Raw genomic sequence first — 65,057 nt, 5'->3', positions numbered from 1 at the left:
ATCGTATCAGAATCAGAATCAGAATCAGAATCAGAATCAGAAACAGGTTTATTGCCAAAGAATGAATGAGGAAATTTTTTTGGTGGAAGGTGCAACATTTGGACATGACAAACAACAATCAACGCAAGGAGAGAGGAGGAGAGAGGAGAGGAGGAGGAGAGGAGGAGGAAGGAGGAGAAGGGAGAGGAAGGTGGAAGAAGAGGTGGTAGTGGGTGACAGTCAGTCCGGGGTCCATTGATGAGCCCGACCCCGTCCCGGAAAAGAGTGTGGCGGGAGGTCGTGGTCATGATGGATCAGCCTCCTCCCGAGGAGGGACAGGGGAGTGTCAGGGGTGGAGGGTGACAATCTTTCTGGCCCGCTTCAGTGACCTGGAAGTGAACAGGACCTGGAGGAAGGCAGATTGCAGCCTCTCGGCCGCCGGCGGATGATGCTCTGCAGCCTGCGCTTGTCTTTGGCTGTGGCTGCAGGGTGCCAGGGTGATGGAGGAGCAGATGATGGACTCACGATGTGGTGTAGAACTGTACCATCATCTTCCCAGGCAGGTTGATTCCTCAGCTGCCTCAGGAAGAACATCCTCTGCTGGGCCTTCTTGGAGATGGAGTGAGGTCCTGGGAGATGATGGAGCCCAGGAAGCGGTAGGACTCCACAGCGTCGACGAGTCACACAGGATGAGAGGCGGGTGGGCTGCATTCCTCCTGAAATCCACAACCATCTCCACTGTCTTCAGAGCGTTGAGCTCCAGGTTGTTCTGGCTGCACCAGGTCACCAGGTGGTCAGTCTCCCACCTGTAGGCGTCGTGTGAACTCCTTTGTCGGGGGAGCAGATGTTCATCCAAGCTCGACTCCATCGATCGGAACACGCGGCCGCCGTCGGTGCCGAGAGGTCGGCGCCACTTTGGAACAGAGGCGCGTAAAAACAAGACGTGCCGGAGCGGTCGGTGTTTAGACTCTCGTGGAGATCTGAGCCGACGGACACGCCGCCGCTCTGCAGCTCCTGAGGTTCCTCCTGGCGTCTGAGGGAGAGGAGCCGCCCGTCCTTCAGCTGCCGTCGGCTGCACGACTCACGGCAGGTCGCTGGAGTGAACGACGGTATATTATTATTTATTATCTTCATGTGAATTCGATGTTTGTCACTTGTTTGATGCGAACAGTTCATAATCCAAGTTCTCGAGTCGGGGCAAAACAAACCTCAGTTTATGTTGGAGAGTGGCCGATATTCCCACTCCATTTGAACGCCTCACGCCATCTTTCCCTCTGTCTCCGTGCAGTATTTAACTTCTAAAATGCTCATTTGCTGATGGAGTCAACCACATGGTATCTCTGTGTATCGCTGGAGATCCTGGCAAACTCAGCACTGTACTTTATTTCCCCCTGTATATTTAGTATTTAGTATTAGTATTTAGTTTTTTAGTTTTGTGTTTTGTGTTTTATATTTATTTTCATTGATGCTCTGATGTGCACCGCTGCTGGGATTTTTGAAATGTCCCCACTGTGGGACAAATAAAGGAATATCATATCATATCATATCAACTTCCGCCCTTCTCTCTGTCCACGGGGACATGAAGGAATTCACTAACACGAGTAGAAATCATCCCAGAATAGCTTCTGGAACCGCTGCATGATCCCAACACAACAGAGTCGAGGTTTCAGATGAGCGTGTCCTCTCGCCGGTCACTGTGACAAGAGGAGGCGAGGGCGGCGCACTCCATTCCACTCAGACGGACCGGCACTGAGAGCCTGAAACACTCGGGCCTTTGTTTTGCTCTCCTCCTCCCGTGAGACAAAGAGTGCGAGGGAACCCAACAGGTGAACACAGCGGGCCGCATGTTCCCCGACGGGCCGCCGAGCACGACGCGGGCCGCTGAACCTGACGTCCTGACGCCTGCCTGTCTGTCGCATTCACCCGAGGTGGTCTATTCAGAGTGAGGGACCAGGGGGCACACAGCCCAGGGGGTGTGGACGTCTGTGTGTGTGTGTGTTGGGGGGGAGCGGCAGAGAATGCTTGGTGATGGGTTACCAAAAACAGAGCACCGGGGGACAATAGGACCTCAGGACATTCCTGACATAACCCCAACACACCGGGGAGGAAGTGGAAGGGGGATTTATTGGTGTCAACGGCCCCTCGCCCCGAGAGGAGGGACGGGTGCCTCTTTTGTCCCCTCTGGCGTTGGAGATGGACTGAATCGAGACGCCTCAAACACATACACACATAATCACTCCTTTGAAAGAAGAACCACCAATTAGGGAATGGACATATACGACCATAGAGGTTCAGACTCAGAGGGGGACGGTTTTTGTGTGAGTGTGTGTTGTTGCGTGCTTTCCTGCATGCACTTGTCAATGGGGCCTGAATGTAAAGGGAGAGCCCGATGGGATGCTTTTCAGCTCCGATTGCACAAGGGCTGACCCCATGGGAACACTGCGATGAACTTGTTTGAATCAGAGGGCATTTAGTCTCATTTAGGAATGGTTCATGTTACACTGAGAGACGCCACAATGAACCAGACAATGTCATACGCTGGTAGTTGGCCGGACAATTGTCAAGTGAATTTCCCATAGTGTTACCCAAAACTTTGTATGCGCCACTTAAGACCTCTCTCTCTCTCTCTCTCTCTCTCTCGTTGACTGAAGTACATTTTTATAAAGTCATAATCTTGCTTTAATCCCTCAAAACAAAACAGCATAAACATTGTCCGAACATTAAAAGTCAGATTGTGTTATCTTACGATTGGTGATTTTTTAACTCTTCCCAGAGAAGGCGTGGCTCGGACGAGACCAGTATGCCTATTTTATATTATTGAACTGGTGAGAGGAAACATCCTTTTTAGTAATGGGTGGGCTGGTTTTGAATTGCATTGTAATTATTAACCCAGCCTCCTAACAGCTTATGCACCATATTGAAGGTAAATGTCTCTTTTGTGGAGTGACTAGGGGAGCTGACCACCGGGCTGGACAAAGAGGACGTTTTATCCAAAGACACTTGAGACTTAAACCCTCCAGAAAACATCAACATTGTTCAAAGACTTTATGTAGAGTAGTTGATCAAAAAGTTTAATGAAGTGAACCTGCTGATGACGTTTTAACATACGACCGCTGCTTTTTAATGTTTTATTATACAGCTGTATTAAATCAGTGAAGCAGTCTGCACGGTGTGTTACTCCACTTGTGACACTTCTGACCATCTTCACTGGATCTGGTCTCTGGTCTTATAATTTAACCTGCCCAGCAAACCTCGAAACAGGTGGACGAACGTGTCAAACTAGACCTGTAGTGCCATCTAGAGGTGCCAGGTGGTAGCACCGCTCCCTGGATTTATGAGTATGTTTGCAAGCAGTGTGACTAAACGGTGGTTATCTGTGATCCCGAGCTAGTGGTAAGAAGCTAACCCTTTAATGACCTGTTAAACCAGTATGTTAACCTGCATCTCATTGGTCTGGCATGTAGCTTCATCATCAGATAAACTGACTGATCTCACTCATTTCCAAACAAGCTAAATAACGCATTTTTAATTTAATGCAGGTTGGAAAACTGTTAATTGTGAAGTGATTACGGCAGGTGTCACATTTATCTTGGCCACTATCTCAGTTTATCATCTCACTGATGATAAATGAAGATAGTGACCAAGATAAACGCAACATTAGCTAACTATAAAGACGGCTTTTCACCTGCTGGAGGCGCCGGATGTGGAGTTAATAAGGGGTCACCGAGGTGACGTGGATTCAGGCGTCTGTGCCAAATGTCATGGCGATCCAATAGGTCTCGAGACGTTTCACTGAAGTCGCCATCGTGGTTCCGCTAGAGGAAAAGTCAGCAAACCAAAGTCTGTGCCACATTGTGGACCAAGATATCCAAACAGAAGTTTATAGTTATTTCACATAGAACACGTTGAGCTGCTGGGAGAGCTGGAAGAAAAATCAAAGAATCACCCAAATTGTTGAGAATCATGAACATCCTAGAGATAATTAAGTCTGGACCGTCATGGCATTAACATCCCGAGAGCTTCCTAAGATTATGAACACAACTCTCTGAGGGGTTCATTGTCCCAGTGAAGGACAAACAAAAGCAGACACTTGATCTTCACCTCTCAGAATTGCTTTTGTATCTTTACTTTTTCCACTCGCCCCTCCACGGTCATCCAGTGAATCATAACGCAGCAATAATAATAATTACCACGTTTGATGTTGATGAACTACGGCAGAGGGGAACACTCTAACATGTAAAGCTTTTCCTCAAATAGATTGCACATTTACGTGGCTGTTATTAATCAGCCCGCTCGGATTGAGCCTCCATCGTCCTCCTCTTCCATCTGACTGACTTCCAACACATTCACAGAGAGGCTCTGTAGCCTTGGGTGGCATTGTTGTGGCCGCGCAATTTATTAGCTAATCGACAAGACGGTGCCAGATTATGCCGCTCATGAATATGGAGGCGGAATGAGAACCAGAACGTGAGCGTTCATTAGGGCGCTCCGGCTCTCCGGCTCTTTCTACATCTTCAGAACACACATCGAGTTCAAATGGGAACTCCCAAGCGCTCCCAGCTGGCAACGCTTTGGGATAATGACGCTGGATTCCACACAAATGAAGGGTCCAAATACCACCAGAGAGGTACCTGAACACCCCCCCCCCCCCTCAATGCACAGACATGCATACACGTATGTAAAAACACGCACATATATCCAAGTGACCCCCCGCCCCTCAGTGGGTTATTCCCTCATGCATTCTACACACTGAGTGCAGGGAATGGCCAATTTCCCACCGTCAACCGTGATTGCTGTCAAATGTGAGCAGCTAACCCAAAAATAATCCCACAGCAAGTCACCAGTACCACCCCACACACACACACACACACACACTCCCTAACACACACACACACACTGCCGCCACACATCCTCCGAGTCCTCAGGGCTGCAGATTGGGTTACTGCAGATTCCAGGCTGCGGCCTCAAGGTATCCTCATCTGAAAACTCTCCGCGGTCGAGTCGCCCGTGTGAGCCGGGAAGAGACCACCCCCAGTGGGGGGGGGGGGGGAGAGACCACCTCCAGTGGGGGGGGGGAAGAGACCACCTTCAGTGGGGGGGGGGGAGACCACCTCCAGTGGGGGAGACCACCTTCAGTGGGGGGGGGGAGACCACCTCCAGTGGGGGGATGTCAGGATGATGGATGGGACAATAATACCGGCAGAAGAGCTATTGATAGCTCTCTTTCCTTAATGTTGACATGTTGATACCGCACACCCCAAGCGATGGATGTGAGTGTGTGTGTGTGTGTGTGTCACAGAGCGAGAGACTCTTGCCCTTTACACACACTCACACACACACACACACACACACACACACACGCTGCACAAGGCCGCGCTGGTATCATCCCCATTAATATCTCTTCCGTTCCCACTCTGGGCCTTTGAAGAGGAGTGGCAGCTGAGCCCTGAGTGAGAGGATGTCTACAATAACGCCGACACGCCGCCCGACTTCAGATGAGTCGGCGGAGGGAAAGTAAACAGGCGGGGGTCCCCGAGCGGGGGGGGGGGGGGGGGGCTCAGAGGGGCTCGAGCTGTTTATTTTTACGTCGAACCTCAATGTCATTCCAAGTGCCCTCGGTGCTCTCTCTCTCTCTCTCTCTCTCTCTCTCTCTCTCTCTCTCTCTCTCTCTGTCTCTCTCTCTCTCTCTCTCTCTCTCTCTCTCTGTCTCTCTCTCTCTCTCTCTCTCTCTCTCTCTCTCTCTCTCTCTCTCTCTCTCTCTCTCTCTCTCTCTCTCTCTCTCTCTCTCTCTCTCTGTCTCTCTCTCTCTCTCTCTCTCTCTGTCTCTCTCTCTCTCTCTCTCTCTCTCTCTCTCTCTGTCTCTCTCTCTCTCTCTCTCTCTGTCTCTCTCTGTCTCTCTCTCTCTCTCTCTCTGTCTCTCTCTCTCTCTCTCTCTCTCTCTCTCTGTCTCTCTCTCTCTCTCTCTGTCTCTCTCTCTCTCTCTCTCTCTCTCTCTCTGTCTCTCTGTCTCTCTCTCTCTCTCTCTGTCTCTCTCTTCTCTCTCTCTCTCTCTCTCTCTCTCTCTGCGTCGTTTGACTTCCTTTTCCCATTTTACACCAACACCTTGCCGTAACCTTCCCGATGTCCCCCCCCCCCGCCCCCCCTCTGGGATTCTTGCCAGCAGCAACTAATTACCAGTCGGCCGGCTCCTCTGGGTTTGGCCCACTTCTCCACCGTTGCAGCGTCATGTTTCTGTGTTTCTGTTCCACAGAGCCGTGACCTGAAGGCCGTCAGCAGAGCGGCGTCGGCTCAGCGGGGGTCAGGCGTTTGGGTTTGTGCAAAGCACGGCCATGTTGGATACCGAAGAGCGGATCTCTAACCCTGGTTCATACCGTATGACCACGTACCGCACGAATAAGGTCACCTGTATGGAGGTGACAGGAATAGTAACCAATGGGAGTGGTACAAATGCTCTTAACAATGTGAACTTACCAGTTTAATGAATTTCAGCAATTCTCCAGCGAAGTGTTGCAACAAGGAGACGCAATCGGCGTCGCGCCTGGTAACGCTACAATAATCTCGTTTCAGGATTATGAAAGCCAATCTGGAAATCTAAATGAAAATACAGCAGATTGTAAAGCCCTCTGAGGAAAACGTGTCATTTGTGATATCGGGTTATACTAAATAAAATGAATGTATGTGCTCCCAACATATCACACATCTACAGGTCCACATGTGGATCTAAACTACAACAGGTCCTGGACGTTGACTCTAGAGTCGCTATCAGCAGGTGAGGCCGGAACAAGCCAACCGGAAGTGGCCGACAGGCCGGTGTGCTGCTGGAAAATAATATAATAAATACACATTACATCTCGTGATGCATGCACTTAAAAAGACAGCTTTTAATATGTTCAAACTTAAACAACGTTCTTCTCGTGTGAGCCATATACGTCACTTCCGGTTGTAAATTGCGCAGCGAAGGTTTTAAACGTTTAAACTTTGGTGCCGTTTCCGGTGCTCGCCGCCGGCCTCTGTTCCCGTCCCGCGCTGGTCCACGAAAACACACCCGGGTAAAAGGAACCGGGTTAAATCATTTAATATTATGAGAACGAACGTGAATTGAATGTTACAGAAAATATATATATATGCAAACTTTATGGTGGATCTTTACGCGTTTTCAGCCGCTAGATGGCGCCACCGTACCACTGAAGACCAGGTACGGGGTCTCCGCCCCCCCCCCCCAGCCCCCACGACCCATGCACAAGGTACGCGTCTGTCCTCGCGCCCAGCAGCAGGGGCGCTCCACAGCAGGGTGCCACACAGAGTGAAGCGAGGAGGGAGCCGACGGGCTGACATTTTCTCTCCAGGGTGTCCGCCGCAGGGAGCCCAACGCCGAGAGCCAGACCACTTGAGGCTTGTTTTGGAGACACACATCCCCAGATCCAAGAGCACCGAGGAGAGCTCCCCGCCTCGACCCCTCCTGACAGCGAGTGAGTGTCTGCTGTGAGCCTGGCTTTCTTTCATGATGTCTTTAATGGAGTCTAATCTCCCCCAGTTGTAATTGGAGAGATACTCTAACTAGATTAGTGGATGAAGAATCGTCGTGAACGTGGACTCTACTGTCACCTGAGGGAAGCTGGCACTGTTTCATTGTGTTGGTGTGTTACTGCACTCAAGATGTGCAATTCTAAGAAACTCAGTTGGTGAAATGTATTGAAAGCATGCACGGGTTGTGATTGAAAACACGTCACGCACATGATGGTAGTGTGTGTGTTGCATCACTGTGAGATCTCAGGAAGTTGATATTATGGGGAATATAAATAAACACCAGGGGAGGAATGCAAATAGAAGACAATAATGAAGATTAATTGTAAAACTAATGTAGACTCATGTGTCAGTGAATGAACATATTTGTATTTAATTGTCAAGGAGAGGAGCATTTAAATGAAGTGCGTTCAGACGAATAAGAGAATAAGAAGGACTAATCATGTTTTATTGTGACACCTTTTATATGCAAGGAATGCAGCATAAAGCGAATTACAGTGAGGAAGAATAGACATAAAGAACAAGGGGGGGAGAGGAAAAAGAGTCATACCACTAACAGTCTGCTGGCATGGTGGGGAGAACATGCGTCACGTGTTCACGATCAGACTATTGCTGTAATTATTTACATTAACTCGCACGTGTTATATATTTTGGCTCGAGTTTGATTACATTTAATTAATTGTGGCCTGTTTTTAATGAAGTTGGCACCACTTTCCCCTTTTGTGTTTAAGCCCGTTAACCGGCGGCGTCTCCTTCGTTCGGTTCCGTCACTGCCGCGTTAATGAGCTTCGGCTGCAGGTGTGCTCTCCTGGAGGGCGCCATTATGCTTTATTATCCTAAATTATCCGCGGGGTTTAAATACATATTTAAACGGCCTTTTGTTTTGAGATGAATTACTGGAGCGCAGCTCGGTCCCGGGGCCGAGCCGAGCCGGACCGGACCGGGCTGTTACCCTCCAGAGGACCGTACAGCAAACACAGGAGGAATGCTGATCAGCTTATGGAGCCGGGAGGTGATCGGCCGTGATGCTCGATTAATGATCCGTCGGTAGACCAGCTGCACCTGCAATAACACCGAGAGCGGCGCGTGCGCGCGCTGCGCGTGTCAATGAACGGAATGCATAAAGCGGATTGTGGCCTTGTGAGTGTTTTCTTTCTTTACAACATGTTATTATTCCACACGCGTTTACAATATTGTGCTCGTCGGCTCCCATTGGCTGAGACAATATCAATATTAATGTCTCCACTTATGCCCCCCCACTGCTTTATGTCGTGTCTATGTGGCTAATGGGGTTCATGAGGCTAACATTTAATTAAAAATAATGTCCCCGTGTAAACCACGTGACCTTTCCAGCGCGCTTTTACGCCCGCTCTCCTGATGGGCAATATGAAATTGCAAACATTCATCATAACGAACCAGATGCAAGTGTTGCTCTTTACCCTCCACACTGAGAGGGGGGCGTACAGCCATATTAATACCGTTAATGGGTTAATGTGCTGCTGTCATGGCCGAAGGCGCAGGGCCATATTTCCTGTGCCAAGACGAAGCTCTCTCTCTCGCGCGCGCACACACACACACACACGACCATGCTCATATGCAACCACAATATAATAATATATTTAAATTGATGCTTTACTTTTAGTATTGCTCATTAATAAAACCGTTACACTGATGCCGCCTTGACGCACAGGCGATACGCTAATACATCGGATGCAATGTGTTCTCCTATTATTTGGGTTAATAAATGCTAACATGTGCGCCTCGTGTCTGCGGGCCCCGGAGCCCCGCTAAGGCTCCTCTGTTGCTACAGGTTCACCGTCGTGTTCTCATTACGAACTCCATATGGCAGCCTGTGAAGGCGGCGAGCCGCGGGGCATTTAGAGCCGGCGGCCCGGGGAGAACCAGTCCGTAACGCGGCGGAGGTATCTGTTGTAAAAGTGAGAGCAGTTGAGTTATTTGAGAAAGAACAAATGTTGAAGCAAGCGGTCGTTTGGTCAAGTGTGCGTGTGCCCGCGCACGCGTGTGTGTGTCTGTTCGTTTGCTCGTTTTTTGGCGACACAAGTACATTATACGCATCACCAAGTTGCAGGTAAAATGAAACTTAAGTTAACAAAACCCAGAACACAGTGGGATATCTAGACACCTCTCTCTCTCTCTCTCTCTCTCTCTCTCTCTCTCTCTCTCTCTCTCTCTCTCTCTCGCGCGCGCATACACGGTCGGGGGAAATCTGGGATTGATTTGAACGGGGAGTAGCCTACCTCGGGCTCGCGTTACAACCTTTGGATGTAAACGGCGTTCAGTCGGTGTGAGCTCCGGGCGCGCGCGCAGTGGTCCACCTCCTCTCGGCCGAAGCGGTTCTCTTTCACGTGGTAACGACGCACGAGCCACTTCATCGTCTGGAGAGGACAATGTCTGCTGCGGGACAACCTTCAGGCTAATTGGTGTGTGCGTCTCGGGGGGACGTCATATTTTTATTTTTTATTCAAAGTCGGCGACCATCCCGACTTGACCCTGGGGTAAGTGTCTCATTCACTGTTCGTGTTACCGTGGAGCAGATTCCCATTTTACGCACCACGTCTTGTCTTAGAAACGAAGAGAGTGCCTCCCAGCGCGCGCTGTGACGGGCTGTCCATGAGGCTCTACCTGTCATTTGTTTAGCATAAAGGCAATGACTGTCATTACTCCATTATAGGCTGAGGTCGTGTGACTGTAAGTGTGTGTTTGGTCACTGAATCAGCGGGGCGCGCTGGCTCGCCGCCGCAGACAGGTGTCAGCCTCCTCAGTTTACAGCTTCAGCCCCGTGGGGCACGAGCAAGAAAAAAAAGAAGAGGGGAAAAAAGCAAGAAAAACAATCCGCGCCGAGGATTTAATACGATGTACAAGAGGTGGACTATCCGGAGCCAGCGAGCTTTGAGAGTGACGTGGAACCGGAGCCAAGCGCGGATGCCAAAGCAAGCAGCGCGCTCCTCGGTTCCCGACTTCCTCCACACGACCCTGGCCAAGTCTCCAAATGCGTTGCGTCGCTTCTGATATGTTTTCCCTTTTTCGTCTTAACGCCATCAACCTGCATACTGAAAACAATCATTGGTGTGAAAAAACAGAAGTATTGAAGATAAGCTGGACAGCAATTTTGAAAGAGAAAAGCAGAATGTCAAGTGATGGCTTCTCTGGTTGAAGTGACGATGAGCTCTGTTTGACTGGTCAAGGTGTGACAGGAAAACATCCCATTAAGGATGCACTCTCTCAGCTCATCTCATGCAGCATCAAGCCTGGAGGTGAGAGTCCCACACACACATTGCTTATCTCAGCTCCTTCATTCGACTTAGTCTGCCCCCATTGCACACTGAAACCGTGTCAGCCACTTGACGAACCGGCCGACATTTGAGTGGAACGCGTGCGGGGAAAGCGGGGCGCAGCTCATCTGGCGCTTGCTTCCCTGTTTTTGCAAATAAATCCTCGTTATTTAATTGCATCATACTCTGCTTCCATCAATAACACTGAGGGAGGTAGAGCCAGGAGCAGCTGAGGGCACATGATGTGGAAGCTAATCCAAGGCAACGTAGTGCAGATTTGATTCACTCCTAGTGTGTGTGTGTGTGTGTGTGGTATTCATGAACCCCATGAGAAAAGCGGATGAATTGAGATGGAGAAAGCTGCAGTAACATAAGCAGATCGTTTTCTCCTGCTTGGAAAAGCAGGACTCCTCTGAACTCTTGGCTCCGTCCAACTGAGCCAGTAAAGTCAACACATTTTTCTCTCGATGGCTTCGACACTCAAAGTAATCTCTATTTCCTCCACTCCTTCCCTTTCGGTTTTCGCTGGGTTTCCATAACCTTTTTTTTAGTCAATCGTTTGTCATTTTGAACACATGACCTCGAGCCAATTCTGAAAAACTAGCTCTGTTCGTGAACCCGCTGTGGATCGGTGAGATCAGAACGATCAGCTTTCATTATACAGATGTTTCTCTGGAGCGACATTAGCCTCTGGCTCCTCATTCCACTCTCAGTTTAATGTTGTGATATACGACTCAATTTCTAATGTAGAAATGTGATGTTCTTCCCCTTATGGGTGATTTCCAGCCCCGATATGATTTATGTATTTCTCCCTGGATATGGTGGTGGTGATAAAGTACCCCGCCTGCACTCAGTCACAAACTCACACATTTTTTGTCTCCTCTAAAGAGGTGAGAATGCGGTCTTAAGTGGCCGAGTGTTTTCTCTACAAGTGACAAATTGGGTGTGTGTGCGCTCGCGCTTCCTGTTAAAATACCTGTCGTTCGTCAGCGTGACGCCCGAGACGTCTCTCTGTGTGAAGAGGATCCAGGGGCGACGCTTCCCATGCTTCATCCTGCCACTCCCTGCGAGGCCTGGATGTGTCAGCCACACATTTCATCCAGATGCAGAGGGGTGTGTGTGTGGTCCACTTATCAGTATCCTTTAGCGACTCGGACACACACAGTAGACGTCTTCTGTGTTGATGGCGAACTCTGAGTTCTCAGACGTGATGAGCTGCCAGCTGATTCCTCCTGATTGATTTTAAGGATCAGGGGGAAAGTAAAAAGTATCGAGGGGACGTCGTTACCCACCGTATTTGTGCCTAATCACATCAAACATCACACTTATTTTTCAAAATATTTTGGAAGTCTCAGACTAATGATGTCAGCCTGCCAGTGAAGGCACTTATCGGTATGAATGGGTACTTTACCCTTTTTTCGCTGACCTTCGACCTTTCGGGAAAGGTCAGCCGGCCTGCGCTGACGTGACCATCGAGACAGAAGAATGAGCGGAGGAGAGGAAGAGGGGAAAGGGAGTTTTTCTGATGAGCCATGCGCTCTGGCGTCCCTCACACAAAGCGTCTGCTGTGTGGGAATGGGCCGGTGGAGCGCATGTGTTGGTCCGTCAACATCGTGTGTGTGTTTAAGTGTCATGTACGCAACCGTGCGAGTATTCTAAGCACTTAATAAAATGATTTGTGGGTTTTCCCCCTGCGAGTTCAAAGCGGGTCCTTGCTTTCGGCTGTGGGGTAGAGGTTGCTCTTGAGCAATGGAAAAAAAAAAAGAGAGCCTGTCTTCCTGTCAGGGGGGCTTTTGAGGAAAACCGCGACTCTGCCTACCGCAGCCAGCCTTCAAAGGGCTTCGGAGGAGCGCTCACCTCTCCTTAAATCCTTCCATCTCAACGAGCGACTTCCTCTCGTATCCACCTCACCTGTCCGACCGCAGCGCTGCATAGCTGCGGTCGGGGCTACGCTCGGGTCCATGGGAAATGTTCAATCGGGCCCTCGGTCCACCCACTCTCTCAGAACGGCACACGCCAACCGTTCAGCATTTCCTTTGCACGTCTTTATCGTCGCGGTAACCGCCGCACGGCCTCTAAACGCTGAGAATGAAGCCGTGTCTCTGCCTGCCATGTGTGTGTGTGTCATCCCTTTCTCTGCGCATCTTGACGGCACATGTAGAGGAAGTATGTCTGTTATGTGGAAGCGGATCACAGTGAAAACATCGGAGGCTATAAATCGTTGAACTCGTGTCCCTTTACTCCCGTCAGCTCGACATCGCAGCACGACTCGTTCCTCGCGTCGCTCACGGCGACGTTCTGCGATTTAATTCATTCGGAACTGACGTTTAGTGGGACGACCCCAAAAGTGGTTTTAATGGCAGTTTAATTTGAGGAAATCTGGCTCGTAACTCGGCATCCCACTGGTGCGTTGCCTCCGTTGTTTTTCTCACTTTTTCTGATTGAAAACTAAACTGAAGACATTTTTTTTGCTACAGAAAACACGACGACGTTCGGATGTGCTGGACATCAAATCAGTATGAAAATGAAACGCAGAGCCCTTTCTATTCTTTTCTTGCGTCTCACGAATGAACCCGGCTTAACCCAGAGTATGAGTCACTGCTGTGTAGGACCGTCGGCCCCTCATGTCCTTCCTCCTCCTCCCTGCGCCTCCTCCTTCTCACCAGCACTGACCTCACGGAACACCTCGTTAACAGACACATACACAACCTGTCCGATCAGCATGTTGGATTAAAGTGTACACTCGCGTGAATAAAGAGAGCGCTATAGCGGAGTACAGCGTCCTGCCTTTTTTAAATTAGTGAGAATCGGCCCGAGCTCGTATCCCACCTGTACTCTCTCCTCCTGCTCGGTTCTGGATCGGGTTCTGTTGATTCACAGAGCCGGGGCCAGCCGAATGGGCTTGGCCACAGGAGCTGCTGCATTCCTCCACTGGGCGTTCTGCTTTCCTCCCCACGGCGTCTCTTTCTGCCAGAGGTATAGAGATGGAAAGGCAGAGATTATTTCATATAAATGTTTTATGATGCTTTTTTGGATCCTTTGCTTTGGGATTAGTCCGACGAGCACTTGAGATCCGGAGATGCGTCATCGGGTTATTACCCCGCTGACAGAGAGCAACTAGTTCGGGAAGCGTTTCCAAAGGTTGGAATAAGAGCAACAACAAAAAAGCAGACTTTCAAACCGTGTCAGTGATCCCCGGATAATGACGCTCTCAGCTGTGAGCGTTGACCCCCTCCTGCCCTCGGCCCTCCCTGCTCCTCCTCCCCTCCTCCTCGAGCCCTAATGAATGCCAGCGAGGAACTCTCAGAACCACACACATACACGCACACACACACGCGCACACACACACGCACACACATACACGTGCACACACATACACGTGCACACACATACACGCGCACACGCACACACACACACACACACACATGCAAGCTTACACAAACAGCAGGATCGTCGTCGCCGCTGTGGAGACGGCCATCAAGTGGAATTCAGGCCACTAATTTCTGACCCCTGTTACCTGAGGCCTGTCAGTCATGTTGATTCATCTGGACACGGTTATTTAACTATAGTGTGTGTGTGTAAGAGGATACAGATGGTAATGATGTGATTGGTGCTAAAATAATTACTCAATTAATTGATTAGTCAATTGACACTAAATGAATCTGGTAATCTGTTGACAATTTATTTAATAAAAAGTTTCAATATATATTATTTATATATATGTATATATATTTTTTTTTAATCAACTGATTAATACAAATAATCCCGGATGTGATCTCTGAATTAGACACACGTGAGTTGAGGCGTTATTTAGGTGGATAGTGTCATCATGAACCTCAAACTGTGCAGTCAGTGTATATGGGGGGGGGGGGGGGGGACGGGACTTTGATGCTCTCACTGTTCCTTTATATATTCATACAATGCATCTTTCTATCATGAGATTGAGAGTGGAGGTGGTCCTGTTGTTAGCCCATGAGAACGTCCTCATGGTGGTGGGCAGCCACTAATAACCCCACCAGGGATTACTGTACCGCGGCTGCAGGGACAGCAGGGAGCCGGTTTGGCCTCGGCTTGCTGTCATCCAGGAGGGGCGCCCTCGGAGACCTCGGAGACCCCCATTCAGGCCCCGTCTTAGTGGGGCCGCCCCGCCAGCTCTCCAGAGCGGTGTGAAAAGCTCCCACTTGGGATCTACTAAGTGGCTCAGCTGTCCCTCTCCTCGCCTCCCATGGCGCCCCCCCCCCCCTCGACACCCAAGCCAAATAAAGCCTCTCAGCGACTTCTGTTTTCCTAATCTGTGAACTCTGACAGAGAAGCCCGCGCTTGAAAGGGACAACTCAACATGAGATGATCTCCCGGTGACAGGGAGAAGCTGAAAAAACGTTGCCGAAACCACGGGACCACCCTGTCTCTCTCTCTCTCTGTCTCTATGCCTCTCTCTGCCTCTTCTCCTCAACCCCCTCTAAAAGAACGGATCATCCCACGTTGGACGGAGCCCCACCTCATTTTTCTAATACCGATGAGTTGATCACCGGACTCTATGATGACGGTCCGGATCAGATTGTTGGAAAGCAGTTTAGTTTTGGAACTTCTCTGTTCTTAGTTAACACCGATTACCACCCTTCCATTCATGACTCTAGACCCATCCTCTGTCCAACTAAACTTAAATAAATCAAAAGAATAAAAAACAAATAACCTTTAACAAAAGTACAACATAATAGTGGTCTTATAACCATAAAGTCTATTAAAAGGTCTATTTAAAATGGGTGGTCAAATAAATCTAATCTGTGTTACTGAATGATTATGTTATGAATTTGAAATCAGATAACTGAATGATTTGCTCCCACCTAGAACCTGGCTGAAACATGATGACTGAGATAATGTTGAAGAATATCGAATCTCTCGAATCTCTGCTCCTCGAGGTCCTCTCCTCCGAGTGCAGCCATTGGAGGTGGAGTAGCAGTTATCTTTGAATCGTTTTCAAATGAAAATACACCCAACCTCTTCAACCAAACTTAATCTCTCATTCTTATTCTTTCACATCCAAAAACACAAACAGATACATCACATCAGATTCATTACCTATTATATTCATTTAGCCATTCTTTATATCTAGTTTTAATAATTTCAGTGTTTATATATATTCAGAATTTTAAAGTTTAAAGTTTATTTGGTTGGAGATATATCTTGTTGATAATGAATGATCCATTGATGATTCATCTCCTTGTGCCTGCTGATTCTGCCAGAGAGTTCAGAAACCAAGAACACCAGGCTTAGCCTTTTGGCTCACATTGATTTCTTTTGTTCTTACTTCTTGACATTGAGCATTTGCTCTTTTCTTTTCCCACAGATCTTCTGTCAGACCACAAACCTCATAATTTTTGAAACTTTACTTACTACCTAATTAGTTAAAACAATTAGTCAAAGTAACTAGATGTCTAATCTACAGTGCTGTAGCTAAATTTCTTCTTCTTATTCTTTTTTTTGATTCGATGATAATATTCTCATCAACAGAGGACTCCTGGGTCAACTTTAGTGGTCTAACTGAGATTGATCTTGTTGATTGGAGTAGCCACTCTCTCTCTGAGAATGACACTTGGAGAGAGGCCCTCTGAAGAAGAAGAGAGAGAAGAGGAAGAGGAGGTTTGCTCCTAACCCCTCAGACCCACAAAAAAGAAAAAGCACACACGCAAATTGATCAAGAATAAAAACTAATCTCAAGAAGAATTTTACATAGTTCTTAAGATAATAACAAATAACATAGAAGCCTCTTACTGCCAGAGCAGCCTATTACTCATCAATATAATAGAAAAATAAAAAATAACAACAGTCTCTTTCTCTTCACAGCCAGGCACAGGAGAGAGAGTCACACAGGAGCCGAGCATTCCTATAAACCCAACCTTTTAATACTTTAATGAACAGATTTACTTAATGAAAAGATTTTCAGACAAGATTATCCATTGCCCATCTCAACCTAATCTCAAGTGCAATGGAGTGGAAACCGCTTGCCTGCCTGGTGTATATTTGGAGGGATTTTCCTATCAACGTTGACCAATTATTTTATTTTTTTACGGTTTCACGTCTACCAATCTCTCACCTGTCCTCTCCCCCCCCCCATCCCGAGAAAAGGTTTTTTGCCTTTTGCCTTAATTGATTCTATTCTATATTATCAATGTCTCTCTCCTACACAGGCCACTCACACTCCCTTCAAAGTGGCTTGTTTTAACCTCTCCTGAAAAAGCCTGGATCCCATCCAGTTGGGCCTAAACTACAGACCGATCTCTCTAACCTCTCCTCTCTCAAGAGATTTTGAGAAAGTGGTCAAAATCAGTTGTGCGACTTTCTACATCATAATAGTTTATTTGAGAAATTTCAATCACATTACAAAATGAAACCCACACAAATGACCCTTAAAGGCAGAGAACACCAGACCTCTCTGCCACTGGTGGAAAGACTCCTCCTGTCTTTAGACCTTGACCATGACATCCGACTCCTGTGACTGTTGGAGCAGTCCTTTTTCAGAGACTGGAGCAGTCATTTTTTGAACACATTACTAATTTGATTTAAGTTATTTGGCATTGTACGAATCGCACCATTTTTAACCATGTGCCTCAGTCACGTCGTGCACCCACCAATATTGTCAATTTTATTTACCTTTATTGTTGCTGAATTTATTTTTTCTATATGCTTCCTTTTGGGCAATATTACATTATTATGTTAAACTAACTCAACATTACTATGCAGATGCAACCAACACTACCAATATCAAAAAACCAGAAACAACATAAAAACAATAACAAAAAAATGGATGATCTGCAAAAAATTGATAAAAAACAACTGCAAAAATTTAAAATTAATCCAAACTGAGCATTTCAAATCAGTATTATCTGGTGAAGAGATCAATTGTACGTCATGATGTGGATTCTGTAAACACTGGCTCTATCTTGATCCCTTGATCGCCTTTCTGTCCTTTAACTTTGAATCTCATCTACTGGACGGACACAAAAATCTTAATATTTCAAAATCATCTTCATCTCAGGCAAAAAGATGCAAAAAAAAATCAATCTTGTCTCAAAAAGATGACTGGAAAACTGCACTGAGCGTTTAGCAGGCTTACTGCATAAACTGCTCTCATCCCGCTCTAATCTCTCCAAATGCTCTCTTAGTCTCACTAAAACCAAGAAAGAAATCACATCACTTCTCTCAGAAAAAACCTGCACTAGCTGCATCTCACCTGCACTAAACACAACTGCAATCACCTGTGTAAATCAGAATCACTTTTAAAGTTCTTCTCTTATCCTTCAAGGAGGATTACTTGCTTTGCATTGCTCATCTGAGCTACGTGTTTAACTATACACTCACTAGAGAGCTAACTAAACTAAATGCCTAGGACTTAAAAAAAGTAGTTAGGTTAAAAAAGTTGGTTAGCAGCAGCAGCTTTTTATTATCCGGAGGCACCAGCTTCAGCCACCAGTCCGAGTCAGGAGGCAGACACAGTCACCTCTTTTGAAGAGAGACCTTCCCTGACAGTTTGACAGTTAGGGCTGTGAGAGGTTTGCCTGGTCCAGCCTCTAGGCTTATTGCTGCCGCTGGAATATTTAGGGGGGTGGTAGGATGCATCTTTTTCTTTTCTTCCTTTTCTTCTTTCATCATGATGATCTCTCTCAATCAATCGCTACTAACTTACTTTCTTCCTTTTTTTTTTTTTCTCCTTCTCCATGGTCATCGGACCCCCCTATGAGACGGCTATCCCATCTCCTGATCTCTGGGATGGCCTGCCTCCTGCTCTCTCATGACTACGCCCCTGTTCCTGAGACGCCGCCCTCCCCTCCTCCCCAATCTGCCTGATGGATCGGATGGTGGTCTATCATCGTGGAATATGCCTACTATGAACTATTTACACTCTTCATCATATCATTGAATGTATTTTAACTCTAAATCTGTCCTTCTGTACACATTACATTCATTCTGTCCATCTAGGGAGGGATCCTCCTCTGTTGCTCTCTCTCCTCCTCTTTCTTCCTTTTTTGAAGGATTGTTGGTTATTTGAGTTTTTGGTGGTCCGTTGTGTTTTTTTGGGGGAGGATGATGATGTTTGTAAGAAGCTAAAGCAGACAAATTTGTAATTTGTGAAATTGGGCTATACAAATAAACTGAATTGAATTGAATCATTTCATGTAATACTCTTCCTCTCGCCCTGCATCGGCTACCTTCTCTCAGACCATTGACGGCCTCGTTTGTCTTTGAGGCGAAACTTCTCCTGCAGGAATCTTCCGCATGTGTTCCTCCGTTCCCACACTGCGGCCGCATTACTGACGGGCAGATTATTCAACGCCGCAGTAGCGTAGCCGTATAGCACGTCGCCACAAGTACATTTTCCTCGCCATTAATCCACAGAGGAATGTTGCAGTGATGGATGGCCGATGCCGTTGGCTCCTGCGGCAGCTCGGCCACCGGGGGGCGAGCGGTGTGTCGAGGCGTGTGTCTCTTTTAACGACGCTTTACGGGATCTAAATGTGGACAAGTCGCAATATGGGAATGAAAACTCTGATTGGAAGTTGATATCCCTCGTTTATGAGAGGAATAGTTTGTGCCCCCCCCCCCCACTCGGCAGCCCTTCTGTGTGCTGTTCATGGTCTTCTTCAGACAGACGCCTGCAGCTGTTGCTCCTTTAAGCACGTTTAGTGGAAGACGATGTCCCCCCCCCCCCCCTTGTTAAACACGCCGGCGACGCTCAAAGCGAAGAGTTTCCTCCCTGGAACCGATTCCTGGTTCAAAAGGTCAGCGAGCTGCTCGCCGCTGTGCTGCCATCCTGGCGACGCCGTCGGTGGCGAGCTCGTTTCTCTAATAGAGACCCGCGCCAGAGCGCCGCGCTGCTGCAGCGTTTTGACTCTCGCTGCGAGGCGATGGCGTCCGATCAGAGGAATGAAACCGCGCGTCGCTGTTCTCTCTCTGTTTAGCCGACGCGCTCGTCTGACAGCACCAGACCCCGCGAGAACCTCCCAGCAGGCCCGGCGGCACACGGGCCGCACCATATTTAGTCATCCAGAGTCCAGACGCCAATGCAGTCCTCCACCTCTATCTGTCTCCTCTGTTTCTCTCTCCACCCCCCCCTCTCATTCCCTCGATCCGTCACTTTCCCTCTCTCTCTCTCTCTCTCTCATCCCCCCCTCTCATTCCCTCGATCCGTCACTTTCCCTCTCTCTCTCTCTCTCTCCATCTCCCCCCCCTCTCATTCCCTCGATCCATCACTTTCCCCCTCTCTCTCCATCTCCCCCCTCTCATTCCCTCGATCCGTCACTTTCCCTCTCTCTCTCTCCATCTCCCCCCCCTCTCATTCCCTCGATCCGTCACTTTCCTCTCTCTCTCTCTCCCCCTCTCATTCCCTCGATCCGTCACTTTCCTCTCTCTCCATCTCCCCTCTCATTCCCTCGATCCGTCACTTTCCTCTCTCTCTCTCTCCATCTCCCCCCCCTCTCATTCCCTCGATCCGTCACTTTCCCTCTCTCTCTCTCCATCTCCCCCCCCCTCTCATTCCCTCGATCCGTCACTTTCCCTCTCTCTCCATCTCCCCCCTCTCATTCCCTCGATCCGTCACTTTCCTCTCTCTCTCTCCATCCCCCCTCTCATTCCCTCGATCCGTCACTTTCCTCTCTCTCTTCCCCTCTCATTCCCTCGATCCGTCACTTTCCCTCTCTCTCTCTCTCTCTCTCCATCTCCCCCTCTCATTCCCTCGATCCGTCACTTTCCCTCTCTCTCCATCTCCCCCCTCTCATTCCCTCGATCCGTCACTTTCCCTCTCTCTCTCTCTCCCCCTCTCATTCCCTCGATCCGTCACTTTCCTCTCTCTCTCTCTCCCCCTCTCATTCCCTCGATCCGTCACTTTCCCTCTCTCTCTCTCTCTCATCCCCCTCTCATTCCCTCGATCCGTCACTTTCCCTCTCTCTCTCTCTCTCCCCCTCTCATTCCCTCGATCCGTCACTTTCCCTCTCTCTCTCTCTCTCCATCTCCCCCCCCTCTCATTCCCTCGATCCGTCACTTTCCCTCTCTCTCTCTCCATCCCCCCCTCTCATTCCCTCGATCCGTCACTTTCCCTCTCTCTCTCATCCCCCCCCTCTCATTCCCTCGATCCGTCACTTTCCCTCTCTCTCTCTCTTCCCCCCTCTCTCATACCCTCGATCCGTCACTTTCCCTCTCTCTCCATCTCCCCGCCCTCTCATTCCCTCGATCCGTCACTTTCCCTCTCTCTCCATCTCCCCCCCCTCTCATTCCCTCGATCCGTCACTTTCCCTCTCTCTCTCTCTCTCCATCCCCCCCTCTCATTCCCTCGATCCGTCACTTTCCCTCTCTCTCTCTCTCTCCACCCCCCCTCCCATACCCTCGATCCGTCACTTTCCCTCTCTCTCTCCATCTCCCCCCCCTCTCATTCCCTCGATCCGTCACTTTCCCTCTCTCTCTCTCCGACGGCTTCCATTCGTCTCCGTCCCGCTCGCCCCTCCATCGAGTCCCTTCTGCTTCATCACTGTCGTGCCCCTCGCCGTTTCTCTCCCCCTCTCGTGTTCCTCTTTTAGTTCTCATCTTCTGAAACTCTTCCTCCCTTCAGCCCGTTTGTCCTCTTTTTTCAGTCTCTTAACTCTGTCAAGTAGATTCTTGCCTTAAAAATAACAAAGAAACTCTTGAACTTTGTCTCCCTCAACAACATGCCCATCAACGACTAAGTCTCAAGACATCCCTCTCTTCCCCCCCTCACCTGTCATCATTCTCTACCCCCCCCCCCTCCCACAGCCTCCCCACTGTCTCTTTTCTTGGATGAACACGCTGCTGATGGAAGCGGGGCTCGGATGCTAATGACTTGCTAATTCTCTCAGCCTCTCCATGCCCTCCCCGGTGGGCGTCGGGCCGCCAGCTTCACCCGGCCAGCCTTTTGATGGAGTGCCTGGGCTGCTGAGCCCCTCCTGGTCGCCCACTGACCTCCCGTCCTCAGACGCATTGATCACGGCCGACTCTCCCTCCAATCATTATGAGCTGGCCCATTGCGTTGAGATCTATTTTTCACATGTTACATATTGTAATAGTAATGGTTTTTTTTTCAATAATGCTGAAAAGTCGGGAAATATATATATACGTATCTCTTTATCCTAAGTTTAGTTAAAAAAATGAAGTAGGAAAGTTTGAAAAGACATCTTAAATTGTCTTCTGTTTTCTAGGATTGACATAAGAAGCAGTCGTACTTCCACTTGTTTCTTGTCTTTTGTGCTCCGTATAATTCCCTCACACTATTTCCCTTTAACAGCCTGTGGTTGAGAAGAGGCCACATGGCTGGGTTTAAGCACTGGAGCACAGAGGAGGGCTCCTATTTGCCAGGCCACTGGGCCCTTTTCGAGGGTTGCTAGCTCAGGACCCCTCGCATAAGAAAAGAACCAAACTTTTGTTTTTCCGACTCCTCTTAAATCCGTCTGCCTGCCCTCCCCGCTCTGAAGTGGAGACAGAGGCGGCCTTTTGTTCTACCGAGATGAAGAGGGCCGCTGTAGCGTAGGAGGGGAGGCTGAGGGTGAGGAGGTGGGTGGGATTCATTGTCATTGAATAAATACCTTGCCAAGAGGGTCGGGGTGGCTTCTCAACCCCTCAGCTGTCTGTTCTCACATGGGGGCTCCATGGAGTTGACACCCAGGGAAGTAAAAAGGGGATTAGGGAAGGAAAAGCTTTGGGCTATAAACATCTCTTTCTCTGTCGTATTCCACCCCACCTCCCACCTCAATCCCTCTTTGGGACCGAGAGGCCCCTCGTCTCGCTGCGAGCATGAATGATGTCATCCAGGTACCATATCTTGACCCAGAGATTTAGAAAGACTTGAATGGGGTCTCATAGCCTCAGTTTTCTTTCCAATGCAGAGAATAATCCTCACTTTTGGTGAATAATCCGGTCCAGTGAATGAACATAATGCCGTCTCCTCCAAGGTCGGCCGGTGGAACAATGGTGTCGCTACGGTTCATTTCCTGTCAAATGCACTGCAAAAACCAGTAAGAGCTTAAAAGTAGAGCCATGTCTTCATATACAGAAATAGTTCCCTTTTTGATTGTTATCTGGACACTCTCTCAAAGCAGAGGTTGGGCCGGGGTCACCCACGGTCCACTGCTCTGCAGCGTGACCAGGGATTAGAGGGTGACTCCTGCCACGCTGCTCAGGCATGACCACAAGGCCCGGCCGGTTCTGACCTGAATGGAAGTGCTGAATGAGAGGCCGGCATTAAAATTCAGGATGCAGTCAGTTGCAGCCACTAATGTCTCTCTTTAAATGGTCACATCCTTTCTCCCCCCTGTCTCCTCTTGACAGGCTTTTAGTCCGTGAGAACAGTCACTGGTAACTGTACAGTACAAAAGGCAAGATTACATTTCCTTTCTCAGGGCCAATGTGATTTGATTTTTGAAGATACCTAAGATCAGCGTCACTATCTTATGCCCTATTCTGGTAAAAGTCTCTGACGTTGACCTTTTGTGTTTGTTTCTCTCTCTTACAGGAAGGACTCTGCAGTGAAGGGTCTTCCACCGACAATCACACACACACACCGGGGGAAGTCACACACACGCACTCTTGGTTACACACGCCGAGACGCATCCGTGCAGACACACACACACACACACACACTCGCACGCAGGACCCCTGAGCAGGATGAGGCAACCCTGGAGGTGCCTGCTGGCCCTGTGCCTCCTGGCGTGCTGGGCTTCCGCCCACAGCGTCGCCAATCCCTTCGCGGGGCAGCAGACCCCGCCGGACCCTTGCTACGACGACACCGGCGCGGCCCGCCGCTGCATCCCCGAGTTCATCAACGCCGCCTTCGGCCAGGACGTGGCGGTGTCCAGCGCGTGCGGCCGGCCTCCGTCGCGCTCCTGCAGCGCGGTGGAGCGCGGCGACCAGCGGCCCTCGGTGCGCACGTGCCAGATCTGCGACGCGGCCGACCCTCGCCGCGCCCGCCCCGCCGCCTACCTCACCGACCTGAACTCGGCGCACAACCTCACCTGCTGGCAGTCGGAGAACCTGAACACCTCGCCGCACAACGTGACCCTCACCCTGTCCCTCGGCAAGAAGTTTGAGATCACGTACGTCAGCCTGCAGTTCTGTTCCCCGCGGCCCGAGTCCCTGGCCATACACAAGAGCATGGACTACGGCAAGACCTGGGTGCCCTACCAGTTCTACTCCTCCCAGTGCCGCCGCATGTACAACCGGCCCAACAAAGCATCCATCACCAAGCAGAACGAGCAGGAGGCCCTGTGCACCGACGGCCACACCGACCTCTACCCGCTGTCCGGAGGACTCATCGCCTTCAGCACGCTGGACGGACGGCCCTCCGGCAAAGACTTTGACAACAGCCCCGTCCTCCAGGACTGGGTGACGGTCACTGACATCCGCGTGGTCCTCAGCCGGCCCCAGATGCCCCGGGAGCTGGGGCCGGGGGCCGGAAGCAACGGCGGCGGGAGGGACGACGACCCCGTGGCGGTGACAACGACGCTGCCGACTTATTTCTATGCGGCGGGAGACTTCCAGGTGGGTGGGAGGTGCAAATGCAACGGACACGGCTCGCGCTGTCTGAAAGACAAGGAAGGCAAACTGGTGTGTGACTGCAAGCACAACACCGAGGGACCCGAATGCGACCGCTGCAAGCCCTTTCACTACGACCGGCCCTGGCAGAGGGCCAATGCCCACGAGGCCAATGAGTGTCTGCGTAAGTCTCCCCGCTATCGCTCCTTCTTCATGTGCCTTCTAACATGTTTCAGTTGGTGTGAACATACTGTCGATTTATCTTCACCTGCAAACGATACAGACACTTTTACCAGTTTACATAGAGCACAAGAGATTTTCCCAGAGGACACGCAATGCATGAATAACCTCGTTGGAGAGATATCCGTTGGCCGTTCTGTGAATGTAATCTGTGGAAAGCCTTCTCCAGCCGCACGATTCTTAGCTCAATGAGTGCGTGGAAAATAAGAAATGACTTGTAGAGTCGTGACCTCTCCTCGCCCTCGAGATGAGGACGTCAATGTAAAAAAAACACGGCAAACAAATCTGATTTCTACCTGGGGAAAGAGAAGGAGTTGGAAAAAGAGGAGATTTAACTGGTGACCTGAGCTTGACTGGTCAGAGGGTTGATGAGGAGGCAGAACACACGAGGCGAGGTGTTCTGGTAACACGCCGCGGTCGAGCTTTGACCTCTGGCAGCGTCTCTCAGAACACCGGGCCGTCCTCTCCCGTGCGTTTCCCATCAGCCCCGTCTGTTTCCCCTCCGCTCGCTTGAGAACGGCCCAGTGCTTAGAACAAAATCATGATTTCTGGACTCGACTCTTTTTCACGAGCGAGTCTAAACAGGGAGCGACAACAGCTCGAGTCGTTGGCACGGCGCTACGGCGAAGTCATCCAAGAATGTTTTTTGCCCGTGTCTTTGGCTTCACCGCAAGACATGCTCCGTACAGTCACCCGACGTCCTCTGAGCGCACGCCAAGTCAAGTTACAGCCATTTCTCTGGCCATTGATGTTACTGTAAATGGATTACATTTGCACTGCATTAGGCGTTAATGTGATATAAGGTGTGTGTATATTAATTTAATGGATACAGCAAGGTTTAGCCGTGTCTTCAGCAGGAATACGCTCTCTACGATGTGGATGTTCCTCTGGTGGTCATTTTAACAGCATTTTTGTGGTAGTTTAAATAGACATAGGTGGAACTTAATTCAGGTCAATTTTGCTTGTCATAAAAATGTGTTAGCGTAGGGAAAATAAAACCATTTTAGAAACCACTGTCCCCATTCTAACCTTTCCCCGTAAGGAAATCAAATTACAGCCGGAGAGAGAGAAAAAAACCCAGGAGCAGAACATTGAAAAACAGTGTTTTTTGAACATGTTATAATTGCCCTCTGAGCCGGCATTAGATCATATTCAGCATGAACGGTGACAGATCTGTTAAACGGAGACGGAGCCAGAGGAGCAACGCCAGCTTGACCTCGGACCGCCGGCCGAGCCAACGCTCCGCCCTCTGGCGCCTGAAACCTCTCAGGCCAACACCACCTGACTGTGGCTTCTCCTCTGCTTGACACCCTCACTTACTCAGCTTTCAGAGACGCACACACACACACACGCACACATTAAGCACCGAGCTCCTTCCACAACAATATCCTGTAAATCCCTCCCGTGTTTTCTTTCTTTGCACACGCCCACTTTCAAACGTCCCGTAGCTTGTTTCCGAAATGTTCCACCCGTTCCCCGTGGAGCTCTTCTCGGCAGGATTAATATGTCACTTCCATCCACATTTCCTGGACTAAACAGTCTGGCTGCGCCGGCCAACTCCGATGACCTAATCCCAGTGTTGATACGGGGCCGTCGAAGCCTTTTGCAAGTTGCACGCTCTACCTGATCTCACATCCGGACGAGCCCAAAGAGTCCGTCCCCGATGTTCTGTTCCAAAGGCCTCTTTACAGTTTATTCCCTAGAACTGGTTCCAGCATATCCTCAGAAGCAGCACGGCCTTTAAAAAAAAGTCTCCCCGGTGTAAATGAAAACCCGTTTCTTAAAATGCGTCCCTCGTTGATTCCTCCGCCTTCTTTCCTCTGATGCGGCGCACAAAAGAAAGCCGCCTTGGCAGCGAGTTGGAAGTATTTATCCTTGGCAAAAGTGCAAGAGCGGCGCGTCGCGGACTCGAGGAGTCTCTAAGGTGCCACGTGAGGCCCCTGAGGCCCCGTGGGCGTTGGGGTTAAAGGTCGGGCCTGAAGGGGCCCGACTGAGATCAGGCTGCTTTTGTGCGGTCGTGACGGGGTTAAGCTGACGGGGAGATGGCTTGTGGGTAATGAGGTATTCAGAGCGGCAGACGTAGAGCGACTCCATCGCCGTGTCCCGGCTCAGTCGGTCCCGGTGCCCGGGAGCCGAGCTCACGCTTCCTCACACGTTGCTGTGAAGCTTCACGTTCCCCCCCCCCCCCCCCCCCCAGGAGTCTGCACTGTAATCTGCGGGAGCATCGATTCCAACGGGCCGGTCGGATGTCAGCCGGTCTTTCCTAAATGTCTGCCGTGCGCCGAGCCGACATCACTGGACGCTCTTGGCAGGCGAGCGCGTCGTCTCCAGACGCCGCCTCTCGCCACGAGTTCTGCCTCTTTAATCGTAGGTTCTGACATGGCGAGTCCAAAGGGGAACGAGTGATATGATATTGTGTTTCCTTTCAAATGAAATCCATCAACCCGAGAAGTGTTCAGCGTGGACCCTCTTTACAGCCGTCCATGTCGCCGCCTGAAGGAAAGTCACACAATGTGGATTTCACGGCCAACAAGTTATTTCTATAATATTTGTGATTAGAGTCTTCCAAGCTAATGAAATGGAGGCAGAGCAACACGACTGGAGTCGAAAAGCCTCGTCACACGAGCCTCAGACCTTTAGTGGGGGCTTGTGGTTTGGGGGGCTCAGCCTCGTTTTTTGGAAACTATTCTACTACTATAGCTGGAATTAAGGGGAATTTGACAGATGGGTTTCTTAGGGAACGCTGTGTGTGTGTGTGTGTCTAACACATGTTCAGGAACATGACTCCTAAGCCCTCAGATCTGTACAGAGCTGTGGAAACTCTGAAGACCACAGAAGCACAAACTCTCTTTAAAAAAAAAAAAATACTTTCTCTCCTTATTTCTCTTCCCAATGAGGGGCAGATGGGTTTTTGATGCCGATTTTAGAATTTCAAAAAAAGGCCTCCAGCCTCTCTCACAATTTCTGTTTGGGTTTGTGTTCCTCCAGCTCACCGCCGTCGGGCCTTTTGGACTTCACTGCTTTGAATGTAAAAGTGTTTTTTAAAAAGAAACCTCCTGTGCTTTTAAATAATTACACAGCAGAGGAATGTTATTCTAAAATCAACAGCCGTATGAAATGATGCCTCTGGAGCGGTTAGCGTGAGACGCCGGGCAGCAAGCACGAGGTGTGTGTGAGCGTTGTTGTCTGTGTGTGCGTTTGAACCAAGAGTAACCTCCTCTTATCCTGCTTGGCCACCAGGGTGTTGTCCACTTGACCGGTTTGTCCTGCAGCTCGTTGCGTTTCTTCCCTCTGTTGGTCCTCGGCCCCCCGGCCCCCCGGCCCTCTGACGCCCCCGTGACGCTCTGTGGCGAGCCGGGAACACGCTGAGGCAAACGTTAAGGACAGCAGAGTGTCGAGTAACAACGCCGATGTCAGCCGGGTTAAAGCGCTGGATCACTCCGAAAGGCTGTGAGCGTGTGTGTGTGTGTGCGTGTGTGTGTGTGTGCATCTCCTTGCATTTGTGCATTAGCGAGAGATGCGTGTAACCTAGCAGTGCGATGTGGCGTTTCATCCCCGCGCCAAAGCCCACCATGCTCCCCCCCCCCCCCCCCCCCCAGATGGTAGCAATCACCTCTGAGGTGCCCGTCACCGCCCCCCCCCCCCCCCTCTTCCTCTCCCTCTCGATCCTTTATGTAACCGACTCTCGTCAAAGGCTAACCCCTCCGCTTGACGTTTTCCCTTCTGCCTCCTCTTCTTTTATTTCATGTAGATTCACTCTTCTCCTTTTTTCTTTACCCTTCTCTTCCTTCTCTGGTTGAAAGTCCCCGTGTTTTCCGGTAATGGCTTCTCTTCTCCTCTCATGCTGTCGCAGGCCTCTGATCCGCTGCCTGAGAACACATGTGTGGTTTTGCTGGTGGCAGCAAAATTCAGAGGCTGTGAGGAGAAAATATCTGTTTGTTTTTTTAACAATGAGTGTGTGATAATTGCTTTGCTCCCTTTAACTGTGGTTAGTCTGACGGGGGCTGACACGCCCCGAGGTCATTGTAGTCCAAGTTTAAAGGTCTTCAGTGGCAGTTTAATATAAATATATATGTATGTATATATGTATGTATATGTATATATGTATGTATATATATATATATATATATACGTGTGTGTATATATATATAATATATGTGTATATATACATATATATACATATACATATATGTGTAGATATATATGTATATACATATATATATATATAACGCCTACATTATTTCCCGACTAATTAAAGGGGCACTCCGCCATATTATGCCCTCTGAGAAAAAGACTCTAATGATGTCATCAGGGTAATCTCGAATTGGTCTGATTTCAAATAAAAAGATGCCGTGGTGTGTGTCACCGGAGAGCCCAGCTTCTTTCTCTTCTCCTCACTTTAACCTCTGACCTCTAACCGCTCCGGGTGGCCAACGGACTCGTTGGCTTCCTGTGAGTCACACGCTGAACGGAGACGAACATTAGGATCTGTTTTTTTTTTCTCCTGTCATTTCTGGCCGCAGTGGTGATTTTCCACAGCGGGTTCCATCTGTCACTTTCTATTTGTGAACCCGCCCCGGCGGAGCGTGCATCTGTTTTACCTTTTCGGTTCGGGCCTGATTCGCCGTGATAATTTGATTGCGCAACAGTCGTCCACTTTTGCTCTCCTTTTGATCCGACTGCAGGAAGAAGAAAAAAGAGCAAGCGAGGCAGACGGAGAGGGAGGGGGGGGGAGACAGATAACAGTGTTTAGATGTGGGGAAGTGGACCGGAGAGAGGGAACAGAGCTCGAGACTCAACTCACCCCCCCCCCCACACACACACACACACACACACACACACACATGGCAACCCTCCAGCCTAATCTCGTTAAAATCTTTCTTTGCCTGATGCCATCCAGAGAGAGAGAAACGGGAGATGGAGGAAAGGATGGACGAGAGGGGGGGGGGGCGCGCGTTGGGTCTGAGTGAAAGACGAGGAAGAGGAGCAAAGTGCCACTGAAGGGCCTTGGTTCCAGAAAGGAAGACGAGTTGTAGTTTCAGCTAAATCTTCGTCTCAGCTTGTTGTCTTAATGGAGCCGGCGGCTTCAAGTCTAGCTTTGGTTCACTTTATTTAGCTTCTTTTTTATTTGATCCATGTCATTTTATCAGAAGTTTCTACCACTTGAAGGTGTGTGTGTGTGTGTGTGCGCACACTGTAGACTGTCTTGGCTCTAATGAGGAGCTAATTAACCGGGTGTTCCCCCCCAGTGCCCTGAGCAGGTGGCTGGAGCAGCCAGGCGGAACTCAGCTCAAACACACACACACACACACACACACACACAGAGCAGAGCCTGTTTGGCCAGGCGGAGAGGTCACCCAAGGGGGGTGCAGCAGGTCGGCCCAGCAGGGGGGCGGTGGGCGAGCGGCCCCTTCGATTTTTCAAGAACCGATTTTAGCCGTGGGATTTTGGGTTCAGGCATCCAAAATCAATTTGCTGTGCATGCCGGCACGGCTTTGGTGGAGCTAATGGAAAAATGAGGTTAGATTTATCCCCGACATGTGGAGGGGAGCAGAGAGGCGCCGCTCTCCGCTAACACACTTGCATTTTATTTGTTTAGCGGCGTCTCCGCGGGCCGACCCGTCATCACGGAGCGGCCCGGCAGCGTCGGAGCACACGGACCCGCTGAGGAGAGACGAGCAGGCCACCTCACCTGAAGGGTCCCCTGACCTTACCTTTACATTTCTTCTTCTGTTTTGTTCCTGCAGTCAGATCCACAGCTAGAGGACGATATTGGATAAACACGAGACATTAACTCAGTTATTGCACCAAACTAGAATCTGGTGCCGTTCGTGGAGCGACTCTCCACTCTAATATTTTCCGAGGGGTTTCTTGCCATCCCCTCCTTTTGTATTTTGGTGTCGGCATCCCTCCGTTCGCCCGGCGCGCTGCTCGTGTTTGTTGTTTGATTTCCACGACAACGAGAGAATCCACATTTTCTGCATCCTCAGAATTGGCCTCTGACCCATAAAGGAGCCGCGCTCACCGGAGGACCGAGTTCCTCTGCCGTGACTCTCCACCGGCCGCAGAACCCGGCGCCGGGTTTGTTCCTTTTAACGGATAACAATTAGTGTGTGTGTTTTTTGTTTTTGCTGCACACTGATGCTTTGGTGTGTTAATGAATTGAAAAATGGCCTTCAACAGTGTAAAGTTATACCCGCTGAGCCTAATTTGGGTGAGTGGGGGAGTAGTGTGTGTGTGTGTTCACAAGCACTTCAAAACAAACCCATAAACATTCCAGGATCTTTGGGCAGCTGCAGCTCCGAGCTGAAGTTAACAGCATGTACGACATAGAACACACACACACACACACACACAGGAACACCTACCCACACCTACCAGAGTGCTTTTTGCTTATTTATTTCTCAGTCAACCTCAGATCACATTTTCATTTGAGTTTCCCCCCCCCCCCCCCCCCATATGTCAGACATCCCAAAGTGCTCTTTCCGTCTGACTCCTACCTGTCCGTCACTCGCCCGTCTGGCTGCTGTTAAGCCGTCCCGCTCCACATGCTCGACCGTTTAGCGGTCGGCTCGTGGAGCTTCTCGTCCTCCTCCAGACTTTGTTGGCCGATCTTGTTGCAAAGCGGAGAATCAGAAAGACGCCGCCGGTACTTCAAGATGTGATCCGTCGCTTTCATGTTCTGCTGCGAGGTGTTAATGGACACAAGTGCTCACAGCTGTGTGTGTGTTTGAGACGCTTGATCATAATCACAGCCCCCCCCCCCCCCCAGCCGCTCACCGGAGCGGGTGTGTGTTCTTTGTCACATTCCCTTCATAGGAAGTCGGGCACAGGCTCTGTAGTTGTATACACACACACACACACACAAACATAATTCTTCTCATCAGTTTGATGTTGTTATTTTTTCAGTTAAATAACTACTTTAGTTGTTTGTTTTTTTAAGCTTTCTCCAAAATGTATTCGGTATTCTGCACATCTGAAGTTTTCTCCGGGGTCGAAGGTCATGAGGGTGCAGCAAAACGTCCGGCGGTGCGTTCACACAAACGGCGCTGCCTCGATCGTGGACCTCCGTACGCGAAACGCTTTTTCATTAACTGCAGAATTCCATGCAAAGTGGGCCGAGTAATAACCAGATGGAGTTGGGAAACAGTCTGGGAATGTGCGCCCCCCACCCCCTTTTTTTCCAAGGTCTGAAATCAGGGAAAACTGGACCTCCCCTATAACCCGGTGCCAGGATTCCTCTTCAGAGGGATGGAGGTTAAATATCGTTCACCGCTCGCATATTACTTGCCGTATCGGTCCTCCTCCTCCTTCTCCTGCGAGGGAGAATGGAGTCGTTAGCGGTCGCTTCAGATCCTCTGCAAGCGGCTCGCCTCACGCTGGACGGGTCGCTGAGCTCAGTGGGACCGCAGTGCCGACCTTGACTGCAGCCGGAGGACATCTGTTCCCCGTTCCTCGTGGACGTTGTGATATTTCTATCCCAGTATTGCACACAGATTCACATAACAGCCTCACATTCCCTCAGTCTGTCTTCACTTCTCCCCATTGAGTCTTATTCTCCTCTGAACATCCATTGTTACAGCATCGTCTCGGTCACACTGCCGCCAGAATAATTAATATCACCGCTTCTATTGTTGAATCCGTCTTTGCCGTAACTTGTTTACATTTCGAGGAGAGCAGCTTTGCGTGTTTACTTTTTTTTCTAATGTATCCGCGGATAACTTTCGGATCTTTGAAGCCGGGGCCAAGCCTTCAGGTCTGACTCTGGTTTCACCAGCAGGGTCTGGATCCAACTTGTGTTACGCAAACAAGGAGGACAGCGTTCTCATTGGCCATCCCAACGCCGGAGAGGGGGAACGGACCTCACCGGCAATGTCGGCGCCGGTGAGGTCCGACGGTGGAGGAGTCGATGGAAAGACTCGTGAGGCAGAGACAAAATGGGCTGAATTCCAAGTGGAGCCGGGAGGGCCCGAGACGTGGCCTCCCTCCCCACGGCCATCCATCGCAGCCTCGCCTCATTTAGGAGACAGCCGGCTCCTCTTCTGAATCTCTTTTAATAGATCTTATGAGGAGTCTTCACTCATCAGTGATTCGTGAAATGAACGTCTCTCTCTCTCCCAGTGATTAATAACCGACGGTCTGAGAGAAGCAGGATTCATTCATTATGAAATGGAGAAAATGAGCTCTGCAAACATCCCTTTGATTGATGAGTTCTGCACCGAGCCGCCGTGTAGATCACGGACCGCCCTCGACCGCACCGCCTCCCTGCAGCATCTGATTCACATATAGCGAGCAGACGCTTTACTGCAATGCGCACCAGAACATTCCATCTCACACTCTGACTCTGAAGATAAACGGCGTTGGGATTCTTCAGAGTTCTCTCGCCTTCACTGACTTCCCTCCCTTCCCCTCCGCAGCGTGCAACTGCAACCTCCACGCCCGCCGCTGCCGGTTCAACATGGAGCTGTACAAGCTGTCGGGGAGGAAGAGCGGCGGCGTCTGCATGAACTGCCGCCACAACACCGCCGGACGCCACTGCCACTACTGCAAGGAGGGCTTCTACCGAGACCTGGCCCGACCCATCAGCCACCGGCGAGCGTGCAAAGGTAGAAGTCCCACCACACAGTGACGCATTTTTCCCTCTAATTTCTGTTCATTTTGACGTGGTGATCATGAAGTTTTCTCTCCTGCTGTTTTCTGAACTTCACTAGGCAACCTTTGATCTATTTCCTCCTCGCATTCTTCTGATGACGCTCCTCCTTTAAGTCGAATCCGACCGCGTGGCGATGGCTGCTCCTGAAGCGCCTCTGAGTTAGCAACCGCTCCGTGTTTACGGCCAACGGAAACATTTTTATGAACAAGGATCCCGTTGCATCGATCATTAAAAGATTAGCAACACAAAAAAAGAATATTTATTTACATGAAAAGGCCGCGGGTTATTGCTTTAAGCTCGGTTTGAGTTTTCATTTGGCGACATGCTGCGCTAAATATTTAGAAAGTGTTTCAAACAAAAGCTGATTGAGACGTCCTAACGCTGCGTATACTTTCGTAATCATGTCGGGGGGGCAAAATAAATTAAAAGATTATGATTGGATACATACACATGGTCCATTTCAATAGAAACGTATCAGCATGTCTAACGTGCCGGAGCAGAGAAAGGAGTTGAAGCCCGAAGCCGTTCTGGCGGTCGCACCAAATGTTCCCCGTACCACACACCGCGAAATATTATCACTTGAGCGAAGCGTTTCTCCTGGAAAAATGTTTTTACCCTTTAATTAATTCACATTTGCAGTGGATATCTTTCAGCCCAATATTATGCTGCAGGCTTTCTCTCCTCCCACTGGACCCATTGCAGGAATAACAGCATGTCCCTGTACTGGTGGCTCAGGAACGTATTAAATCAAATTGGAGAGAGAATTTATTTTATATTTTTATCCTGTCGATCCTGACGGAAGAATCGCTTCACACGGCGAGAGCGGCCAACGCTCGCCGTGTAAAGATCTCCCACCGGCTCCCGCTCGGCTTTCAGTTCAGTTTATTTGTAGAGCCCACTTTCACAAATTACTAATTCCCCTCAGAGTGCTTTACAATCTGTACACATAGACATCCCTGACCTTTGACCTTTGACCTCACATGGGATCAGGAACAACTCCCAAACAACCCTTCAGGGTAAAAGGTCAGAACCCTTGAGGCGAGAACAGAGGAGGATCCCTCTCCAGGATGGACAGGTGTCATAGACGTCATGTGACCAGAAGGAATCATTACACACTGATTAAAACACAGGAACAACACAATGAAGATGTCAGAGTGGATGAAGAGTTGGTAGTCGGCATGGACCACCATCCAGACCTCCACCATCCATCAGATGGAGGTAGAGAGGAGTGTAGCCGAGGGAGCTGTAACCGGAAACCCGCGAGGTTAGAAAACGCCCCGTGTTGGTGGCGCTGAGACGTCGTGCCGTTCGGCAGTAAAGGCAAAAAAAAAAAACGTCCACAGGGACTCAAATCGCATTCCTTGAAGCTGAAGTCATGTGACCTGTCGCTGCACCAAGACACTGAGATCGGCCCTGAGGTGTGCCCCCCCCGACCCCCGCTGTGTGCACATTGTTTCCTGCAATACCTGGGAGGAGTGTGATGCCCCCCCACCCCCAACACTGCAATTTGTCTTTTATCAAAGCCTTATGATCAGGTGGTAAACGGTTTATCTCCCCCCCCCCCCCCCAACAAAGGCCCCAGATGTGACGGAAATGAAAGTCAACGTCTGAAAGCCTCGGCTGAGTGTCTGGCTCCATGATTGATGGGAGCATTTCCGCAGCCTTCTCGGAGCTGTCGTTCTCCTCGTTCTCTTCTTTCTTCATAACTCGTGATTGTTTAGAGCCGTCTTCTCCTCTTCCTCCCCACCTTCATGATTTCTTTCCCCCGTGGCTCACGACGAGCCGGCCGAACCGTCGCCGTCTTCTTCTTTCTGACCGTGGCGTTCCTTGATTTTTATTTCCCAGCTCAGATTCTTTCCATGTGTCAGGGGTCAAGACGGAGGTCGGAGTCGCGGTGCGGCTGAATGGAGTTACAGCGCAGGTGTTTTCTGGGAGTTGGGAGGGCTCTGAGAGGAAGCACAGGCCACGCCTGCTTCTCATGATATCTGGCCGGGCTGCAGGACACGGAGCTCCTCAAAATCCAAGGTTTTTAAGTGAATCCGAGCCGCTGGTCTCCGTTGACCACAAGGAACATCGATAAAAGGCTTTAATGAGCCGGCCAACGTAAACCACCTCGACCGTACACGGCTCTAATATATTTTCTGAGGATCTGTGGACAGAAAATGATTTATGCAACCTAATTCTGAGGGTACTTTTAGGTTAGTGATATCGGACCTGGCCAATAGCATCACATGTGATCCTCGAGGACGGATAACAGCAATTCTCTAACATTCGTGTCAAGGTGAGCCAGGACCTTAAGCCCAGGTGTCCCTGGGAGGGAGGAGCCGTTCAATGGATCTTCTGTTTGGATCCTTCAACATAGCGTTATTATTTCCAACGCTAGAATAATTTTAAGAAAAGAGTTATAGATTTATTTGTGCATTTGGAATGACTTTATTTAACTCGTGGGACATTTCTTGTGTCATGTTCATTTCCAACTCGTTTCAAACACAATTAATATTGTGAATTCAAACAAAACTACTTGGTTAGGTTGAGGAAAAGAACACAATTGGGTTAAATTAAGGACTTGTTACATGAATTAATAAACAAGTCATCGGCGGTGTGCTTCTCTGACCCCGCCTCCTCCCTTTCCTGCTCTACCAAAGCAGCTCTGAGCATCTATTGCATGAGATGACATATTATCCCACAGATTAAAAAATGCAAAGCAATAACATGCCAAACTAGAATGGGCACTCGGTAGAGCGCATACCTTCGCATATCACAAGATTGGGCATTGAATTATGAACATTTTGGCATTAGTTGCATGCCAATTGGACAAAAATGTATCGTGCTATGGTAAAAAAAGAGTTTGACCTTTCCTTGACCTTGACCTTTGACCCGATCGATCCCAAAATCTAATCAACTGGTCCCCGGATAATAAACAATCATCCCACCAAATTTCATGCGATTCGGTTCAATACTTTTTGAGATTTGCGAATAACACGCATACAAATAAATAACTACACGGCGATCAAAACATAACCTTCCGGCATTTTCAATTTGAAGGTAATGAATTTGAAAGTGGCATGATATTCATGTCATTGTGTAAGACCAGGCTTTTTAATACCTATAAGAAATGCACATATGTTCAGACTTTAATCTCCTTTCACAATAAAGTAACGAGCAGAACAAAACTGACTGGTTCGAACATTATTCCAACCGAGGGCAACCTCTTGCAGATGTGGCCACTGCCAATAACTGCAGACAAAAAGCAGTCTTCACAAGACCTGAAGCCCACATGCGTGCAACACGTGCACACATACACACGTGCACAGTGCAACACGTGCACAGTGCAACACGAATCGGTTAAACTGAGCCTGTCGAAGGACTACAAATCCCTCCGCAGTGCCTGTCACGTCTGCAGTCGCAAAGGCTTGAAAAGTCATCAACCTCTGAGGATGTTTTTACTGCTTCTTAACCGGCCGAGCCCCGGCTCATAAAACTTCAGAACAGCAGTTCAAGGAGAAGAGCCGGGGGCGGAGCCTGACACCGCCACCCGGTCCCGGCCCGCTCAGATCTGGCAGTTGCTGTTTTTGTGTGTTTTTTTAAAAACTGAACAGTGGACTCTGACCGTAAACCCAAACAGCCGACCATTGTTGTTGTTCAAGGGAAGTGAGAACATCTAACATGACTCTCATCTTATGGGACGGCGGGGCTGAGTCGATGGCTTGTGCCGTTCAGCCGTCGCTCGGGGAAACACCGGCCACATGTGTCTGCAGGCATGACGGACCGACTCCAGTCTCGTATCAGACAGATCCAATAACGGGGTTGGGGGAGGGGTTCCCCCACATGTGCTTTGGACAAATCATTTCACATAAACGAAAGAGAGAGAGGGGGGGGGGGGCTCAAACTCCAGGAATGACGGAATTCCTCAAAGGGTCCTGAAGAGCGCTGACTGGCGAGGGTTGGCACGGAGCACCAGACACGGGAACGCTCACCGGAGCATCAGATTTACGAGCCGAGCCACTTCGACACCCGTGGACCGGGTCGGATCCGTCGGGAAGAGAAAAAAAAGGCCGAGGTGTTTTGTGAAGATCTGAGCTTTGGTTAATCCGTCTCTCCGCCAGCCAGACGCAGACGGTCCCTCCCGGGTCGGCTTCAAACCCTTCGCCCAGTCGACAGGTGGTGGGGTCCTCAGGCTCGACTCTCCTGGAGCGGCTCAAATATGTCCGGAGCAAATAAACACATTCACAGTTCCGTCACGTGGCTGTGAACAGCTGCCTCCTCTGGAAACCCCTTAAAGACTATTGGGTTCCAGGGTTTTTCCCCCAAAGTGTGATTTTGGCCTTTCTCGTCTTTTCTTGATCGCCTCGGACCGTTACAGCCATCTTGTTACAGTCGAGTCACACTTACTGACTTCAGTCCGCACATGTTTAAAAAAAGAATACATCGAAAATAAGCAAAGGAGCCGACTGGTCAGCAGATAGGAGAGGCAACTGAACTCTGACTGGTTTGGTTCTGGACAGACGATGTCCAAGTGGAAGTGGGACCAAACCGTCACACCTCCAAGAAGACGTAAAAGTCTTCAATTTGTTTTGATATGCCACCGACGTGTTTGTCTGGCTGGATTGCTGTGAAATGTTAAGTATGTGTTTATTACTCAAAGAACAAATGTCTGTTTATCTAGTGGAGTCGGCGTAGCCGCAGTTTGGTTAGATCCCGTGTTTACGCCGGTGAGGTCGTGTTTGGACCACGCTGACGCACCGGGCCTCTCCTCCCTCCAGGCCTCCGCTTCCCCTTCTCACTCTGAGATCTTGCCCTCTTCCTGTCATCCTCTTTAATGTCTTGTAAAAGTTCTCTCGGAAGGCTCTGGACCAGCTCTCCAGCTCTTGTATTTAAGAGCTCTTTAACCTCGCTCCAAAAAAAGCCTCACGTTGCTTAAAGGGGGCTTGGATAAATTACCTAGAACCAGCAAAGGTCATAAAACCTTCCCACTGTGACCTATTGCTTGTTGCTGTTGGCATTTTGCTGCCGGGCATCAACTAAACTTTCGGTGTGTCACCAGGCGGGCAACGAGCGGAGAGGGGAGGAGGGGAGGAGGGGAGGGGAGAGGGGAGGACACGGTGGGTCTTCTCTGGTCTCCTCTGGGTCTCCTCTGGGTCTTCTCTGGTCTCCTCTGGTCTCCTCTGGGTCTCCTCTGGTCTTCTCTGGTCTCCTCTGGGTCTCCTCTGGGTCTTCTCTGGTCTCCTCTGGGTCTCCTCTGGGTCTTCTCTGGTCTCCTCTGGGTCTCCTCTGGGTCTCCTCTGGGTCTCCTCTGGGTCTCCTCTGGTCTCCTCTGGGTCTTCTCTGGTCTCCTCTGGGTCTTCTCTGGTCTCCTCTGGGTCTCCTCTGGGTCTTCTCTGGTCTCCTCTGGGTCTTCTCTGGTCTCCTCTGGTCTCCTCTGGTCTCCTCTGGGTCTCCTCTGGGTCTCCTCTGGTCTGGTCTTCTCTGGTCTCCTCTGGGTCTCCTCTGGGTCTTCTCTGGTCTCCTCTGGGTCTCCTCTGGTCTTCTCTGGTCTTCTCTGGTCTCCTCTGGGTCTTCTGGTCTCCTCTGGGTCTCCTCTGGTCTCCTCTGGGTCTCCTCTGGGTCTTCTCTGGTCTCCTCTGGGTCTCCTCTGGGTCTCCTCTGGTCTCCTCTGGTCTCCTCTGTCTCCTCTGGGTCTTCTCTGGGTCTCCTCTGGTCTCCTCTGGGTCTTCTCTGGTCTCCTCTGGGTCTCCTCTGGTCTCCTCTGGTCTCCTCTGGGTCTCCTCTGGTCTCCTCTGGGTCTCCTCTGGGTCTTCTCTGGTCTCCCAACAGCGACGGACGACACGCTTCACGCTATCTCTCTCGTTCACACAGGCGTGCTCAGTGTTTCTTCTCGCTGTGTTCAGGCGACCCAAAGGAAAGCGCCGCCTCGCACCCGACCGGGCCGCCTGATGCAGAGCCGACCACACATAGTCCAGGATCGATTCCTCTCCTCTGCAGAGACTCGTACCCGAGGAATCCGCCAGTGTCTTGCGTGTCAACTGTGATGAGTCGACATCTAAATGCACTTTTCTCTCTCCCTCCCCTCTTCACACCTGACCCCCAGCCTGTGACTGCCACCCTGTGGGCGCGGCGGGCAAGACGTGCAACCAGACCACCGGCCAGTGCCCCTGCAAGGACGGCGTCACCGGCATCACCTGCAACCGCTGCGCCAAGGGCTACCAGCAGAGCCGCTCGCCCGTGGCGCCCTGCATCAGTGAGTGACCCGACCGCACGCCACCGGCAGCTGTTATGTCAAAACGGTCAAACACTGACACGCTCACAATAATGTCACGTTTCAAAAGGCTTATGACATAGTTACGATACAGAAGAGAACTAAAAGCAGCACGTACTCCAGTGAGATGAGTCTCATTGAAAACACACTTCCTCTAGCTGACACACACAACCCAGACTCTACCCTGCACCAAACACAATGTGTTCTTTGCATTGCCTTTACAAATGCATGATCATTTCATAGAGAACAGCCCAACACGTGAGAACTCAAGACTGTGTGTGTGTGTGAGTGTGTGTCGGGTTTTTAATTTCCTGTGACAAACGTGTGTGTGTGGGTACATGCAGGCATGCGTAATCGAGGGCAACTTTCCACCACGCTGTGCCAGGCGGCTCGGTCGCACGGTGCGCGCTCTCACAGGGAAACCTCCACCGGAGCACGCGGTGCCGTGTTGTTTCCCCTCCGCATGCTGCTCCAGCAGCAGATGGCGGATGGGCGAGGAGGAAACAACTGTGGTCATGGATGGCAGAGCCTCTCATTCGAGTGCCACTGAACCAGTGAGAAGGAGCAGAATGGTGTCGCGCGTTAATGACGACCGTGTGTGGATACGGCCTCACGGCGGGCAGCGCACCTCCTATTGAGGGTCCTGAGACCCGAAGACACAACCAAGCCCATTAGTATGACGGCAGCACCCTCATCTGAATGATCCTTTCACCGCCTGCCTGTCTTCACGAGGCCGTGAGGGCACGACACTCGGAGGCTTCAGCAGCTGGCCTGCCTTTGCAGAAGCTCGGTGCTCTGGTTTGTTTTTGTTGGCGGGGGTGTCCATAATTTCAGAGACAACTGCAGCCTCTCCTCCTCCCCCCCCGTTCCCCTCGGCCAACACACTCCCACTCGCTCGCGGTTCAAGCCCTCAACCTCCAAATCCTCTCAGAAGCAGATATGGGCGGATGCTCAGCCGCGTTCCAGTAACTCTGTTTACGATAACTGCAGACGGCCCGCTGTCGGCATTAGCGTTTGTTTTGGAAAGTTGAATACGGTCGGGATGGAAGTCCTGGAGGATTTTCACGAGTAGCCAGCGGGCGCAGAGAGGGTGGGCTGCATCTGTGTGAAGACCATCCAACCACGATGGTCTCCTTGCCATCCGTCCGTCTGTGCGTGGGACGACGCAGCAGCGTTAACCCGGCATCTGTTCGGGGAGGACGAGACTCGTCTCGTGCAGCCACTTTCCTTTTTAATTAGCGTGCCTCTGATGTAAAGTGTGCTGACTTTGGATGGATTGACTTCTCCAAACTGGATCCTTGGGTGTCGCTGTGCTGCATCCACTGACTCTGGCTCCTCTGACTTCACTTTATTCACACTTATCTTTCAATTCCTGAAACATGACATTAGTTTGTGGAATGAATAGTTTGTCTTCACTCTCACCACCAATAAGTAATAAGTATGTCTCTGAATGTTCACCTTGCATGTCTGCAGCGCCCTCTGTGTTTGGATGTGTGTAGTTGGCAGGAGTCACACACTTACTGTCAGACAACCCATGTTTCCTCTTATTAGCCTCACGTAATCCTTCTTAATACTAACTTCATTTTGTCGTTTATTTATTTATTCACAAAACCTTCCCAACTCTTTTAATAATGAATTCAGACACATTTGATTCCTTTGACCACATCTTCCCTCTGTGCTGACATGCAGCCAAATCCCTCACGCCGTGCACCGAAAAGGCTTCAAGCTTCAGCAGCAACGTGATTTTATATTTCTTGTGCGTTTCAGAAATCCCAGTGGTCATCCCCACCGTGGCGGTGAGCAGCACAGAGGAGCCAGCAGGTCAGTACTCGCCTGCCTCGCCCATACGCACCACTGCTTTATGAGAGGAACAGAACACTGATTGTTTATATATATATATATATATATGTGGAATACATATGAATGAAGGGTGGGTCCCCGTTCTTTTTGATTTCGGCAAAGGGAACGAGAGCTCTGGGTCCTGCAGAAGTTTTCCATTGTCTTAAAAACCCGCGGGTTCCCAACCGCTAACCTGGAGTTAGCCGAGCCTCACGGCAGCAGAGGGATTAGTTCACGTTTAGCTGGGAGATTTAGTGGATGGGAGAGTTGAGGCGCGTGAAAAAGAGAGTTGGCAAGTTGCTGGGGAGAGGGAGGGAGAGAGAGGGGGAGAGAGAGAGGGGGAGAGGGAGAGAGACTTTACGCTCCGGTCAATTAACCCCACCCTTATTTTTCATTCTGCGGCTGTATGATTTGAATGTTGGCGTCGAATTGGAATCATTGATTCATTAGTGGGTTTATAACTTATAAACTTATATCACCACTCAGACCACGCCCCCCCCCCCCCCCTTGTGGTGTCTTCAGTGGCTGTGAGTCTATATAACTATAAATGCTCCTATTGAATCAAATGTTATAGAATGAATACATTGGTTAGAAAAGGTTTGACTTATATTTTCTTTCTGGTTCTCTTCTCGTCTTCGACTCTGTGGAGTTGTGAAGAGGCATATTTAGACAACAATAACACATTAAACAAAGGAGAAGTGACGGATCGGTACCTGTGGACCAGGTGAGCCGGCCCGCTGGGGCGAGCTGCATGTTCAACACAGACATGAAAACAGACTCAGGAAATACTGTCTATATATTTCCTCAAATGGAAATATAAATCAATAATAATAATGTCCTTCACGATTGCAGCTTATTTTCTCACGTGCGACTTTATCTCATTCCGACCCTCGTATCACGTGAGCCTTTTTTAAATTTATTTTTTAAACAACAAAATGCTCAGTCCAGCTCTTTCCTGTGTCGACTTCCCTGGGAAAATGTTTTCGGGCGTCTCGTAAAACAAAAGCGTTGTTGATCGGCCATTCCCCTCCGGCCCTCCCCGACCCCGGAGCGTCCCCCTCATCCTTCTCCTTCCTCGGCGACCAGAGAACAGCTTCAGCATCACAAACCAGAGGCGCCGCAACGGTTTTGTGTGAGGGGCGGCGGGTGCAATCTGTCCTTGTCACGGCACAGTGAGCGAGGCTCAAAGGAACGAGGGCGGTCCAGAGCCTCGGAACCAATTGTGAGTATTTCCAGCGGGCCGGTCCTCCGGGTCAGCGGCCGATTGGCCGACAGCTTTTCCAGGTGAACAGCTGGCAGCGGGCAGCTCCTCTGGGGAAAACACTCTCACCACCCATCCCCTCAGGCCAGCCACTGGATACCACACACACACACACACACACACACACACACACACTGGCAGTGATCTAATGAAGTCCATGCACCGCTCGTATACGGACGCTCGCCTGTCACAGTTGGAGCGCATTTCACGATAATGATCGGCAGGTGAAACCACACGTATAATGAAAAAGTCTTTAAGCGAGCTACGATATTCATCATTTATTTAAAGTATGTGAGAAATGTACCACACACACACAAATCCGTCCACACGTACACCTCTGCAGCCGTCCACATCTACACCTCCACTCGTCGTTTTTCTTTCACCCTGAAACCTGTCTGCAGGTTCTTGGAAGCTGCCATCTGCTCTCTTTCTCCCTCTCTCTCTCTCTCTTTCCCCCTCTTTCTCTCTCTTTATCCCTCTCTCTCTTTCCCTCTCTTTCTCCCTCTCTCTCTCTATTTCTCCCTCTCTCTCTCTTTCCCCCTCGTTCTCTCTCTTTCTCCCTCTCTCTCTTTCCCCCTCTTTCTCCCTCTCCCTCTCTTTCCCCCTCTTTCTCCCTCTCTCTCTCTTTCTTTCCCCCTCTTTCTCTCTTTCTCCCTCTCTCTCTCTTTCCCCCCCTTTCTCTCTCTTTCTTCCTCGTCTGTCTTCTCGCCGGCTAATAAAATCTCCAGCGCTCTGATATACCGCCAAAGCCTCCTGGACATTTTAATGGGCTCCTGGGTCCCCCCCCCCTCCTCCCCCCCCCCCCCCCCGTTTCTTTCTCCTCCTTCCATCGCTCCACCCGTCCTTCCAAAGAAAAGGCCACCGATGCGACACCCCTCCTCTCATGCGACCCCAGAAAGCGTAATTTCTCTCTCTCACGACCATTTTTTTTTATTTTTATTGGGGCATTTTAAGTCCTGGAATTTTCTTTTCTTTGGGAAGCGGAGCGCCTGAATGGTTTTCCTGTTGCGGTCTGGACGCGGATGCCAGGCCAGTTACCAGCGGCATGTGGTTTTTCGGTTGCGTGCGCCCGACAAGTGAGCAGCGCGGTCTCCGTGCCGCCGCACTGTAAAGTCATCGTGATGAAACGTGAGCCTCACGGCACTCTGCTCATGTTCAGGCTGCCATTTAATATTGTGTTCTTAACTTTGTGACCTTCTGGTAGTTTTGTAATTGAAATAAGTGGATGCGAAATTAGACGCTTCATGAAACCCAGTCAGGTCCAGTCGAGCCTCATGATCAACGGCGTCTTCTTCTTGTCACCGGTCCAGGAGCCGGAGTTACCATGACAACAATTAAAACACATCGCATCAAGGATACTTGGTATTTACCGCTGGATTGAGCTTTTCAAAAGGTTATTTGGTTCAGCCTGCCTTTGTTCTCCATCCCTCTTTGCTTCTCGTGGAAAACTCAGAACACGATCACCGGGAAGCGGAGCCTCTAAGGCTGAGATGACAACAGAAACACAGCAGGGGAGATGGTGACACGCGTGAGCTCCGTTTGATGTGACTCCTCTCCATCTCTCTCAGGTCACAGACGTATTCAACATCAATTTACAAATGAATAAATGAAGTGCTATCGTCTCATTTGTTGTGTAACGCTTGTGCCATAGAGTGTCGGGATGTGAGGCCGAGCCAGAGACGATGTTGGTTCAAGTCCCACAGTGAGACGCTCGGGGGTTAAATTCTTTCCAGTGCAGTTTCCAAATTTGTCGGCGTGAAGAAAAAGAACTCTTAGTTACGTGACGACTAAACCGAGGAGAAGAGATGTGAGGAAGGCTGAGCCAAGAGGTGCATTGTAACTGTCAGGATGGTCATCATAACGCCCGGCGGTCAGCGGAGGTCGTCCGGCCGCCGCGTGGTCTCGGTCGCTGGCAGCCGAGGTCTCTTCACCTCCATCCAACCGTGACCCGCTTCCTTCGTCTGTCTTTTCTCAAGAACCCCCGAAAAACATGTCAAACGGAACACTCGTGTGACTCTGGTCTGTTTCAAGCGGCTCTCGCAGCGCTTTTGATGTGGGATTTGTCGGAAGTTGTATTTTAGCGCATACAAAAAACCCTAAACCGAGCTCAAAGGTATCCGAGCGGCTCCGGTGTCCCGTCGCTGAACGTAAGCAGGCGTGTGATCCGCTGATGGAGACGTGTGCAGAAACAAGTTGGGAGGGTTTCCAGTGCGGTCTTTGGTGGTTTCACAGCACATAACAGTTCTGGGTGTTTTGTCACACTGAGTTTGCTGCTGCTGCAACAGCACCACATCAATACACTCTAAACCAGTGGTCCCCAAACTACGGCCCGCGGGCCGGATCCGGCCCGCCTCCCCATGTGGCCCCGCCCCCTGAACAATACCAGAGACGCGTTCCGATTTATTAATGTGTTCACCCGGCCCGCTGCCGTTGAGATTGCAGTGAGACGTGGAGAAAAGTGTGGAGTGGTGCTCTTCACAATAAAACATCTTTGATGGGACGTGTCGCGTCTCGGCCAATCAGCGTTCAGATGTCCACAGCGTTTGGGAAGTTAGGTTAGCTTGGATGTTAGTCCGCTACATCTGCTGCCGTCACGCTGCACGGTGTAGCAATACTAACAAAGTACCCGTACGTTAAAAACGATGTGATTTAGCATATTTTTAGTATCGATACTCCATTAAAAGAGCGATCAGAGCGCACGCTGCTCCGCTCCGTTAAACGCTGTCTGCACGCGCAGCGCTCACAGCGAGTGGCGCGCGCATCGCTCAGCCGTGATGCGCGCACACAGGTGAGCACCCCCCCACCCCCCCCCCGGCTGGCCCTCCAGCAGACAAGGGAAACGTTATGTGGCCCTCTCAGGAAAAAGTTTGGGGACCCCTGCTCTAAACCCTCAAATGCAACCTTATGACCATTCAAACCCCAAGTGTGTAAGCGTCGTGTCATGTGAGCGTCGTGTCATGTGACGGTTGTCCGTGATCTTTCTGCAGATTGTGAGTCCTACTGTAAACCGGTGAAGGGCAACCTGAAGATCAACATGAAGAAATACTGCAAGAAGGATTACGGTAGGAGAAGCATTCACTGTTGGAGGTGGCGTGTTGGGGGCGTCGGCCTGAGTGTTCCTGTGTGTCCTCAGCGGTGCAAGTGAACGTGCTGGACATGGAGACGGTCGGCGACTGGGCTAAGTTCTCTGTGAACCTGGTGTCGGTGTACAAGAGCCGCGGCGAGCCGCTGAAGCGCGGCGCCAGCGTCCTGTGGGTGCACATGAAGGACCTGGCCTGCAAGTGTCCCCGCATCCAGATGAGCAAGCGGTTCCTGGTGATGGGCGGCGGCGACGGCGGCACGGGGGCGGGTCCCGGGGGCGGTCCGGGGGCGGAGCCCGTGGGCCTAATGGCCGATAAGAACAGCCTGGTGATCCAGTGGAGGGACGTTTGGACGAGGCGCCTGAGGAAGTTCCAGCGCAAAGAGAAGAAGGGGAAGTGCGGCAAAGCGTGATGGGAGAGCGGCGATCCTCCCCCCCCCCCATCCTCCCTCACCCCCCGTCTCCCCATCACAGGAACATCAGACAGACTGCATGTCCCCGACCTGTTTTAAGGACCACGTTTTGTGTATATTGTGTAATTATTTTCCCTTTTTTTATTTTTCACGGTTTGTCTTTATGCCGGTTGTCTTTTTTTGTTTCTCCAACTGGTTTGCCTTAAAAAGGGACCGTTAAAAAGGGTTTGAAGTGTAGACGAACGCAGACGCCATTCCCTCCCTCGACGACGACGGCAGCAGAGATGTCCACTCGACCCCACCCCCGCTGCCCACGACCCCCTGACCCCCACCGACTGTCTCCTGCCACTCTGTTGGACATAAGAACACTCCACACACTTCTGAGGATTTTATTCCACAGTGTTGTCGACGAGCTGCTCCTCTTAAGCTCCTCCTCCTCCCGTTTCAACTCCATCGACGTTTGCCGTCGATCGGCCGACTCCTTCAGGTCTCTGCCGTGACGTCTGCGGACTGTGACGTTGACGCTCTGGTCCCGTGAGGAGCCGAGGACCCCCGGACCCCCGTATGCGGGGGACGGTTTCCACAGCGAACCTCAGCCCCCCCCCCCCACCACCACCACCACCACCGCCGCCCTCACAGAACTCTTGTATCTGCGAGTGTTTGATGCCGCTGCTCATCGTAGAGTTTATATGTTTTTGTGTGGCTACTTTTATCTCATCCGACCATAACCCACCTCGTCCTTGAGAGATATCCTGTTGTTTCATTTGAGGCAAAACAAACCCCGGGAGCATGTGTGAGTAACATTCCAGCCCCCCCCCCCCCCCGGACTGTCCTCTTCCCCACTAGGCCCTGGTTTATAAAGTCATGCATCACCATCATGACTCGTTGCTTGGCACTTTTTTTCTGCAGGAAAGACGAAGCGTGTGGACGACTGTCTGGAATGTCGGAACAATACCAATATATCCACAGAGACTTTTTGTTGTTGTTGCTTTATGGATAACGTCTTCCGCTGGGCAGCGGCCTTCCAGATGTTGCCGTGTGTCACTCGTCTGTATTTAAACCGTCTGAACATTTTTCTGAAGGCGTCCCGTGACCGGCAGGCTTCTGTTTGCCGAAATAAGAGATGGAAACGAGAGTTCCTTTTCATGAAGTAAAAAGAAAACGGTCGGATAAACAACCGAATTGTGTTTTTCTCGAGCGTATTTTGACAAAATGAATGAGGCTGGAAAGTTTTTCGTGCTCCCCGATTGTATTATGACACGAGAGGATCAGATTTCATTCCTCATGGGCTCTGTTATGTTTGCATGTTTGTGGTTTTTGCTGGTCCATCAAAACCTCGCAGCGAAGAACCGAACTAGCATGAGCACAGGGATCCAAAGCAAAACGTCCCAAGTTATCTCCCCACACACACACACACACACACACACACAGGCCCTGTCATCCTCTGCCAAATAAGCATAGTCCCGTTTTTTCAATTCAATTAAGAAACGATGGAAGTCGGGACCAACAAAAACCACAGAGAGCCCTCTGGTTGCTCTCAAGCTTTTTATCTGCCTCTTTTTTTTGTTGCTGTTATTTCATTTTTGTAAAGCACATTACGATTTATTTAAATAGAGTACAAGATAAACAGCAGGTTTGGAGGGGGCGCATCCAGCCGGCAGTGCGTGTGCGGATCGGCATGTCGTGCTCGGCGAGCGGTGGCGCTCCTCTGGCCGCGGCGGTATGTTTGGTTTGTCATCCTCCTCAAAGTGTCTCTCCTCTGCTCTCTTTTTCTTCTGTCAGCCACCACCCTCCCCCAAACTCCCCCCCCCCTCTTTTTTTAACCCATTTGTGCATGTTGTGTATTCAGTGTCTTTAGATAAGTGTCGGCCGAACCCCCTCCGGGGCGTACGCCACTGCACCAGAGCTCCTGTTGTCAGAATGCATGTCCAGCTGTGAAGAACACACAATCAGACCGCACACCTCACACAGGTGTGCGGTCTGATCGTAAGCGCTGATGAAATGACGTCGCCGAGCGTAAGAGTGTGGACCTCGGGACAGCAGAGGCCGGTGTAACTCTGAAGGAATGTCGATGGGTGTTGTGGATATTCATACTTATCTGTCTCCTTAAGGACATTTAGATTTTCTACTCTCCCCCAAAAAGAAACCCGTAGCCAAAATTCGATATAAAAAGAGCAACGAAGGTCAAAAGAAGGCCGGCAGGTTGCACGGGACACGATTCCCACCGTTGGAATTTCGCAGAAATGCAGAAGCAAAGCGTCCATGATGTGCGTGTTGGCCGTCAGACGGGTGGCGCCCTCGCCGCGGCGTGAGGACGGCGTGACTCTGATCGACGGTCGCGGCGCGGGCCGGCGAGGCCTCATGGCGCTCTGCTCAACGCTAGAAGGAACTGTGGCGTCCTTAACGCTCGGCGTAGAAAAGAAAAAAGCGCCCACCCTGACTGTTGGATCACAGATGAGAAGTAAGAGGCCAGATGTTGTTTGTTGGGGTGAAGCGTCGTCTTGTGGACGCTCTTCAGAGCCGTCCCGTTGCTTTACGGTCACAAGCTCAGCAGATTGGCGGTGGAGCTCCGGCCGTAACGGCTTTGCTCTGTTTCATCCCGGCATGGCATTCACAGGTGTGTGTAATGAACCATACCATGTAAAACAAGTGTGCACAGTGAGAGAGGTGAGAGCTCTCGGCTGAAGGCAGACCTCCTCGACTTCTCCCCCAGTCCCGGTTCCCATGTCTTCCCGGTTCACTTCCAGTCTCGCGGTTGTTTAATAAGTCTTGACATTTTTTTTTCCGATGTTGTAAATACGTACCGAAGCGCGTTGTGTTTTTGTGAAGCGTCACTCGGCCTCGGATGATTCTCGTGTGGATGTAGGAAGCAGGTGATGCTCTCCGGTCTGTGGAAACCAGGAACATGCGTCTGTGATCACGGCCAGAAGATTACGTGGTTCAGATATTACAGTGTATTCATTTGGGGGGGGGGGGGGGGGGTTATACGTTTACAGACAACCGCCGCAACTGTAAATGACTTTGAGGATGGATGGCCGAGCGGAGCGCCACCTCCTCCACTCGGTCCTGTGATGCTCACTCACACACGGTTCACTGGAGGGATCCTTCCCTCGCTCCGCTCTTCACTTCTGGTATATCAAAGTCTTCCTTGTACATTTTGTTTTTCTCTGAGGCGATGAACCACTGACTTTTTAATCTAAATGATAAAAAAATAAATTATTAGTTAATGAGCTTGTGTGTTGTGCCGATTGTCTGTCTCCTTTAATTACAGCCGTGTGCGACTGGAAAGTATGCTCCACACAGTGGGCTCTGCGCTGGTGTGTTTCCACTCACCCCGGGTCTGAAGGGGGAGAGCGGCTCCCTTCTACGAACATAGCAAGAGCTAAAGCTCTGTAAATAAACAGCCAACCGCACACACACACACACACACACACACACACACTCGAACGTGTCACCTCTGAGGAAACCCAACTCCAGAGTCCGATCCAAAGCAGGAACCTCCTTACTCTCTCTCTCCCCCTCTCTCACCTCCAGTCTCCTCTCGCTCTCTCTCCTGGTCTCTCCCTCTAACCAAACAGGCCGGCTCCATCCATTCTCTTGGAGGTAAATTACAGGAAAGAGACCATTTATCATCCCTCTCCCAGGCGTGGCCATCGAGGCTTTGAGAATAGAGGTTGCTGAGATGGTCTACGCACACACACATACACACACACACACCCCATGTCTGCATCAAGCACATCCGTCTCGGACCACCTGCCCGCCGTCATCTTGCTTTCCGTTCTATCTCTCTTTGACTCCGTCGTTTCCTCGCCGTTCCATCTTTTTTCTTATGTCGCAACACATTGTAATCTACCTGTCCGGTGAGGGTTCTTTATGCAACCAGTGTTATGCAGGTGCAACACAAGAAATATGAATCCATGGAGTGGCCTGTCCTTTGGCTGTGTTGCCTTTTTCAAAAGAAAATGTTCTGCTAGCTTCTGTTGATGAACTTCTGAACATCTCCAAAGTCTCTAGCCAGGACGGCACCGGCCCTTTAATGAAAGGATGTAGAAGACGGTGTAGTTTTAGTTTGGAGTCTCATCCCTTGTGCTGCTTGTGTTTCATAGAGTTGCAATGCATAATGCTGTCGGCTTGTTTTCTGTGTAGGAGGAGTTACTTATGTTGTGATTTGCACACCCTGCATATCGGACTGAGGGGCTTTCAGTCGCTCTGTTATCTCTAGAATGAAATGGAGAGAATCGTGTTGAATATCGTCCCTTTCTTCACCATCTGGAGTGACAATTCAATGAGGAGATCTTCAAGTGTGTTTAGGGAAACCACTTGCAGAGAACTGGAGAGAGAGACTGGACAGAGAGAGACTAGAGAGAGAGAGACTAGAGAGAGTGACTGGATCTAGAGAGAGAGAGACTAGAGAGAGTGACTGGACACAGAGAGAGAGACTAGAGAGAGAGCGAGACACTGGAATCGAGCCAAGAGGATCCAGCCAAATGCTGTCCGTTCTTCCCCTATCCTAGCACACACACACACACACACACCCCAGCGGTAGGCGAGGGGGGGGGGGCTTACCCTTGTGCTTTCATGAGCTGCCAGAGGCTTCGCTGCTTCACACGGAGCCTCATCACCACCTCAGAGCTCGATCTTTCCATCGAAACTAAAGAGCCCATTTCATGCCTCCAAAAGGAAATGTCTTCTCTTCACTCGACTACAAACGGCCGATTGCATCCACAACAACTTTCCACGCACAGTGTCGAGGATTATTAGGGCCGAATATAAACTAGGAATCGGTGTTCCTTTGTTGGTCTTCTTCTATTGGGGAAACAGACTTTATTGGGCCAGTGAGTGTTTGGGAATGAGTGAGGAAGAGGAGGTAATTCAAAACCAGTGTGGTCCCTGATAGGAGCTCCTAATCCACCCTCAGCTTTGTGTTTGATTGGTTACTGTTGAAAATGGGGATGAGTCTTCCTCTTCAAAGCCTGTAACACAAGAGGTGTGTGTGTGTGTGTGTGTGTGTGTGTGTGTGTGTGTGTGTGTGTGTGTGTGTGTGTGTGTGTGTGTGTGTGTGTGTGTGTGTGTGTGTTCACAAAAAGCGGATTGTGTGCAGATGGACAAATAGAACTTACACTGATTTATATTTAGCGTGAGCCCTTGAGTGAGTTGTCTCGCTTATCACGGCTCATTTTAATAACTTTGCTTTAAGAATTACAATCCTGGCTTCAGGGCCGAGTAAGTTATTGGACCTTCACTTCGATATGAGCGCGGACGCTTTTCACGACGCGTCATGAAACACGTTCAATATGTTGCCGTGTTGCGTTTGGCTCGGCCGCGTCGCGGTGGCCGCCTTCCAGATCGAGTCTGGCGCGGAATGTCTGGCTTTGGGATGAAGGTTGGATACGAATATCGGAGAGCATCTTGGCTTTGATGTCGCCGTAGTTTTATGAGAGGGGAATGTCCAAAAGATAATTCTCCTCGCACTCTTTAAAAGTTTGGACTCCATGAAAGAGGAAGAGGACTTTGACCCCGTGGGTTGGATCCATTGTAAAGGGTCAAGTCATCATCTGTACAACGACCGCTACATGCGCGTATGAGTCCCACATTTTATAGGAACAAAATATTCCCAATTAATATATTTCAGAGAGCATTATTCATTCACATATTACAAGTGATGATGGACGGATTGGTGAAAATGTGGCGTGAGGAGCATCAATGCTGGATTGGCTTAGAGTCCGATCCGCCGCTGCAGCCAAACTCTTGATTAAACAGGCAGAACTCGGTGGTGAAATACATCCGACTCATTTGTAGAACATATAAACACAGTTTCTTTATAAGTGGATAGAGAGTAAGATGTTTTGTTGCAGAGACGATAGAGTCGTGTTGTCTTATGGCGTTTTCCAGAAGACTCTGGTTCTGGACCGCATTTCAAATCAGATAAGACCCGGGTTCAATAGTTTTCAAAAAAAATAATAGTCCTTTTTGGACTGAAATTAGCTCTAAATGTGGTTTTCTTTTCTCTCCATCTTTCCATGCTTTAGATTTAGTAAGAGCGCTCCTCTTTCCTCTGAGCTCTCCACCCAAGGCGACACTGTACCGGACCGCGTCAGGCCCGTCCACTGCAGGGCCCATCTGTTGGCATTTAGCACCAGCCTCCCCGCCTCTGCACTGATCTCCGGTCTACATTAACTGCCCTAATTTGTCTGCCAAAGCCCACTCTGATTGCTTCCATGTGATGTTATGTGAAAGGTGAGGGATGCCTACTTATCTGTGAAGACGGACACGGAGCAGGGGGAGGGGATCCAAACGAGAGGGCGAGCCGGGTTAGGAGGGGAAAAGGTTGAGAGGAAAGGAAAGTGATTAGAGGCATGGAGGATAGAGACCAGCTGACGGGGCGAGACGGGAAGAATGGGCGGCGTGTGTAAAAAAAGTGATATCAGCAGTTTTGATGCCTGCGTGGAGACGGGGATCCTTTCCCTCGAGGGAAAAGTAAAGACTGATGAGTCCAGACTGAGATGTCATCAGGATCCCCAGTGCTCCAGGACTTCTGCAGGCCAACCCCCCCCCCCCCCCCCCCCGAGGGAAAAGCACATCCCCTTTCCCCCTCAGAAGTCTGTATTCTCAGACTTTTTTTTTTCCCTCTATATCCACTTCTCACGAAAAAGAGCTGCAGGCTATTCCAGAGGGAGTTGTGGTCTCTAAGTGTGACCGTCAGACAAGTGGAGGTCTGGAGCGGAGAAGAGCCTCGGCTCATCCCCTCCCCCGTCACAGATACTTCATCAGGAAAACCCACTTGGTCAGCGTGGACTTGAGGAAGTTGGTCACACTTTTAGATTTTCAATAAAATGATGAACATGGGCAAAATAACTCACGATGGCGTGATTCAAAAGTTCAGTTTTTTTATATCACGGTATACTGGAACACACCTAGGACCGTGTCTAAATGCAAAGACTTTTAATCTGGCTTGGAGCGACCACTGGATATGTTCACAAGTCGTCTGTCTATACAGCAAGTGAAATATACATTTCATCTCGTAACAGTCACAGTACGTTTTTGTTTTGTTTTTTGTGGGCTACTATTTCTCACAACTATTGGCACCTATTTTTAATTTTAATTTATTCTTCTTTACTTGAACAGGGACCGTACACATCAATCAACCCAGGGTTAAATGAGTCAGTCTTCGCTAAGGCTAAATTTCAACTAAATCTAATGGAGAAAAAGTTCATCCCAGAAACATCATACAAAGCAATAAACAGACAGGTTACGATCAAACACAGGCCTCATCATGATAAAACCCGTGAGGTCTCGTCATTTACAGACGAGGTAACTTTTTAAGAGCAATGTCAAACTGTCAATGAATCTGATAAAGTGACTTCACCGAGATGCCAGAGCAGCGCCACAGAAGTGAAATCAAATATTCTCATCAACAGAAATCATGTTCACTTACAGAAACATTCATGTCTCCCTAAATGTTAGGGATTAAATGATAGATTAAGAGAGAGAAACTGGTGGGATTTTGAGAGGACCATTTTCAAGGTGAATGCCCCCCCCCCCCCCCCCCTTGCCTTCTCCACCAGAGGAAGTCCTGGACAACCAGGGCCTTGTGTCTGCCAGGGAAAGCAGGAATCAGGCTCTTGGTTCAACAACATAGGCACCTGTGAAAATATGGGCAGCACACCACGTATCAAACCAAATAAACTCACCTTGGCGTGGAGCAGGGACACGCTCCGATGACAGATGCCACTCGACAGCCACGCCCGCGAGCCAATAAAACACCTCGCTCCGCTGATGCAGCGCGACGGACCAGATCTGGTTTTCACGAGGCTTCATTTGTGTCGTCGGGTCTATATTCAGATTCGCAAAAGGACGTCCAAAAAACCCTTTAAACCACATGGAGGGTTCTAGGCTGTAAAAAATAAGACGTAAAATAAAAACTCGGAGAGACTGCTGGCTATGACATCGCTTTAGGAATAACAACCTCAGCAGTTTCAAAACACCAACATACACATGATTGATTGAGGTTGTGATCAGTCATTTTTAATAAAGGAACATTCCGATAGTGCGTGTCCCAGTTCAGTAACGAGCCGGGCCGCCGCCGGACCCGAGGCTCGACGCGGTGCTGTAAAACCAGAGGAAACCACGCTTCCTGTCCTTCCTGCCGTTTCTCCAGCGGTAACGACTGAAGCCGAGCTGCGGCCGCTGCAAAGCGAGCAGCGGCTGCGTGGAGTAGAACCAGCCACAACGTACAATAAAAAAGATATCACGATTTATTTTGGCAGCCTGACCTCAGTCCGGCGTTACCAGCGCCGACGGAGACCGCCGTGCTCTTAAAACACGCGATACGAGCATCTGGACACGGGCGAGAACCGGCCTGGCGTCGGCCGTTTCCTTTTCATCCCCGCGAGACGAGTCGTGCTTGGCAGGATGTTGCCGAGCTTTGGAGCGGTGAGCAGTGTTGGTAAATCGGTACTTTTCAAACTCTCAGGGACATCGTTGTGTAAACACGAGTGACTGGAAAAACATCCACACCAGAGAACTCGTAACCACATGGCGGCACAACCAGACAGCCAACTCGTTTTCAAATGCAGCCGATTTTCGTCTTTCATTCACACAAATTATTTCCATCACATTGTTCAGTGAGCCGGCTCAAATCACTTGTTACTCTAAATATGGTTAATGGTTGTGTTTACCTCATGGTTTCCACTGCATGTCATATTTTGATGTTTTGAGCATGTGGCGCTGCTGACTTTGTCCTGATGAGGTTCAGCTCGGCATGTGATACCTGCAGAACTCGGCCTCACTAAAGCGATTCATAAGGGACGAAGGTGGGATGAAGATGTTCGCTTTGAAGTTACTTTCCAAAGGACCGTCAAGACCACATTGGTAAAAAAAGATGCAGGTGAACAAACCTTACCTCACAATACAAGATCAATGATATCCAGAGATATGGGACTGTCAGTAAGGAGCAATAGAGGATCTGTAAGGCTCCACCTGAATGTGCACCTGTCCTAGCATTCCCAGAAACCCGAGCTAGGAATGGGGGCAGGGAAAACCCCATCGACGTGATTGAGACAGACAGATGTTCTACTTTGTGTATAAAAAAAAGAAGAAAGAAGCTGAAGAAGACCATCTCATAAGTAATAGGACATCGGTATTCTACATGGAATCTATGGAAAATAAAGACGCTTCTTTTAAATGCTTTTCAATCCTCCTTGAACCAGCGTGCCCTCTCATGTGACCTCTAGGTTCTCTCATGCTTTAAAAAGGTCAACACTGTGTTTACACAGCCTGCTGACACAAGCAGGCCATTTCCAGAGAGACGAAGCAGCTTTGTGCATCATCCAAAACTCCGCAGCCTGAACGCAGCATCACGGAGAAGCAGTCGGCTCCTGAGTCCACTCAGACCCCTCGACCCAGGAATGACAGTCATCTTTGGGGTCCAATTCAGAGGAAGTGGGCTATTTGTGTTAGGGTGCCATGGCAACAACGTTCTGAATATTATTTTAAGGTGGGGGTTAGGAGAGGGTTATTACACAAAGAACATGCATACTAATAACGGGGTAAGAGGGCTTCTTCAGTTCACTGGAATGCAAAAGACAAAAAAACTACAAAACTAGGATTAAAAACGAGTGAGACTCGAAATGAAGAAAACACAAACGAGAGTAAGAACGATTTTGTTTGTCTTCCTTGTCAAAGACACCGTACTCGACCTTCACAAATCGGCACGCCTGTCATCATAATCCTAATAAAGTGAAGTGCTGAAGGGAAAAGCCAAACTTGCTTTGATAGTTCAGAATTGGTTTACTTTAGGCCAGAAAACACCAGAAGTCTCCGGCAGCTCTCGCCTGTTGGACTCTCCAAGCAGAACTCCTCTTCACTGGTTATTTATCTTTCAACAAACGTAACCGCTCAGTCGGTCGGTTGAAAGCGGCTTTCAGTGGAAGTCAATTACGAGACACCTTTGGAGAAGTCCCCGAAGACCTGTCTGTGTGAACAGCGATGACACGTCGACGTGAGCTGCAGGAGGCCGAGGCTCATGAGAAGGTGTTGAGCTGCATCACGGCTAACACCAGCCCCACCTTCACCGCGGGGGCGTGGCTTAAGCGGCGGCGACTGGAGTGTGATTAACTCGAGCGCTTTGGAGAGAATGAATGTCGACTTGTAGCCATTCGCGTTTGTTAGGTTGTAATAGTTTATTTTGATTCTGTAGCTTTAAATTAATACATATAGAAAGATGTTATAATAGGTAATATTATGGAGAATATTATTATGAATTATGAAGCATATGGGAACTGTTTACTCTATGCAAATGATTATTGCAAATGGAAAGAGGTAATGTGTGTTCATGAGAGTGAATGTTAGTTAATATTTCAGATTGTAGAAGCCGGTTGAAGCCGTGAAGTGACTTTAACAGGACAATAACAGACGGGACTTTTATTGTGAAAATTCTTGTCTAGCAACTTGACCGGTAGTGACGTTTTGACCCCGGGGTCGTGACCTTTGACCCCTCCATTCTGATAGCGGGACTTTTATCCAACAGGAAGGTGTTAGAGGCTGAACTACCTTTGAGAGGAGCTGATTGGCTGATTCTGGGACTAAGACTCTGGACTGGGGGAACATGGTTCTCTTTGGTCTTGACCCGGGTCCTTCAGGCTGGTTCCTGTTGAGCCCGGATCACCAGGAAGCCCACGATCATGAGCCTCCATTGTTAGTTTACACTTCTTGACATTAAATATTGTTAACCTTATTTCACGCCATCCGGAGCCTGATGTCCATCACCTGTCAAGTGGCCAGTTTCAGATACTCTTATAATTACCTCAGAAATATTTGGATCTGTATTGTTATTTGTGGGTAGATAATTTAAGGCATATTTTTTCAGATGTGTTATCTGAAAAAATCTCTTTAAAAGGCTGTTTTTGTTTTTTTATGTGATATTCAGCCAAAACAAGAGTTAAGAGAAGAGGAAATATGTGTGTTTGAGAGTTTTAACTTGGGGGAATTCATAACAGTTTTGAATGCTAATATATTTCATGATGTAAAATAGTTAAATACCAGCCTAAGTAATGAGGACCCGAGAAGGATAGACTACTCAAGTACTCCCTGCTTCATAAGTTAAACTTATTTCTGTCATTTTTTGTGGCACCCTTGTGATTCCCCACAGAAAAAGATGAGCTGTATAATCACATCCAAGTGACTGTCTTTATGTGTCTCAGTAGAATAAATAAATCCCTTCATTCTTCTCATTCTTTTTCCCTCTGCTCCCATCTGGTTTTAATTAAGGGGCCATCTGGATGCCCCCCCCACCCCAAAAAAAAGAAAAGATGGAAAGTTACATGCAGCGCTCACTTTTGTACCTAAGAGGTGAGCTCTTTCTAAGAAGATTGAATAATGAATAAAGATTTTAAGAAAGTGATATGCAGGCTCCTGTTGTTAGAGTCGGGGTCAGGCTGTTTCCTCCACAGAGGAACGTGACCGAGGCAAACCAGTGAAGGAGCTCTGAAGGCCCCCGGCACGCTCCCTGCTCCGCACCTCGCAGCAGAGATGTAACCGATGAGCTGCTTGTGGAGCGTTTAGCTGCTAATGAGACAGATGTTACCTCCAGGAGACGGTAAAGCCCAAACCACAGCTTCAAGAAGAGTGAAGAGAGGACTTTCATCCCTAATTATAATCCTGTGAGTGTTACCTCCTGCGTCGCACAATAGATCTGTTCACAGAGTTTTCTTTCCATGATGTAATGACTAACACGTTTACCATATACATTTAGAAAGTGATGTTCACAACTTGTTTCTGCTCCCCTCTGTACAATATGTGTTGTTATTGCAGCTTTAAGGTAAGTAAGTTTAACCAACTTCTTCATCTAACAATTAGACTGTACATTTGGGAATTAGTCTCTCTCAGCAATTGTGTAAATGACAGTTTTAGTGTTACTGTCATCACCAAAAGTCTGGATGGTGGAATATGCCGACGACCAACTCTACATCCACTCTGTCATCTTCATTGTGTGGTTCCTGTGTTTTAATTAGTGTGTAATGATTCCTTCTGGTCACATGACATCTATGACACCTGTCCATCCTGGAGAGGGATCCTCCTCTGTTCTCTCCTCAAGGGTTCTGACCTTTTACCCTGAAGGGTTGTTTGGGAGTTGTTCCTGATCCCATGTGAGGTCAAAGGTCAAAGGTCAGGGATGTCTCTGTGTACAGATTGTAAAGCACTCTGAGGGGAATTTGTAATTTGTGAAAATGGGCTCTACAAATAAACTGAATTGAATTGAAAAGTGTTGTCTACCAACCCCTAAAAGTAGCCCACATGCCTGACAGCTGCCTCCTTCCCTCGGCCTCGGGCGGCACAAGGGTTCCCCTCACTCTCTCCCTCTGTCTATTTGTCTTGACATCTTTTACGACCGTGCTAGCTGCTTCGTCTCTCCCTCGGCTTTTCTCCCACGGTAGAGCGCGCAGATGGCATGGACCTCCGCCCACTCTGAGTATTCCACCTCACAGCCTCGTGCATACCTGTGGCCGAGCCCAGCTGCAGCAGCACAAACATACAGAGAGCCTGCATTCCTCTACACCCCGAGGTCTGCCAGTCTGCTTACCATCAGCCGCTGGCGGCTATAACGCTGCGGCGACGTTAGCATAATGTTGGATGGCGTTGAAAGTGAAAGAGAGCTCCGCTGCTCGCAGCCCAATCAGCAAGACTTGTAAGAAGAGGACGTGGTCACCCTGAGGTCACCCGTCGGTTTGTGGACCACAGTTTAGAAGCCTCAAGTTCGACATTTTGGCTGTCGCCATTTTAGCTTTTGAAACCAGAAGTGAAATGAGATGGTGGAGCTACGTACAACCGAATGCTGAAAAATACGTTTTTAAATCAACCAAAATGTTACAATTAACTTTCATGAGAAAACACAGTGAAAGGGTTAAAGCAGAACGACTGAATAAGGACGACTCCGAGACCGGACAACGCAAATGTAGAGACCTGTCAATCACATATATCACACCCTCGTATGTTTGAGTCTGATGGGGTCATACTTTATTAAATGGACATCATGCTGTATTGAAGAAGACTTTAAACGCGCGATTCATGAGGTTACAGAAGGAATAAATGAAGTCAGAAGAAGGGTCATTTTCTTTTAGACTTTTATTTGACTTCTCTTTGGAACCAGTGTCGCCCCCTACTGGCCATTCGAGAGAATGCAAGTTAAAGGCACTCCGCATTGGCTTCACTCTTCGGAACCAGAGGTGTGCGGCTGGCCGCCGGGTTCAGTGAGTCCTGATGCTTTGGGTTGACTACGGTTTAGAGAGTATCACATCAAGCTCCTATGTATCAGTCGTAACCTATTCCAAGCATACATAAATGTGTTGTACAAAAGTGCTGCAATATATTTTTAATTTGAGAAATCTTTCAAATGTTTAGATTATATAATTACATAACTTGGACAATCATGCGATGTGATTTAAAGTTCCAGCACAGCTTGAACCTTCTGGGGAGATTGTGTTGGCGGTACCTTTTCATAGTTCAGAACAGCAGTTCTGATGACTGACTTAAGTCAACTCCTTTCAAACTAAAAGCATGACATCTCCTGAATGCATTTTTTAAGTTAGAATATTCTAATGCTGCTGCCAGTGTAAAGCAGCAGCAGTATTGTGTTTGTAAAGAATGCTCAACCATCCCACTCCACCCATACGTTGTCATTTGAACCCTGTGAAAACGTCCATGCTTTCCCTTTGCCACGAACACAAACTAAAACATTCTAACACACATCCTAATACACATCTCTCCAAAAGACACAAACCAACAATAAAGTTCACTGCCACACAACAATTTTCTCTTAAATTAAAATAATTGCTTGTAGCTTTTCTAGACTTATTGTGACTCAACCTGTCAACCAAAGTTCATTTGATTAAGCGGTGAGTGAATGTTGGACCCGTCTAACAAACAAAGCTCTACGCGGGATCCATCGTCTGCTTGAGCACAAAGCCTCAGGGATGGATCTCATCCAGGTCCAGATTGTGTTATTATAGGGCCGTGAGAGCCTTTTAACATTTTTTATATGTTGATGAATTTGTGTCAAACATAACTCCACACTTATCTTTTATATCCTGCTCATTCACAGGTTTAGCCCGAAGTATCTGGAGTGTCCGACTCGGACGTCCACAATAACAGAAGATTAACTGCCATATTTTCTTATAGTTAAAATAAGTATTTTTTTCGTGCATATGGAAATCAACAGCCTGAACTAAAGTAAAGTTATCTTGCGTAGTTTGTGTGTTTTGCAGTCGTTGAATCAAACTGACAGCAGGATTCCTGCCGCGACAACACCGGCATGTTTTCAAATAGCTTAAACTATTTTTAATGAGCACCATTATGTGTTTAAACTAAGTGAAGTATTTCGGCAGGTTAATGCACGTCGTCTAATGCATCAATCGTGCTCACTTGTGTTTTCCAGCTCGACCTGGAACCCTATTGGTACTTTATATATCCTACAAATAATACAAAGACAATTTAGTGGAACAGTATTACATTTTTATTATTGGGAAATAGTTGAAGATCAATATCACTCTCATGCCTGTATGCTACATATGAATATATATATATATATATAATATATACATATATATATAATATATTATTTATATATAATATATAATATATATATATTATATAAATTATATATATAAATAATATATATATTATATATAAATTATATATACTGTATAGAATAGAATATACACTTTTATTAATCCCCAAGGGGAATTTAGCTCTCTGCATCCTTAGTTATTAAGGAGCAGTGGGCTGCGGTGAGGCGCCCGGGAAGCAACTGGGGGTTCAGTGCCTTGCTCAAGGACACTTCGACTTGCAACTAATGGGGAGAGCGGGGATCGAACCCACAACCCTGCGGTTGCAGGACGGCCCTCTTACCCCACTGAGCTAAAGCGGCCCTATATATAGTAATAGAGCAATAGTCAATAGATTTACAACCCATCACAAGATTCAGTGATTAATATATTAATCAGTGATTCAGTGATTATATATATATATAATATATATATACACTACCGTTCAAAAGTTTGGGATCACTTAGAAATGACTTTATTTTTCAAAGAAAAGCACTGTTTTTTCAATAAAGATAACATTAAATTAATCATAAATACCCTCTCTACATTGTTAATGTGGTAAATGACTATTCTAGGTGAAACGCCTGGTTTCTAATGAAATATCTCCAGAGGTGTATAAAGGCCCATTTCCATCAACTATCACTCCAGTGTTCTAATGGTACATTGTGTTTGCTAATCGCCTTAGAAGACTAATGTCTGATTAGAAAACCCTTGTGCAATTATGTTAGCACAGCTGAAAACAGTTATGCTGGTGATATAAGCTATACAACTGGCCTTCCTTTGAGCTTGAGGTTTGAAGAACAAAATTAATACTTCAAATATTAATCATTATTTCTAACCTTGTCAATGTCTTGACTATATTTTATATTCATTTGATAAATAAAAGTGTGATTTTTCATGGAAGACACAAAATTGTCTGGGTGATCCCAAACTTTTGAACGGTAGTGTGTATATATATATACATACACATCCCATATGTCTGTGTGAATAAGTGTATGTGTGTCAGACCCAGTCAGTCTCATGAAATGCATCCTCAGGCTTGTAAAGACTCTTTCGAGTCGCACACCTGAGTCGCCTCGTAAAGCTCCGGTGAGACCGGAGCAGCTGTCGGCGGTTTGCTTCCTGTTCCACAAACCCACACATTCATAGCCCCTTATCACCTGGCCAGGTACACTCAGCCTTCTTCATGTTCTCTTTGTTTTGTTCTTACGTGTGAGGACATGAGGTATCCTTTTCTGGTGTTCATTTATTTCATAAATTGGTGTCAGTGGTTGAGCTCAGTCACCTGTCCCCACCAGACACGCCTGCACCGTCACTTAAATCCCCGTCGTGGTTTCCAAACCCCTCATTCACTTTCCCTCCATCGCTTTCCCTTCCACCCACATGGGATAAGTGCACGTTTGTGTGCAGCTTAACATTCCGAATAACCTCCGCTCCCATAAATGTGCATGCAAACACACAGTCCACACACATCTCCCTCCTGTAGGTATGCATTCATGTGAGTGTAGCTTCTGGCCAGCAGGGTGGAAGGTGAGCTTCTCCCTATTGGGAGCTCTGCCAGTTTTCTTTTCATTACTCTAGCTGGGGGCCGAACCCCCACTATCACAATAAGCTTTATTTTTATCGACATGACCAGACGGAAGCGGCATTCCAGGGAATTAGGCTCAATTTCACTTGGCCTCCAGTGTTTTTAGGGAATACCTTGCTCCCACAGCTGCCCCCCTCTTTCCACCCATTTCTTTCTCATATGGAACATGCTGCTCAATGAATATAATATCGCCGCTGTTATCGTTTATTGTTGCGCCCAGAGGGTGTTGATTCATTCCATTTGACAGGTTTCATTGCTGCAGTTGTTGTGCAGTCAAGAGAAAACTGTGTCTACACTCACCGTCCATCATTTCCACCTGACCCTCAAACGGCACCACGTCAAAGACGTCTTTATCAGATTATGAGCCAAACCTGCTTGGAAATATGTATCGGGTGTTGTCCGATAACACAGCGAGTACAGCAACTGGTATGGGACATGTGGAATCTACCAGTTTGCATTCTTATGTGAGCAGGAAAGCCACAGAGGTGTTATTCCTGAGGAGCGGTCACAGTCGTGGACGACCCCCATGCCCACACCGCTGTCGTCCGTAAATCAATCCTCAGTCAAGGGGGCAGTTCACTGCAATGTCCCTGAAGTAATAATATACAATGTTTAAATAACAATATTGTTTTTTAAACAACTGCAGCACATATGTGGTTTAATGTGACGTGACAGAAGAAGAACTCAGGATGCAGTTAACATTTAAATTACCTCAGCAGAGATTTAACGAAAGACAATTTAACAGTGTTGGCATATTATTGAAAAAAACAAGTGATCTCTGGGATTAAATCGTATTAAATTTAATAGAAAAAAAAACCAAGAGGTCTAAGAAGTCATACATGTGAATGTTGTAACTTCAATGTGTAAACCACCTTATCAAGATCTCATAACCAGTGAATATTGAATCTCTGAAGTGGATCCGGTCATGTATACATGTAATATATATAATAACATAATGTATGTAATATATATAATAACATAATGTATGTAATACATGTAATATATATAATAACATAATGTATGTAATATATATAATAATGTATGTAATACATGTAATATATATAATAACATAATGTATGTAATACATGTAATATATATAATAACATAATGTATGTAATATATATAATAACATAATGTATGTAATACATGTAATATATATAATAACATAATATATGTAATACATGTAATATATATAATAACATAATGTATGTAATATATATAATAACATAATGTATGTAATACATGTAATATATATAATAACATAATGTATGTAATATATATAATAACATAATATATGTAATACATGTAATATATATAATAACATAATGTATGTAATATATATAACAACATAATGTATGTAATACATGTAATATATATAATAACATAATGTATGTAATATATATAATAACATAATATATGTAATACATGTAATATATATAATAACATAATGTATGTAATATATATAATAACATAATGTATGTAATACATGTAATATATATAATAACATAATGTATGTAATACATGTAATATATATAATAACATAATATATGTAATACATGTAATATATATAATAACATAATGTATGTAATACATCAACCACGAGTGAAGTCTATTTGTCTTTTTTTTGTGGTTTTGTCTAAAATCTTTAGTGCAGCAGCTAGTGCTGGAGGCACACTTGAAACACAAACCCTTCACACACACACACACACACATGTGCAGGAGAGCCTGTTTTTCATCTCTGTTATTTATTCATTTCTATCTTGATCAGCTCAAGAAACTCAAGTCAATAATTTAAGTGGCCTTGTTCTCATTTAGAGCTCCTCAACATGAACCACATTCTGTATTAATTTACTAACGGCTGTAACATTGTTCCTTTATTTCCCAGCCAACTGTGTTTTATGCTGCATGGTGTGTAACTCTCTCCGTGACCATGTCAACATGTCTGGAGGAAGGAGGTGAAACCATGTGCTGTGGATACCGTGTCGGAGCCTCTGGGGAAAACCACCAGCTCAGATTGATGTTCAATAACCCCAAAAGCAGCCCTGCAATATGAATAGATACGGTGGAGTTTGCTCCGATGCTAATGTGTTACCTGTGCTGTTGGCGTCTAATCAGAAACATTTGGGGAACACTTTAAATCCACCTGTTAAACGGTTGGCCACAGCGTGTGTTCGCCTCAGCCTATTAGTGTTTTACCATCCATGGTTTGAGCTAGGGGAGTTTGATTGGTGGGGGGGGGGTGACCTTGGGTAGTGGTGCCTCCCCCTCAGTCTGAGTCTGTATATGGAGCAACCCACCTGTAATTATTTGGGGATTACCTCTTTATACGAGAAAGCTTTATAGCGACCGAAGGGACTTCCTGCCGAAGAAAAAAAACCTCCATTAAAAATAAAATCCACCTCCGTGGCGTCACAGCAGGGCATCGGCCAATCAGGGTCTCTACCCACAAACCCCATGTTCGTCAGATGGATTTCTAAGGGACATTCGTGTCATATGGACTCATTTAAATGAGTCATCGAGCCTGTCGGATAACTCACGGCAGTATTTAAAGACGGTTGTTCAATAAGTGTCAAAGTTGGCGTGTTCTAAGCACCTGCTCTCACGATACGGATCGCTTCAGGAGCGCCGCGCCGCAGCCAGCTTCCCTCTGTCGGAGGAGTGTCGCTCACTCGCCACCTGGTCGAACAGCTCGCTGGAACAATCGCTCTGCAGGCCGGTGTTTTATAGCGGAACTGATCGAATCACTGCGGATGTCTCGGGACGCCGTCCAGCTCACGCCTACGAGGCACGACTCATAAT

The 65,057-nt window shown here is 48.5% G+C and overlaps 1 protein-coding gene across 2 annotated transcripts; it reads left to right on the top strand.

Annotated features, from left to right (window-relative positions):
• The first annotated feature begins 7,324 nt into the window (after positions 1-7,324).
• ntn2 (netrin 2) lies at positions 7,325-49,300 on the top strand. 2 transcript variants are annotated; one of them, XM_056430295.1, is made up of 7 exons: positions 7,325-7,448; positions 23,311-24,513; positions 32,987-33,175; positions 39,311-39,460; positions 41,246-41,299; positions 45,566-45,640; positions 45,712-49,300. In XM_056430295.1, the coding sequence occupies exons 2-7, from the start codon at positions 23,463-23,465 to the stop codon at positions 46,068-46,070; spliced, it is 1,878 nt and encodes a 625-aa protein (XP_056286270.1). In that variant the 5' UTR covers positions 7,325-7,448; positions 23,311-23,462; the 3' UTR covers positions 46,071-49,300. The 2 variants fall into 2 exon arrangements, with proteins under 2 accessions (XP_056286270.1, XP_056286269.1); XM_056430294.1 differs by lacking the exon at positions 7,325-7,448 and adding an exon at positions 9,785-10,019.
• The last annotated feature ends 15,757 nt before the right edge of the window (positions 49,301-65,057 follow it).

Source organism: Pseudoliparis swirei, chromosome 13, assembly GCF_029220125.1.
Source record: "Pseudoliparis swirei isolate HS2019 ecotype Mariana Trench chromosome 13, NWPU_hadal_v1, whole genome shotgun sequence".
NCBI classification, from domain to species: Eukaryota; Metazoa; Chordata; class Actinopteri; order Perciformes; family Liparidae; genus Pseudoliparis; species Pseudoliparis swirei.
Note: the sequence above shows the minus strand (reverse complement) of the source record. Positions and strands in the feature narration are given on the sequence as shown.

Coding starts and splice junctions, on each gene's coding strand:
- ntn2 (XM_056430295.1), top strand. CDS start 23,463: ATGAGGCAACCCTGGAGGTGCCTGCTGGCCCTGTGCCTCCTGGCGTGC. Junction 33,176..39,310: donor CCACCGGCGAGCGTGCAAAG/GTAGAAGTCCCA, acceptor CCTGACCCCCAG/CCTGTGACTGCCACCCTGTG. Junction 45,641..45,711: donor ATACTGCAAGAAGGATTACG/GTAGGAGAAGCA, acceptor GTGTGTCCTCAG/CGGTGCAAGTGAACGTGCTG.